At 37.5% G+C, this 72,089-nt stretch overlaps 2 protein-coding genes, 1 long non-coding RNA gene and 2 pseudogenes across 3 annotated transcripts; 2 read left to right on the forward strand and 3 right to left on the reverse strand.

The window, feature by feature from the left end:
• The first annotated feature begins 713 nt into the window (after window positions 1-713).
• On the forward strand, window positions 714-2,794 carry LOC106421253 (annotated as a pseudogene).
• Window positions 2,795-12,913: 10,119 nt separating this feature from the next.
• LOC125592361 lies at window positions 12,914-15,121 on the reverse strand. Its single transcript, XR_007328256.1, has 2 exons — window positions 14,323-15,121; window positions 12,914-13,921 (listed from the first exon to the last, which is right to left on the reverse strand). It is a non-coding gene; the product is annotated as an uncharacterized LOC125592361 (long non-coding RNA).
• An 11,512-nt stretch (window positions 15,122-26,633) lies between these two features.
• On the reverse strand, window positions 26,634-29,124 carry LOC111210251. The gene has a single exon (XM_048767366.1). The coding sequence runs from the start codon at window positions 28,767-28,769 to the stop codon at window positions 28,080-28,082; it is 690 nt and encodes a 229-aa protein (XP_048623323.1). The 5' UTR covers window positions 28,770-29,124; the 3' UTR covers window positions 26,634-28,079.
• Window positions 29,125-34,810: 5,686 nt separating this feature from the next.
• LOC106421254 lies at window positions 34,811-35,425 on the reverse strand. Its single transcript, XM_022710554.1, has one exon. It carries the CDS (start codon window positions 35,423-35,425, stop codon window positions 34,811-34,813), a length of 615 nt encoding a protein of 204 aa, XP_022566275.1.
• A 12,221-nt stretch (window positions 35,426-47,646) lies between these two features.
• Window positions 47,647-64,167, forward strand: LOC106416690 (annotated as a pseudogene).
• The last annotated feature ends 7,922 nt before the right edge of the window (window positions 64,168-72,089 follow it).

Raw genomic sequence — 72,089 nt, forward strand, 5'->3', positions numbered from 1 at the left:
TTAGAACAGAATCTAAATATTATGATTTAAACATTTTTAGAAACTGTATAAATTAAAATACCAATAAGTTCATATATGTATTTTATCAATAGTTACTATTTTTTCAATTTTTTTTGTTTGTAAAACTATTTATTAAATTTATTTTCCAAAATATTAAAGGATATTATAGGCAAAAATGACGCAAAATAGATATTAGTCTAAAAGGACATAGTTATCATTTTTTTGCTTTAAAAAAACAATTTTCCCAAAAAAATATTATGCTAATCGGATTTTAACAATATTTTTCAAACCAATTTTTTTAAAAATCGGTCTATGTTCAAAAATCGGTTTACATGACCGCTAAACAATAATCCATTATAAAGCACTTAACTACCTCCTAGCATATCTTGAACATTGAAACTACTAACGGTTGTTCCCTATTGATGACAATGGGAGAGCATCGCAGTTTATCTTCAGCAGCAAGCAATTCATATCAACAGGAGGTGTCCCTATCGGAACCGCAACCACTAACGTGTACGGTTCAAAGCCGGGATGAGATCAATAATGTCTATTTGTTGTAATCCCGACGAAGTTAGCCCTGTTCTTTTGTCAACTGCGGCGGCAGCAGCAGCGTCGAGAAAAACAACGAGCAAAACGGAAAATACGGAGTTATCAAGTATCGGTTGATTAAGACGTGAAAGACATATTACACACAGAAGATGACGCTGAAAATAATGGCGTCCATTAGAGAAACCTTGGATAGCACCGGCGATCGTTTCTGGCGGCTATTTCTATTTCTTCCATGATTATTTTGTTCTCTGTTAAGGTTATTTTTCTAGACGCTGCCGCTGACGCCGTTGACAAAAGAACAGGGCTGTTATCTTCAGTCCTGATGTTCATCAAGCACTGTACTGCCATCTCTTGTCCGGAATTCTCTTCAAAGACCAGGTCCAGTACGTCTTTGCTCCTTTCCCTCACGGTCTAGTCCACGCGTTTAGAACCTTTGAACATGTTTGGGATCCAAGAGATCGATACCGATATTAAACACGGTGTCTTGACCAGCCGTATCACCGTCCCATCTGTACGTACCGCAATGTCCAAGCTCCTCACGGCACCTAACCCTGAGCTAGCGGAGACTATACGCAACAAGTGTTTGAGTTTGAGCAACTGGTACGGGTTGATTCCTGCGCTGTTCCCGAACGCGAAGCATGTTTATGGGATCATGACTGGCTCCATGGAGCCGTATGTGAAAAAGCTGAGGCATTACGCTGGTGATTTACCTCTTGTCAGTCATGATTATGGTATCTCTGAAGGGTGGATTGCTGCAGCTAAGGTTACACCGAGATTGTCTCCAGAGGAAGCTATGTTTGCTGTGATTCCTAATCTTGGTTACTTTGAGTTTTTACCTGTGTCTGAAAGGGAAGGAGAGCAGGAACCGGTTGGTTTAATTGAGGTTAAGATCGGACAAGAGTAAGAGGTTGTCTTAACAAACTATAAGAGTTACAGCTGTCTGGTGTTTTGGGTTTGTTCGTGCTTGGATTCTTTGTCTGGCCAAATTTCGGCTGTGTGGTCAGAAGCTGCAGGAGCCATTGTTTCAAGGTTTGAGGGCGTCTTTCTCTCCGGTAGCTCTTGGTGCCCGACTCTAGCTCGGGACTGTTCTCAGTTTCTTTGGTCCGAGATTGACTCGTTACTAATCAAGCTTTTCGAGTCTGCTATGCTATTTTACTGGTTTGTTCAATCCGGTTAGAGTTGTTTAGTTTCATTATCGCATTCCGCTACTAGTTTTCTTTGTAAACTCTATCACAAATTCAAACATTGGTATAATAATTTAATATTTTACCAAAAAAAAAAAAAACTATAACAGTTACCTACTGCTTAACTCATTGTGAAGTAATTATTATTTTTTAAATTAAAAAACCTGACACATCATCGGTTTTATAATAGTACTGGTCAGTTTTTTTACGTGATCAATAGTAATTCAGATTGGAGGTTTTTTGTGATACAAATGTTAATTTAGTGGTTAAAAATGTTAGTCGGAAAACTGTAAGGTTTAAAGCGGTAGCAAGTGTTATTTTTTCTCTGATTTTTCCTATAATATATTTAAAGTGAAATATGTTGCACGTTACGCAGGATTGTATCGTTACCGTCTAGGTGATGTGCTAAAGATCACTGGTTTCTACAAGACTCCACAAGTCAAGAGTCATATGCAGGAGAAACCTGTTTATGTCCATCAACATCGACAAGAACACAGAAAGAGACCTTCAGCTTTCAGTAGAATCAGCAGCAAAGAGACTCTCTGAAGAAAAGATCGAAGTCATAGTCTTCTCGAGCCATGTAGATCTCTCTACAGAGCCAGGACATTACGTTATATTCTGGGAGATCTCAGGTGAGACAAACGAGGATGTTCTTCAAGATTTCTGCAACTGTCTAGAGATAGGGTTCATCGATGCTGGGTATATGAGTTCAAGAAAATGCAAGACTATTGGAGCTTTGGAGCTGAGAGTTCTAGAGAAAGGAACTTTTGAGAAGGTTCAAGAACATTTTCTTGGTCTTGGTTCATCGGCTGGACAGTTTAAGATGCCAAGATGTGTGAAGCCAAGTAATGCCAAGGTTATGCAGATTCCGTGTGAGAATGTGGTGAGTAAAATCTTCAGTACAGCTTTTGAGTGAAATGTTGTGAAATCAAGAAAAGTTGTTTGTTATTTTATTGTTGATAGATAAGTTTTACTTTTGTTATTAAATTCAGTGTAAGGAACAAAAAAAAACCTTTTTTATGTAGAAGAAATATACTGTATTAATTACAGTGGTTTTACAATGATATGATTGTTGAATGAATCTGATCTAGACATGTCTTTTTCAAGAACAATAATCATTTACGCAATAGAGTTAGAGCATGAAAAGCAGCGGTTTCGGGAGTTTGTGGATGCGGGTAGTTGCGGTTTCTAGCGGTTTTAAGAGATTTGTACGACTGATACTGTCATTAGAAATTAGTGTGTTTGCGGGATACTTATGACTGGTTAACTACCAAATGCAGCTGCGGTTAAATAATAAATTAACAATATTTATATTTTATATAATTGTAAAAATATCAAAAATCATAATATTATAATAAATATAAAAATTATATTTAGAAAGTTATAGTTTTAAATTTTTTAAAATTATAGAAAATGTTTTATTTTAAAAATTTATAATATTAATGAAAATATAATAGATATATTTAGTATTTTTATAATTTCAATTTTATTTTTTATTGAATATTTTAATTTTTGTATTTGTATTGTTTTATAAAAAAAAGAAAAAAAAATTGCTCTCCCGCAACCGCAAACGCTAGCTGAAACCAATTTCAGCTTTTGAATTTAAGAGGTTTAAAACTTTAAAGCGGTATATAGCGGTTTGAGTGATTGTTGCAAAACGCCAACAACCACTACGAACCGCAAACGCTGCGTTTGCAGGTGGTATCGGGAAAACCAATCATGCCCTAAGTGCAGAGAAAACTATAGTGGTGTGGTTTAGTCTCAGCAGCTATCCGTGATTATGACATCATTGGGAGGACCTAGTAATGTTGATGTCTAAAAGCATATTGTCGTTAATGAGCTGATTAGCACTGATGTAAATCTTAAAGTAACTTTTAATAATTATAACTCTCCTAAGTAACGTTATCGTTTCCTGATACTTTTTAAGATATCCTATAAGAATAAGTTTACGGCGAGAGATTTTCGCAGCTAAATTTGTAGAGAAATGTTTCATCAGCATATATTATACATTGATGTATTATGCGTATATTCTCGTCCGATATATCTAAGTCCATCTCTGAAAGTGAATTATTATAATATTATTCTGGGTTTAAAGTTTACCCAAGGGTTTAGGATTTATCCAAGGGTTTAGGTTTACCCAGGGATTTAGGGTTTAGGATTTAGGGTTTAAGAATTAGGGTTTAGGGATTAGGATTTAGGGTTTATTGTTTTGCTGACGACGTTAAAAAAAATTAATTCTTTTTTCTGTAACTGCTAATTTTTTTTACTTTTTTATTTTAAAAACATAATATAACTTGATAATATTTTGTTTCATTTTTTAAAAAATATCAAATTTGAAATAAAAAAATCCTATTGGAAGGTGAACCTCTAGGTTCACCAGGTTCACCCTATGGAGTGAACCCAAGAATAACTCATTATTCTGGACTAATGTGTATATTTCACGTTATAAACAAATAAGAACAACACTTAGGTTCACCCCTAGGATAAACCTTTAATTTCACCTCTCTTTTTATTACTAATCAAAATACCACCTAGATTAATAATAAAATAGATTAATTTTATTTAAAAAAATCTAAAATAATTGAAAAAAATAATAACACCTATTTTAATCATACTAACGCCACTAAGTAAACCCTAAACTTTAAATCTATACCCTAAACCCAAATCTTAAACCCTAAACCCAAACCGTAAACCCTAAACCCAAACCCTATATCCCAAATCCAAATCCTAAACCCTAAACCCAAACCGTAAATCCTAAACCAAAATCATAGACTCTAAACTCAAACCATATCTCCAAACCTAATCCCTACACCCTAAACTTAAATCGTAAACCATAAACCTAAATCCTATATCATAAAGGTTTGGGTTAATGTTGACATTGTTTCTTTAGGGTTTAAGAGTTGGGTTTAGAGTCTAGGTTTGAGTTTAGGATCTAGGGTTTGAGTTTAAAGTGTAGGGTTTGGATTTAGAGTTTACGGTTTGGGTTTAGGGTTTAGGATTTGGGTTTAAGATATAGGGTTTGAGTTTAGGGTTTAGAGTTTGAGTTTGGAATTTAGGGTTTAGGGTTTAGATTTAAGGTTTAGGGTTTAGAATTTAAGATTTATGGTTTAGTTAGTGGCGTTAGCATCATTAAAATGAGCGTCATTATTCTTTTTGAATTATTTTAGATTTTTTTTTAAAAAATAATATATTTTATTATTAATCTATGTGGCATTTTGATTGATAATAAGAGGGGAGGTGAATTTAAAAATTCACGTTAGGGGTAAACCTAAAGTTTTGTTCAACAAATATCTACTGTATATTTCAAATCAAAACACTCATCAAACAGTTATAATCTTAAATATAATAAATTGCGACAACCAAGCTGCGTTGGTTCAAGCGGTAAATTTGAGGAGTTTCGACTAGAATTTTCGCCATCTGCAATTCCACAGTTATAAAAAAATGCGACTATATTTTAAAATGATAAATTGATAAATAAGTTTTTTTCCTATATATATTAGTATATTACACATATTTTTCTTTTCTGCTTTATACGATAAGATGATGATTATTTTTTTCTAAAATAAGATGATGATTATTTTTTTCTAAAATAAGATGATGAATATCTTATGCGTTCTCTCTTTTTCATTGGACAGCATATATACAACACATGCAGGTTCATGCTTGCCCTCTTTTTTCCCACACCAAACTCTTTACTCTGTGGCACATTAAGTTCTCATGAACAAAATAGATGATAAATAATAATAAAGCGTACCATATCTTTTCATTTAGGAAAAATAAATATAGTTTTTAGAAAAGAATCCACAATAATACAAATTGAAATATCAATTTTGGAATGGGGCATATTTAGATATTTTTCCTCTATTTGTAAAATGATAGCTGGAAATTATTAATTGTACAGGAACATTAACATACCAGCATGCAGCACATACACACATATACACTATGATGCACGGGGACGTCCGATTGATTGACGTATCTGTACCGGAGACGTTTCCGGGACGGGAACACTTTGGGGATGGCACGGGGACACTTAGGAGACGGAACCGCTAATTATGGAATTTTTCAGACCAGATTTGCTTTGTTATTATCCTTTCTTAAGCTTATTCACTTACTTTTCTTCCAAATAAAAGATAAAAATATAAGTTTATACTAGATTTTGAATTTATAACCTTCTTTCTAATCTTTTTAGTTTATAAATTTTTATTAGATAAAATTTACAGTGATATTTTTTACTTTTCAGTATATAAATATACACATATAATATTTTTATTGATATATATATATATATATATATATTTGCCGTATCCGTACCCTTAATTTTTTAGTTTTGCCGTTTCCCGTCCCCGCTTCCGTACCCGTATCTGTCCCCGTATCCGTCTCGGTGCAACATAGCATATACATATCGCTACTTCGAGTACCGAATGGTATTAAGTAAATAATAGAACCGCCTCACAATTTATTACTACGTAAAAAAACACACTCAACCCAAAAAATTCTATCTAGCCAGCTCAGATTTTCAATCCCTATATAAACAACACACTTCGACCAAGAGACCACTCAGACAAAGCTTATAGTTTATTTGTTGCTGTCAGAAAACAAGATAGAGAAGAAACTCTCAAGTCTTTCAGTTATGTCAAACACACAACTCCATGGAAGAAGCTATAACTCACAAAACACAGTATTAACTGATGGTCGCGTGCTCACAAAATATGGGACTGTGAGAGTCCACTCTACGATTCTTACGAGCTCGCCTCTTTTGCTCACATCATCGAACGCAAACTGCTGCCTTTCTCTCCAGCTCACGTTCGGCCGCCCCCTTTGTGAAACACCCGCCCCTTCCCCATTTCCAACCGGGGTTCCTAGGCGCGGGTTTAGGACACACATGTCTACTTTCCCGACATCTCCGTGTGTCCCGTTTCTGGTCCCATGAGTTTCAGGTGCGTTTCCTTTCTTACCATTGATATTTCCACTTATAGTTCTGCAAAAAGGAAGAGGGAAAAAGAGGGGTGAGTATGAATACTCAGTGAAGCGATTCTAGACCAGTCTCCCCCATGAGCTTTTATACTGCTCAATGCGAAACGAGAACCGACTAGTCACTACACCCATTTCTTAACTAGCTATTAAGGTTTCATTTCACGAAAAACAAGCAATGCAATGAACTCAGTCATCACTCAATTCACTCAATTCGGTTTATTATTTAAGACTCCAGTCACCCTAGAACTCTAGGACCTACACAGCTCAAGCGGACCATTCCTCCCCTTTTCTTGCTGCGTTCCTGTGGAGCCGCCTGCCCTGGTACACTCGGCATCCGGTTCCTTGGATGTAGTCTATACCTTTTGCAGTGTATTACGGCCCCTTCCCGCCAAGACTCAGCGTGACTCAATCTTACCGGCGCCTCTATTCTTAACCTGCCGTTTTTGAATGCTACGGCCGCCGCGTTTTCCCATACTCCCCACCAGTCCCTCGGTGGTTCGTATTCCATTTCTATTCATTTCCCATACTCCCCACCAGTTCCTCGGTGGTTCGTATTTCAATCATTTAACTTTTCCTTTTTCTTTTATTTCCTTTTTCCTTAAACCCTTAGACTCTTTCTTACTTTCCTTTTTAGACGCCACCCATTCTCGGTGTCACACTCAATCCATTTAACAATCATTCATAGATATCCTATCATTCATCTAACCAGACCGGTTAACATTTCTCTTATGATCCTACGTTCATTTCTTTCTAACCATCCTAGCTCTCAATCACAAACCACATATCTTCAACCAATCAAACAATCAGTCAATCATCAATCATCATTAAACCCGTTCGTGTAAAGTTCTTAATCAGTATGAGAGTCCTGATGCAATATGATCTATCATCCTAACAACAAACATGATCTAATCAATCCTAGCAACCCATTCAACAATATAAAAGAGCATGAAAGAGATCTGGGTAGACCACCTTACCTTAGCCTAGATCTGGATCTGGATCTGAAAATAGGGGGTAAGAGAAACGGGATCTGAGATCTACGACACCACGCGGCCACCACCACCACTCGTGGCTGCTAACGGCAAGGAGAGAGAGAGAGAGTCGGTCGCGAGAGAGATCATGAGGAGAGAGAGAGGAGAGAGACGCGACGAGGAGGGAGAAAAGAAAGAGAGGCAGCGCAGGGAGAGAGAAAGATCTTCGACGGCTAGGGCTTCCGGTCTCCGGGATTTCTCTGCAGAGCTTCGCTTCAAAGTTTCTGATGGGAGACTAAGGGGTGGAGGCTTTGTATTTATAGGAGAAGGCAAGGAAACCCTAGGGTTTTAATCTTAATGAGCTACAGAGCGGACCTTTCCTTTTAAACCACAAAAACTTTTTGGGTTTGAGTTTTGGGGTGTTACAGTTTGAGTCTACAAGCTTTGATGGCAAAAGATAAAAACAACAACAATGCATATGCTTCTTCTAAGACGACCACACGTTCTAGTCAACGGAGGAAATATTGGTGGAATAGAAAGAAGAATTACGAAATTAAGAAAGAAATCAAGAAGATAATGTTGCCTGGTTGTATTTTTAGAACTTCTTTGACTAATTAAAATGTGAGAAAAAAAATTTCTTCTTCTTTTTAACCTGTTTACGTTATGAAAAAATTTGTTCTAAAGATTTTCTGAAGAAAATTCACATGGTTCTCTTTCTTGACCACTTCATACGTAGTTTAGAATCTGGGATTAATCAAGCCACAAGGTAATGGTCCGAGCTTCACCACGGCCGGTTTAATGAGTGGTAGTATTGAACAGAACTTGGGTTCATAATTGTTATTGTGTAATACAGGTCGTGAAGATTACGAATGAGCTTAACTAGAAGCCCATACAGGCCCATATTTTCAGTGTTGGAAATTTCCTAGTTCAATAACAATTTTTTTTTCAACAACAAATTTGATTGATTGATTCGAAGTGAGTTCGAAACTTTAAAGGATAGTTTGCTTTACCTATTGTTTTTTACTTTAAATCTTATTAGGTGGTTGTTCGCGATTCGCAGATATAAACATTATACACAAAATTATAATTAAGTTAATAGTTTTATAATTTTGAATAAGGATCCTAACTATTAAAATAACATTTTAATTTTAAATAGTTTGAAAATCAGAAGTCTTGATATTGTATAATCTTAGAAAATTATTGAGATATAATGATAATTCTATAAGTTTTAATTTAAATTTTCAGAAGTCTTCTTATGACATAATTTTTGATTAATAAAAAAGCGAAGACTAATGAACAAAATATATTTCTTATACTACTTTTTATTTTTTGGATTATTTTGTCTACCACTTTCTAAAATAGTTACAAAACTTTCATATTTTTTGTCAAATCACAAATCATACTTTCTTACAAATTTTTGATTTAGTGTTTAACATAGTACTCATAATTGGTTAACCAAACAAATTCATTATTAGATTTTCTCCAATCATCACACTATCTTATCAAAAACTGTTGAACTTAAAATCATTATTTTCATTTAGATATCTTTTAAAGTATTATTTTCAATAAAAAAATAGTTTAATACATACCTATTTTAATTAAATATGATTAACTAATTATGTATGAAAAAATAATATTTAAAATTTTAAATAATGTGATGTTATTCTTTTAGACATATGAATTTAATATTAATTAATGTAAGATTCAATAATTTTATTACATCAAAATAATATGATTCTATTTGTATAAAGTTTGTTAGAATTTTGTTATCATACATTGTAAAAGTTTACATACCGCAAAAAATACATATCACTATTTTGTAAATATTTTTTTAAAAATTTAGTTTACGTTATATTTTACATCTCCGACCTTATCAATTTTAGAACTTATCATCTATATTGATCTTTCTTACTAAATTTGTCTTCATGTTATTAAAACTCATGAGAATAATTAATTAACAGTTATAGTAATACATAAACACATGTATTTCCAAAGTAAATAAAAAGTTATTTACTTAAAAGTATAAAATAACCAAGAATACAACAAACAACTTTTGTTATTCTTCACTCATGTTTTATCTATGTATCCTTACTTTTTTCCTATTAAAAAAATAAAGATGTCAATATTATTATAATCAAAACTATATCAATAGTCTTAACTCTAGTCTCGTATTAATATATTGTTTCCAATTTATATTATGATAAAAAAATCGTTTATTAATTTTATTTTCAAAGACTTTTCATATAATTTTCTGTTTAAAATATAAAAATATTTTAATCATTTTGAAGGTGATAACTCAACTATACTATCAACATTTGTCATAGAAAATAACTGATTTTTTTTTTAAAACTATATATTTGACTGTTTGCATTCATTGGACAAAATTTAGAAAATATATATACATAAAGTAAGTATAAGAAATATTATTAGGTTTAGGTTAATTATTTTTCTGTAATCTATGATTTATTGTATCTATTATTAATAGAAATATGTTTAAAATCATTATAATTATTTATATAATATCATATGTATTTATATGTATATTATGTATCTATATAATGTAATATATGATATTTATTTGTTTCTATAAAAAAATATGTTAATTCATCTATCTTTAATATGTTTAATTGTTTGTTTGGTAATATTGATTAGATTGGGTAATTCTAGGATTAGTTTCCATTTTAAAAATTTAATTAAATAAATAAATATTCAAATATCAACAACCAATCAAATTAAGAGAATTAATTTGTTGAATCAATCAAATGTGGCATAAAATCTTTTCAAACAGATATGTTATACTTTTTAAAATATACATTTTTATATTTAAAATGAAAAGATATCAAAATATATTATGATTAGCACTAATGGTCGTCTCCGGCGTGACTCTCGTGGCCACCTTGTTGTGTTCGATGTTGATAACGATGGTGGTGAATGAGAGTGAAAATATACTGTTACTGCTCGCGACGTTGAATGCAACCGTTCCTTTCCTCATAGTTGGTGTAATCTTCCACCTGTATCTTAGGGATTATGTCTTGCAGGCCATCGTGGTTGGTCACAACCGTTTCCCAAACATCATGTGGGTGCTTAGGTGTTTGTGCACATGCTGTGTTGCCGTGGGCGTTGGCTGGCTTTTCTCCTCGGTTCCTGGGTAGAGAAGATCTATTTGGTGCTTGCGACGTGATACTGGACATCAGTCTCGCGCTGTTTCTCGGTTACCCTGAAGAGAAATTAAGTTACTGGCAAAACCCGGTTATCTTTACATGCAGTGACTTTTAATTACGATTCTATTGTTTAAGACCAAACTTCTTGGGCCGGGTATGGTTGCTCCGCCGGGTCAAGGGGATGGTGATGGGGCGGGTGAGCTGGCTGAATAACATGTTAAATTTTTGCCAATGTTTTCCTAAATTTTTACATATTTTTAGCGAAATATTTATTTATATCTCTAAATAGTAATACAAAACATACAATCACTAAACCAAAAATCCATCTTAGAATTCTATTCAATTGTAATTTTATTCTTTTCAATCATAACATTAGCTTATTCACTATATTATTTGACATACATGCAAAACATTTTTTAAATCGAAATTCTCGCATGTTCCATTAAATATAATCCATTCAATCTCTAAAGTCTGATTATTTATAAAGCATATATAGACATTATAAGAGATTAGTTAGTATTATAGATACGTCTATATTTTTATATGCATATGAAATCGATTTCTATAAATTGTTTTCTATTCATTATTTTATGTAGTATATAAATATAAAAAGAATTGATCAAACATTATTACACTTTTTATAACTGTAACATTAGTTACCATTAATTATTATTTATAATAACATTTAAGTTATTTGGCAAGTGATAATAATTAGTTTTAGACTTATCTTTTATTTTAGATTAATTTAAAATATTTAAAATTATAAAAAGTTTATTTCACTATATTATTTTGTTTATAATATAAAAAAGAAGTTATCAAACGTTATTATTCTTTATATAATTTCAACAACTAGTTCCATAAATCATTATTTGTAATATAATTTATATTATTTGGCAAGTGATATTAATTGGTTATATATTTATATTTTAATTTAAATCTAAAATAAAATAAATAAAATTAAAATTTATCGACCAAGCAAATCATAACAATTTTCTCAAGAATTCACAAATGATCGACATGTAAGCAAAAATCACTTAAGTGACTTCTCGTTTAATATATAGGAGAATTTTTATTTTTATAAATGTTTTATAAACTCATATAAATAATTTAAAATTAAGATGAAATTATTTTGTAAGCCATGATAGATAGTTTTATAAATTTTTTTTAATAAATGACTTATAGGACGTATATGGACATTAAAACACATTAATAATTATTATAATTATTTATATACAAATATAATATTTTATATAAGAATATGAAATCATTATATCGATTTCTATAAATTGTGTTCTACTAATTATTTTGAGTAGAATATAAATATAAAAGAATTAATCAAACATTATTACACTTTCTATAATTTTGACAATTAGTTACCAAAAATTATTATTATTTATAATATCATTTAAACTATTTGGTAAATGATATTAATTAGTTTAGACTTACCATTTATTTTAAGTCTACTTAAAATAATTAAAAATTGAATATCTTTCAACCAATCAAATTATAACACTTTTTCTTAAACTCCTATGATTAACACCTAAAAAAAAATCACTAGTTAAATAACTTCTCATTTAATATATAGGAGGATAATTTAAACAGAACTTACGTTTGGAAGGAATATTCGTTATTTAAACTAATATTTTCATATCTTATGTGTTTGTTGTCTTTTTTCGTGCACAAAGTTCTTCATTAATAAGTTAAACGATTACAATACTAATAGCAACATCGTACAAACCACGATGTGCGAGCCAACATGCTAACTTCTAAACATATAAAACCACATAAAACAAGGATAGAGACATAAACTTATAAACGTTATGCAAAATATCGAAGTTGCCACTTGCGATCCAATCTATGAAAGACTCAATTTGCAAACGAACGATTAGTCACAATGTCGCAACACCATCTAAAACCTCGACTCCCTTTGGAATGAAGGTCGTTGCATCTACCGGCCCCAAGCGGACCTTCACATAAGATAGCAAGCGGTTAAGATATTGATAAATATTCCCAGTTTTGAACACTGGGTGAGGGTCACCTCTTACAAAGAGGGACTGTGGTGGAAAGATTCTCTCCTGAAAGGAGGAGGTAGATGATGATCTCTCTCGGCCCTGTCGAGAGGAAATTTGCTTAAACTTATCCATAAAGGATAATTTTAAAGGACTGTTTGTTTGAAGCTTTAAGAGACTCGGATTTGGAGATGATACTGAACATTTTCTTGAGAGTGAAATAGCTAACAGTCGCATTGGAGACATCTGAACTAATGCTATTTGATACGGTGTCTTGCGATGGTGGTGAACAAATAAATATGACGATGAAGACTGAGCCATCTTCACAACGGCGAAACAACAAAACAGCTTGACGAGATTTGGTGAAAAGACAGAACATGTGGCCAAGAAGAGTCTCCCAGCGCCAATATTACCGTATCAGAGCCAAAGAGCGTTGATGAAACCAGATTTAAGCCGTTTATCAACTGAATCTGTCATGGTATGAAAGTGAGAGCAGACACCGGGATTCGTAGTTGTGAACGGTAATGGCGGTAGCAGGAGGTGGATCTTTGAGACTTCCAACAAGAGTAGATTCGCGGCGGAGGTTGAGGAGTAAAGTTCAGAGCAACCAAGGCACATAGATCTGCCGAGAGAATCTTGGGAAACACCAATAATGAAGCTTTGTTCACCACAAGCCAAGTAAGAACAGATATTCCCCGTAGGGAGAAAGGTCAACGCCCAAGGGGACGAAGAGAGGCACAGATCTGACAGCCGTACGTTAGTCGGAGAGCGAGAGATAACATTATACACACAGCCATGAAAAGTCAGATCTGAAATTATTGCAGCTGTGACGAACGGAGATGGACTGCAAGTGAGAAACAAGAGCCAACTGACTTGAGTATGACACCGACGTCAGCTTGCACAGCCATGGACAAAGAGAGAACTAAAGAAACCCAAGTTCAAGAACCAAACTTGGAAGAAATCAACAAAAGAAGCCAAGAGGAAACTAATATAGAGACGACGTTGACACCGGCGAGCTAGAGAGTTGCCGGCGTCAGGATCCATGGAGCAGAAAGCGACGTCGATTTCTGTGCCTGGGAGAGAAGACGATATTGTTTTTCAATTTATGTGTTTGTTGTCTAAAGTATTATTTTTTAATGCAAATCAAATCATGAAACATAAAAATAATTTTAGCCTATCAAATATCATAGTCCTATGAATTTCCTAATCGAGACACTTTAGTTCTTGGTGGACAATGTGATTGAAAATGTGATATTATTGTGTGTGTAGCTTGTGGTCAAACTGTATTACAATCATATCTTTTGTGATAAAGAAAGTGTGAATACGTTTGGCAAAAAAAAAAAAAAAAGCAGAAAAGAATATGTGAATAAACTAGAGCTATTTGGGTGGAAATACACAAACAGAAAGATAATTAGGTTTCCATGCAAAAAAAAATAATAATTAGATATATGACAAATGAACGAAGCGAAGTTACCTTGTTGTCCTCTCCACACTCTTCCTCTCTGCTTCATCCTCCTCCTCATGGCGTCAACACTGTGACGGAGCATGAGCTCCGATATCTACTCGAGTTCCGCAAACGCATCCGCGACGAGGCCTCCAACCAACGCATATCTCATGCTCCGCTACGAGCAGCCTCACCGACCCCTCCACTTGCCCCGAGAACTGGCCCGGTATCTCCTGCGACCCGAAAACGGTTCAATCATCGCCATTAATCTCGACCGGCTCGGTTTATCAGGAGAACTCAAATTCAGCACACTAACCGGTCTCACCTCCCTCCGCAACCTCACTCTCTCCGGAAACAACTTCTCGGGTCGGGTCGTGCCTTCCCTCGGAGCTATCTCGTCTCTCCAGAGACTAGATCTGTCGGATCACTACAAGAAAAAGACCTATAAACCGAGGACCACAATCCTCACATAATCGTCGGAGCTTTGTCGGTACTTTCCGATATCAAAATCCCGATGAAATTAATTTTTTACAAAGTCGTCGGTTGTTTCAGACGAGATTCCGGGAATCTGTTGGCCGGCAACAGTAACACCGGAAAATAGATAGAACAAGTCATTGGAGGAAAATAAATATGATTAGAAAAAAAAAACAAAAATTAACAGAAACAACAAAATCGTTTTGATTTTATAGCGCTTTTACTAATATAGTGAAAGTATTTGAACATAATAGAAACAGAAAGTGAAGATATTGCTTCTGTAAAGATCAATTTTATTGAATGATTTGAAACCATAAAACTCTGTTTTTGATATATAGAAATAGAGTATGGAAAAACGAACTGAACCGCCTTGGTATTCTGGTGGTTTTACTTTCTCAGACTCTTCCAGTGAATCTCCACCGCACGATCTGACACTTCCACCGTTCGAACGACCAATTAATCCACCAGGAAAATAACATGAGAAGGACGTGCGATGATATCATGACAGAATCATCCCATAAATGATCTAAAAAGCCCATGGATGGAGCAAAGCCTAATTTTTCAAGAATCTGAAATTTCTGGGTGCAAGTTATGTTTTTTTCACATATGTGGCTTGGTTTAATATAATAAGATCTATCGAGAAACGTTGTTTATCGGGAATTCAAGATTGAACGAAAATTATTTTAGATAAGATGGTAAAATAATATATGACAAAGACAAAAATAAAAACAACCAGACGTCGCATAATTTTGTTAGACGCCAAAGAGCTACAGTATAGGAGCAATTTTGAGTTAAAACAAAAACTGTACAGTTTGTTTCTTAGCTATGACCATTTACCTAAATAATCTTTCCAACATAGATATAGCTTGCAATATGCTCAATAAACTATTTATAGCACGATTAAGGATTGTGTCTATAATTTAATTCAACGAGTTCATATTCATCTCATACAAAAATCTTAAACCATGTTAGATAATTTACTTGATTCGTGCCTTAAAATTACAAAAACAAGCAAAAAATTGAAGTGTTATTGGTTTGTTTGCTGCGTAAATGCATATACCCAGATTTGGGATGATGAATTAATTATTATTATATGCTAAAACCTTAAACCAAAGAAAATCACCAACTTCCTCCTTGACAACAACCGATGGGTCCTTCCTTCACCAATAATCCATCTGAATTCAATTTGATGGCTTCTCCATCGCCGCCGCCGGGGATGGAAATTCAACCGCCGGCATTGCTTGACGAGGATCCTTCAACTTATTCCTCCGCCATGTGGGATTGGGTGATCGCCTTACGAGTCACTCCGATCAAGCTACCTTCTCACCCGTTCCTCCTCCGATGATTGCGACGCAACCTCCGGCCAATCGTATCCTTCTCCTGATGAATCTGGCTCTGGTTAGGAACGAGGTTGCTTTGTTCCAGTTTCGTGGAAGGTTTGCTTCCGTGTTCGTATCCGGAGCTCGATCAGAAACTGGAGGAAGCTGAGCGGCTGAAGAAGAAGCGGGATCCGAGGTTGTGAAGTTGATATATAATAAGTGAGCTCAAAGGTGCCAACGCTAGCTTTGTTCTTCTTTATCGGTTTTTTTTCTTTCTTTGAGATTTGATCATGAATTTTAGAACTGGATTTGATAGCTGAACCGTCTTAGTTAATTAATCTCTTATGCAGCTCGAGATTGTTGATCTGTTTTAATGATTCGACCAGAGAGAGAGGAACACGAGGCTTCATTGAATTTTGAAGATCGGCATATCCCCACTCAAGGATCCATCTACCCATAGTAGCATCAACGCAGACAACTTTGTCTCTCGTACAGCTTCGGGTGAAGTTTAACCAGATGAAAGAATTAATGACACAAAGTTTGAACTTTCGGTGGTGACAGCAAAAGTGCTTTTGTAGGTTGAAAATGAATCTGGCCTAATCAAATTTCATACCCTCTGATAATTGGAGATAAAGCTATTTGTTCTGAAATTAAAGTAATAGAGCAGAAGTTCAATGCTACACTCGGAACAAGACGTTACCGCCTGCTGTGCTTTGACTTGCTGTTGCAGGGATTTCAAAGAGAAGCAAGCAGAGCACCTTTACAGGCAGTGAAGGTGCCCTCTTCAGAATGCACTGAGCAGAGTAACTCGCCCTCAATCTTAGGAAACCTACTCCACAATCTGGAAACTTTGGTCAAGAAAATGAAGCCAGACAGTCTCGTTCACTGTACATGTGACTGCGACGTGAGGCTTCTACATGAAAATGTGAATACAGCCAGAAAGCAGCAAAGCCATGTAGATTCAAAAGTGAATCTTTTAACATCAGCGTGCTGTTGTGAGAGCAGTCCAACGAAGGGTGGAGGTGATCGGCGGCTCCCTCGCCGCGAAGTTGCGTCAGTTCGATGTTGTTGTCACACTCATCGATCCGTAAGTTCTTAAAACACACAAACTTTGAGATCACATGGGCGAGCTTAAGATCCATGGTGGAGCCTTCATTTGCGGAGAGAACCGTTATCAATGTTGGGTCCCTCCTAGATGGAGAGAACCAAGTGGGCATGAGACAAAATAATAATTCTCATGACCCTTTGCACTGTAGACACACAATAATAGAGTTTAGAGAGTTTTGACAAAAAGAAACAAGAGAGAGAGAAAGGAGAAAAAGAGAGAGAAGGAGAAAACTCGTAAGGTGATTTCAAGACTGGATTTGGAGGGTCAAACGGATCCTGATCGGGCTGATATTTTGTGGGAAGCTTCTTCAGTCAGTGGGTTAGAGGTTCACCGAAGGGATTTGGATTTCAACGGTTGGATTTTCTGTTGTCTGGGTTTTCTTGAAGCTGGTCGCCATAGTTCTTCAGCAGAGCAGTCTTGGGTGTTTGGTAAATCCAACGGTGAGATCTTCTCTTATTGAGCTGAAATTTGGCAGAGGTATTGTCGACTTGTTTATCTTGGATTTGTACGGTTGGATTAGTTTCTGGAAGCCGGAATCTTTGTGAGCTGAGGTCGTTTGGTTGCTGCCGGTTTTGAAGCTTTGTGTTGCTCTCTTGTTGTTGTTGTTTGTGTTGGAGATAGCTCTTTGTAGCTAGACTCTCTGTTCTGTTCAGGCTGTTGAACAGGGAGGACGTGGTTGTACTCATACCATTTATATAGTGGATTTTTGAGTGGACTACGGTCCCGTGGTTTTTCCTTCTCACATCGAGGAGGTTTTCCACGTAAAAATTGTGTGTCTCATTTAGTTATCGCAACTTTGATATCTTGCCATCGTCGAAGTATTTTCCTCACAGGTTCGCACAAGGTCAGGGGAACACGACCATTAGTATTTCCGCTGCGCCGTGTGACTTTCCCCAACAGAGTGGTATCAGAGCTTCTGGTTTTAGAGCTTTGGTTTTGATAACTTTGGGTTGTTATTTGCTTGTGTGAAAGATGGAAAATATGAGCAGGATGATAAGCTTGAATGGTGCTAACTATCATCTATGGAAGGGCAAGATGGAGGATTTGCTCTTTGTTAAAGAATTCCATGTTCCAGTCTTCGAGGAGCAGAAACCTGAGAAGAAGACGGATGAAGAGTGGAAGCTGCAGCATCGCCAAGTGTGTGGGTTGATAAGGCAGTGGGTAGATGATAATGTGTTGCATCATATTGAGACTGAGACGGATGCTCGTTCTTTGTGGAAGAAGCTGGAGCAGTTATATGCTAGGAAGACCGGAAACAACAAGATGTACATGATCAAGAAGTTGATTGAGCTGAGGTATCAGGAGGGGACTCCGATGACAGATCACTTGAATGCGTTTCAGGGATTGCTCAACAAGTTGTCTGATATGGGCATCAAGTTTGATGATGAGATTCACGGTCTGTGGCTTCTCGGTACTTTACCGGACTCTTGGGAGGTTTTCAGGATGTCTCTTTGTAACTCCGCGTCGGAAGGTGTTATTTCGATGGATTCAGTGAAGAACAGTGTTCTTAATGAGGAAGCAAGAAGGCAGTCGAATGCTAGCAGTTCGCGTTCAGATGTCTTTGTTACTGAGTCAAGGGGGAGAAGTACAAGTAGAGATCCCAAGAGAGACAAGAACAGGAGCAGGAGCAAGTCTAATAGATTTGCTAATATGGAGTGCTACTTCTGTCATAAGAAAGGGCACATGAAGAAGGATTGCTGGAAGTTGAAAAACAAGCAGCAAGGAAATCAAGAAGAAAAGGTGGATCGGGTGACTCTCACCGAAGATCAGTTTCTCATTCTTCTTGAGGGTGATGCCATTAATGTCGCATGCCAGGACACCAGTTGGGTGATTGACAGTGGAGCTACTACTCATGCTACATCACAGCGGGATTTGTTTTCTACCTATACTACGGGTAATTATGGTTCTGTGAAGATGGGGAATGATGCGATGGCTCAGGTTGCTGGCATTGGTGATGTTTGCTTGGAGACTAGTCTTGGTACTAGGCTGGTGCTTAAGGATGTTAAGCATGTTCCTGATATTAGGATGAATCTGATATCGACGGGAAGACTTGATGATGAGGGCTATTTCAGTTTGCACGGTGGTGGTAAATGGAAGCTCTCTCGCGGTTCTTTGATTGTGGCTCGAGGTGAGAAGTCTTCATCTTTCTATTGGATGCAGGCTAAGGTCTCCAAAGATGTTGTTAATGCGGTGGAGAATGATAATGCCATGGAGCTATGGCATAAGAGACTCGGTCACATGAGTGAGAAAGGAATGGTTGTGTTGTCTAAGAATGAGGTGATTCCAGGAATCTCTGGTTTGCACCTACAGAAGTGTTCGCATTGCTTTGCGGGAAAACAACACAGGGTATCTTTCAAGTCTTCCGCACCTTCTAGGAAACCCGAGGTACTGGATTTGGTACACTCAGATGTGTGTGGTCCAATGAAGACAAGATCTCTTGGCGGCGCATCATATTTTGTGACTTTTATTGATGATCATTCAAGGAAGTCGTGGGTATTTCCTATGAGGACGAAGGATCAGGTGCTGGGATATTTCAAGCACTTTGTGGCATTGGTTGAGAGACAAACGGGGAAGAAGCTGAAGTGTATCCGCAGTGATAATGGTGGAGAGTATCTTGGACCATTTGATGCTTATTGCAAAGAGCATGGAATAAGGCATCAGTTCACGCCACCTCATACTCCACAGTTGAATGGGTTGGCTGAAAGGATGAATCGGACGATTGTCGAGAGGATGAGATGTTTGATCTCACAGTCAGGCTTATCGATGACTTTCTGGGCAGAAGCTTTGAACACGGTGGTTCATGTGCTGAATTTGTCACCAAGTGCTCCATTGGATGGTGATGTTCCAGAGAGGGTTTGGACTGGTAAGGATGTTTCTTACAGTCACTTGAGGGTCTTTGGGTGTAAGGCATTTGTTCATATTCCCAAGGTTGATAGATCGAAGCTTGAGATGAAGTCGCGGCAGTGTGTGTTCATCGGTTATGGTCATGATGAGTTCGGGTACAGATTTTATGATCCCGTTGAGAGGAAGCTCGTAAGGAGCAGAGATGTTGTGTTTATGGAAGATCAAACGATTAAGGACATTGACAAGTCCAAAAAGCCAACTCAGATTTTTGAGGGTTTGATCGATACAGAGGCTACTCCTTCTACATCGGTTCACGGTGAGGTTGAGGTTGAGGTTCAGGATAATACACCCAGTGCAGATGCTCCCGCACATGAAGATGGTAGTGGTGATCATGGTGACGATCATGGTGAGACACCAGCTGCTGAGAACCAACCTACTATTGTTAGAAGATCCGAGAGAGGTCTTAAACCGTCGACAAGGTATGATCCTAGTGAGTATGTATTACTTACTGATGGGGGAGAGCCTGAAAGCTATGATGAAGCTTTGGAGGATGAACACAAGGATAAGTGGTTTGGAGCCATGGATGAGGAGATGGATTCTTTTGAGGAGAACCATACTTTTGAGTTGGTGGAATTGCCTAAGGGCAAGAAGGCTCTGCTTAATAAGTGGGTGTACAGAATTAAGCATGAGGATGATAATTTGCCACCTCGACACAAGGCTAGATTGGTTGTGAAAGGCTACAGCCAAAAGAAGGGAATTGATTATGATGAAATCTTTTCTCCTGTTGTGAAGATGTCATCCATTCGGGTTGTACTTGGATTGGCAGCGAGCCTTGATCTAGAGGTTGAGCAAATGGACGTGAAGACTGCTTTCCTTCATGGTAATTTGGAGGAAGAGATCTACATGGAACAACCGGAAGGCTATGTGCAAAAGGGCAAAGAAAATTTGGTTTGCCGCTTGAAGAAAAGCCTTTATGGATTGAAGCAAGCACCAAGGCAGTGGTACATGAAGTTCAAGTCTGTTATGGGGGAGCATGGTTATGCAGAGACTGATTCAGACCATTGTGTATTTGTGAAGGTGTTCGGTGAGGATGATTTTATCATCTTGTTGCTGTATGTCGATGATATGTTGATTGTGGGCAGGAACATGGACAGAATTAAGGAGTTGAAAGAGCAGCTCAGTGAGTCCTTTGCCATGAAAGATATGGGTCCAGCGAAACAGATTCTTGGTATGAGAATTATTCGGGATAGAGGTGAGAAGCTGATTCACTTATCTCAGGAGAAGTACATTGAAAAAGTACTTAAGCGGTTTCACATGGACAAGTCTAAAGTGTTGAGTACTCCTCTTGCTCCACACTTAAGACTGAGCAGTCAACAAAGTCCGAAGACATATGCGGAGAAGGAAGATATGGCGAAGGTTCCGTATGCTTCTGCAGTGGGTAGTTTGATGTATGCCATGGTCTGTACAAGACCGGATTTAGCCTACGCCGTTGGAGTTGTCAGCAGGTTTCTCTCCAATCCGGGAAGAGAACATTGGAATGCTGTGAAGTGGATTTTGAGATATCTCAGAGGGACTTCTAATTTGAAGATTACATTTGGAGGTAAGAAGTCATTGCTTGTCAGTTACACTGATTCTGACATGTCGGGAGATGCTGATTCTAGCAAATCTACTTCGGGTTACTTGGTAACATTTGCGGGTGGAGCTGTGGCATGGCAGTCAAGGTTGCAAAAGTGTGTTGCACTATCTACCACTGAGGCAGAGTTCATTGCTGCAGTTGAAGCTTGTAAAGAGCTGTTGTGGATGAAGAACTTCTGTGAAGAGATCGGTTTCAAGCAAGAAAAGTATGTGTTGCTTTGTGATAGTCAAAGCGCTATTTGTCTCGGGAAGAATTCTACATTTCATTCGAAGTCAAAACACATTCAGAGGAGGTATCATTGGATACGTGATGTGGTTGCTTCTAAGGAAGTGGAACTTGAGAAAGTTCATACGGATGATAATGGAGCTGATATGATGACGAAGTCATTACCGAGGGGGAAGCTTGAGGTATGCCGAGAGATAGCCGGAATGGATGTTTCTTCCATCTAGTCGGAGGGGGAGTTTGTTGGGTCCCTCCTAGATGGAGAGAACCAAGTGGGCATGAGACATAATAATAATTCTCATGACCCTTTGCACTGTAGACACACAATAATAGAGTTTAGAGAGTTTTGACAAAAAGAAACAAGAGAGAGAGAAAGGAGAAAAAGAGAGAGAAGGAGAAAACTCGTAAGGTGATTTCAAGACTGGATTTGGAGGGTCAAACGGATCCTGATCGGGCTGATATTTTGTGGGAAGCTTCTTCAGTCAGTGGGTTAGAGGTTCACCGAAGGGATTTGGATTTCAACGGTTGGATCTTCTGTTGTCTGGGTTTTCTTGAAGCTGGTCGCCATAGTTCTTCAGCAGAGCAGTCTTGGGTGTTTGGTAAATCCAACGGTGAGATCTTCTCTTATTGAGCTGAAATTTGGCAGAGGTATTGTCGACTTGTTTATCTTGGATTTGTACGGTTGGATTAGTTTCTGGAAGCCGGAATCTTTGTGAGCTGAGGTCGTTTGGTTGCTGCCGGTTTTGAAGCTTTGTGTTGCTCTCTTGTTGTTGTTGTTTGTGTTGGAGATAGCTCTTTGTAGCTAGACTCTCTGTTCTGTTCAGGCTGTTGAACAGGGAGGACGTGGTTGTACTCATACCATTTATATAGTGGATTTTTGAGTGGACTACGGTCCCGTGGTTTTTCCTTCTCACATCGAGGAGGTTTTCCACGTAAAAATTGTGTGTCTCATTTAGTTATCGCAACTTTGATATCTTGCCATCGTCGAATTATTTTCCTCACAGGTTCGCACAAGGTCAGGGGAACACGACCATTAGTATTTCCGCTGCGCCGTGTGACTTTCCCCAACAATCAACCACAAGAACTACTTGAAGAAAGTCCGTGTTGTTATTTCTCCGGGACCAACATATAACGGAGAGTGATGTAATTACTGTAGATGGAGATGTGATTATAAAGGGATAAACATGAAGTGTTTTTCTATTTCTATGTTGACTTAGATTTATCTCTATAGTATCATTATCTAGTTAACCTATGATCTCATATGTTGTATATATACACATTCGATGGAATGAATAGAATTAAGCTTTCACAACATATTTTATGGTATCAGAGCTATACGATTCTGACCTAATTTTTCCTTAAACACATATCTCTACTACTACAATGGGTGATAATTCATCATCCGATACTACAGCGACATCAGCTCCCACCGCTGGGTCGCCTTATTACCTACATCCTTCGGATAATCCAGGGTCTCTGATAACCTTTGTTTTCCTAAACAGCAACAACTACACAGAGTGGTCAACGGAACTCAGAAACTCTCTACAAGCGAAGCAAAAGACCGGTTTCATCGATGGCACAATACCAAAACCAGAAACGGAACCGGATCTCTCTCGATGGATGGCTGCTAACTCCATGATTGTTGGATGGATTCGAACATCAATTGATGCTAAAATTCGTTCAACTGTCACGTTTGTTCCTGAAGCACACAAACTTTGGGAATCTCTACGCTTCCGCTTCTCTGTCAAGAATGGTACCCATATCCATCAACTTCAAGACGAGATTACCAACTGCAAGCAAGAAGGTCAATCAGTTCTTGAATACTACGGGAAATTTCCTAAATTATGGGAAGAGCTTCAGAATCTTAAGTCTACGCGACCATGCACCTGCGCTGCGGCTGACGATATAGAAAAAGAATGTGAAGATGCTCGCGTTCATAAGTTCCTATTCAGACTTGATGATTCTCGATTCATGTCTCAACATTGTTTACTCTCGAGTAATTCGAGAAGAACAAAATCTTCATACTACCAAATCTAAAGAACAACGCTCCGATGCTCTAGGGTTTTCTGCAAAGACGGAACCAAATAAGGTCGTACCCGTGTCTACATCAGACAACACAAGCTACCGCTCACGTGATCCTAACCGCTCCTACACACATTGCGGACGGAAAGGTCATGAAATCTCTGAGTGTTTTCTTCTCCATGGGTATCCAGAATGGTATCAAGAACAATATCAACGATCAACTACTACAACTCCAGGACAGAATTCTCAAAGCTCTCGTTGAGGAAGAGGAGGACGCTCTGGTGGAATGTGTGGACGTGGTCGTGGACGAGCTTCCCATACTACGGCCGCAATCAACAGTGACCAGATCGCCTCCTTGATCACATTACTTCAGAATCAACAATCAAATCTCACCTCAGAACGTTTGTCGGGTAAAACAATTCTAACTGATGTGATTCTTGATACATGAGCTTCTCACCACATGACTGGTGATATCTCACTACTATCCAACCTCACGGATATGCCATTCTCATCTGTGACCTTTCCAAATGGACAAGCATCTCATGCTACCAAATTCGGGACTTTGAAACTTAGCAAGGATTACTCGCTTCACGATGTTCTATCCGTGCCGGACTTTGACTGCACTCTTATTTCGGTTTCGAAATTATTAAAACAAACTGGATGCATTGCTATATTCACTGATACGTTGTGTGTTTTACAGGACCATTTTTCGAGGACTCTGATTGGGCGGGGGAGCAACGTGAGGGGGTTTACTACTTTACGGGGGTCAAAGTCGCACGGGTTAATGCAGCATCATCGCCGAAACCTTCTCCTGCGGTTTTGTGGCATCGTCGTCTTGGACACCCATCTTATAAAGTGTTATCTACTCTACCGGTTTTGGATAGTGTTAAACTAGATTCTCATGTTTTTAGCCAGTGTGATATTTGCTTTCGTGCTAAACAAACTCGGAAGATGTTTTCTGATAGTCTTAATAAAGCTGAGGCACCTTTTTCTCTTATCCATTGTGATGTTTGGGGACCATATCATACACCTTCTTCCTCTGGTGCAAACTACTTCCTTACAATTGTAGACAATTTTTCACGTGCCGTATGGACCTATTTGATGCTTGAAAACTACTACAAAATTTATGTGCTATGACCGAAAAACAGTTTGGTCACAGTGTTAAGACGGTGCGATCGGACAATGGCACTGAATTCATGGTTTTAAAACCGTTCTTTCAGACGCAGGGGATCTTACGCCAGACTTCCTGCGTTGATACGCCACAGCAAAACGGCCGTGTAGAAAGGAAACATTGCCACATTCTTAATATTGCTCGAGCCTGCCTGTTTCAAGGTCGTTTACCTATTGATTTCTGGGGGGAAAGCGTACTGACAGCTGCTCATATTATCAATCGGACTCCATCACCGGTGTTAGAAGGCAAAACACCGTATGAGTTACTTCACGACAAACCACCCGAGTATAATCTTCTCCGTGTGTGTTGGTTGCATGTGCTATGCTCCTCGACAGGCACGAGACAAGGATAAATTTGGGGAGAGAAGCCGCAAGTGTATATTTGTGGGCTATCCCTTTGGAACTAAAGGCTGGCGACTGTTTGATCTTGAAAGAAATGAGTTCTTTGTGAGCCGGGACGTAACTTTCTTTGAAGCAAGTTTCCTGGTATTGCTGATTCTCCGTATGTATCTCCACCGGTTCTTCAGGTTACTACGCCAGTGGATGATTGGCTTGAGCCGATCCCTGTATCAAGGGGGAGCAATACTTCTGCACAAGAACATGCACCATCAACTATGCCTCCGTCGCTACCATCTCCTTCTAATTCTACTCCATCTGATAATCCCAGTGCTCATGTGTCTTCATCGGACATTAGTGCTACCTCTTCTACTGAACCATTACCGCCTGCTCCTACTACTGTTGCTCCTGAGACATCATCTGATCCACCGTCACCGGGTTTGCCTGAGGTTTTGGGACGCGGCCAACGTAGCAAGAAACCGTCTATTCTTCTCAAGAACTATGTAACACATACAACTCAAGCTACAAACCCCCCCCCCCCTCGCGCCCCTGCTACATCTTATCTTGATCCTTCGGTAACGGTCTCAGGTAAGACACTGTATCCTATTGCTAATTACTTATGCACTTCTATTTTTACTAAGCAGCATCAAGCATTCCTTGCAACTATTACTACGGAATCAGTCCCTAAGACATACAGTGAGGCTGTTCGCGATCCACGCTTCAATGGCGCCATGAAAACTGAAATTACAGCTCTTGAAGACAATCATACATCGGATGTCACTGAGCTCCCACCAGGCAGAAGAGCTATCGGCTGCCAGTGGCTATTTTCTAAAAAATACAACGCTGATGGAACTATTGAACGCCCCAAAGCTCGCCTTGTTGCACGGGGTAATCGGCAGCGAGAAGGATTTGATTATAAAGATACCTTCACGCCGGTGGCCAAGATGAATACGGTTCGGTTTCTTCTTGCCATCTCCGCGGCTCAACGATGGGAAGTTCATCAGATGGACGTCCATAATGCATTCTTACATGGAGACTTAGAAGAAGAAATCTATATGCAGTTACCACCGGGGTTTCAAAGTAGTAAACCTAATCAAGTTTGTCGCCTCCGGAAGTCCTTCTATGGACTTAAGCAAGCAGCTAGATGCTGGTTCTCTAAGCTTAGTAAAGCTCTTTTGGAGTTTGGGTTCGTTCAAAGTCGTAAAGATTACTCGCTCTTCTCCTATGTCAATAATACTAAGAATATATGTCTGCATATCTTGGTCTATGTTGATGACTTCATCATTGCTGGTAATGATATCGTCATTATTCAACGGTTTAAAACCTATCTCAATACATGCTTTAAGATGAAAGATTTGGGCAAGTTGAAGTATTTCCTTGGCTTGGAAGTTGTTCGCGGCCCTGAAGGTATTTTTGTCTCTCAACGCAAGTATACTCTGGATATTGTTGCTGAATGTGGGTTACTAGGCTACAAGCCTTCTCCTACCCCGACGGAACTCAATCATAAGCTCGTTATGGCTGATGATACGAACTCGCATACTCTTCTCTCGGACCCACACAAGTACCGGCGCTTGGTTGGGCGTCTCATCTACTTGACGTTTACGCGCCCTGACCTCAACTACATCATTCATATTCTTTCTCAGTTCATGCAAAAGCCTCTTGAAGAGCACTGGCAAGCGGCTCTTCGTGTTGTGCGCTATCTCAAAGGATCTCCAGATCAAGGTATTATGTTGCGGGCTGATTGCAACATGGAAATCACTGCATACTGCAATGCGGACTGGTCTTCTTGTCCCTCTTCACGATGATCTCTCAGTGCATATGTAGTCTTTCTTGGTGATACTCTTGTCTCCTGGAAAACGAAAAAGCAACCGACTGTCTCTAGATCTTCAGCTGAAGCTGAATACCGTGTCATGGCTGACACTACATGCGAACTTAAATGGCTTAAACGTCTTCTCCTCATGCTTGGCTTCTCCCACCATCAACCTATTGAGCTCCATTGTGACAGTAAATCTGCCATTCATATTGCTACTAATCCGGTGTTTCATGAATGCACAAAACACGTCGAAAATGACTGCCATACTACTCGTGATGCCGTGAAGGATAAGTTTCTCCAGCTTGCTCACATCTCTACGAAGGAACAGCCGGCCGATCTGCTGACTACGGCTCTCCTGATACCGACATTTCAGTATCTGTTGTTCAAGTTGGGAATTCGGGATATCTCATTGCCAACTTGAGGGGGAGTAAAGAGATAAACATGAAGTGTTTTCCTATTTCTAGGTTGACTTAGACTTATCTCTATAGTATCATTATCTAGTTAACCTACGATCTCATATGTTGTATATATACACATTCGATGGAATGAATAGAATTAAGCTTTCACAACATATTTTAGATTATCTAGTGATTGCTACAGGTCACAACGACTTGTTGCCCAAAACCAAACAAGAGAAGCTCTCACAATACCAAACAGGTATAATCATCATCTTTAAACCTAGTATTTTTTTTTGTCGAACTATGGGTCTGCATTTTAATGAAAACATTATAAGCTACGACTAAAACACAAATTAAAAAATATATATAAAAACCATAAAGCCATTAACTTGTAGATAAATATCAAAGATTCATGATCGCGGAGGATAAAGAGTTTAAGATCTAATTAAACATGAATATTCAAGTTATCGCCGACTACATACTCACACCGTTTCATATTTCCTAGCAACGATCCAATCACATTCCCCTTCGGATCAGCCGTCAATTTCACCGGTAAATCTCCGCACAACACAATCAAGAAAACATGTTCACCATCTGCCTTCACTGCGATGGCAATCTCCACCTTATAACCCCTAACCAGGTCTCCTACAACTCCCGGCATTTCAACCCCTTTGAAATCGACGCTTGTGGCCGGTTCATACGTATTGTCTGAGGTAAAAAACTGTCCAAAGCCATCCAGCCACGGAGCTGACCCGGAGACAACCTCGTGATCTCCACGAAGGAGACGAGACTTGCTTGTATGTAAAGATATTTTGCAGCGGGTGACCGGACTCTTAGCAACCAAACCGACTCTCCAATCAGCGGTTGAGGTGTTTGTGTTTGCGTTTGAGACGGTGACGGAACTGGCAAATAGCTCCAAGTAACAACCAGCTTTGCCCATAAATTGTTTTCCTGAAAACATTAGAAAGAGAAGGTAGAAAAGAATAGTCAACCCGGTGTAGCAACTACAACAACAAGCTGGAGTAAGTTCGCCGGCCGTATTATTTGCGCTGCTGGATACGGTGGTGGATGCTTGCCGGTGACACTGGCAATGCTGGAGAATGCGGCCACAAGAAGTGCATTGAGAAGTTGCCATGTTGGAAATTTAACACTACGACAATATTAACTTGGTTAGGGCTTAATATATAATATTACAATGTCTTGATTTTTTCTATATTTATGTTTGTTTTTAATAATGTAGTCTTTATTTTGTTGATAAAGATTACAAATCTACGGGAATTATCTAGTTTAATTATTAATATAAGAAATATTAGTTACCACTTTTTCTTTTGAAAAATTCATACGGGAAGCTAATATTTAAATCGGAACAACCTGAAAAACAAAAAAATCTAATTCCGAAATTAGAACTGTATATCTTATTTTCTGTTGTGAATGAAGAGAAAATAGATGAATTGATGTTGTTCTTTGTTTTCTTTTCTTTTTTGTTGTTGTTCTTATTTCATAGATAAACAAATATATATAGGAATATATAAGGTTTTGGGAATAATAAAAAATGAGATACAAGTATATCTAATATCTTTTAAGTATATCTAGTATATATCTAATATATTTGTATCTATTATTCATAACAGTTTCTTTTATATTTGTTTTTTCATAACGACTCTTTCATTCACAAACTTATCATAATGTGATAGTTGGGTTAATACAATTGGAACACAAAAGTGAAAAGAGGAGAGAGTATTGTCTTGAACAATATGTTTCTATAACAACGAAGATTTACGACGAAAATATTTCCTCGTAAATTTACATGGTGTTTACAACGCATTTACGAGGAGACCAAATTTTGTCGTAAACTCCATGTAAATTTACGAGGAAATATTTTCGTCGTAAAGTTCATGTAAGTTTACGACGAAAGTACGTGGAATGAGAAATACGTCGTAATCGTTACATCGACATTACAACGAAACATGTTACCGTTATATTTAGGTGAAAACGTGTATTCAATGTGCTTTAACTTACCTAATTTCGTCGTAAAGTCGTTGTAAATATTATGTTAAAACCATGTAAAATCCATGTAAAACATTCCTTGTAAAATCGTTGTTATATTTCAACTACCCAACTCGAAAATGTCTCTATATATATGTCATTTCTCACAACTCTCTTTCTCACAACACACAAATGGAAAAAAAAATCAGAAAAAAAAAATTTCAAAAAAAAATCTAAGAAAAAAATGATCGTGGCGGTAGTATTTACGAGTTATGGAGTTGGATGTATTTGCACAAAGATTCCGACGGGAGGGTGACGAACGCATTTCTGAGCGGGCTAGAGACATTCATGCACCAGACGGGCTGTATACCGATCACGCAGGAAAGCGGTAAGATGTTATGTCCCTGTCGGAAATGCAAGAATTCAAAATTTGCACGTAGTGAAACTGTATGGAAGCATTTAGTAAACAAAGGATTTACACCACAGTACTACATTTGGTATTAACATGGAGAGGGTTATGGGGGAAATGAAGCTAGTAGTAATAATAATAATTTTGAGGATGCTCATCATAGTGAAGAACCGAATCATTTGCATAATGAATATAATTATCATCAAGAGGAGTAGATGGTAGATCATGATAGGGTTCAAGATATGATTAGTGATGCATTTTTAGAAACAACTACAACAATAGCTGATGGAACTGGAAATGTAGAAGAACCTAATTTGGATGCAAAAAGGTTTTATGAAATACTAGATGCTGCAAATCAACCAATTTACACTGGTTGTAGAGAAGGTCTCTCTAAATTGTCTCTAGCAGCTAGGATGATGAATATTAAAACGGATCATAATTTACCTGAGAATTGCATGGATGCATGGGCGGAGTTGTTTAAAGAGTATTTGCCAGAAGACAACGTGTCTGCTGAATCTTATTATGAGATTCAAAAATTGGTTTATAGTTTTGGGTTGCCTTCGGAGATGATTGATGTTTGCATCGACAACTGCATGATCTACTGGAAAGAAGATGACAAGTTAGAAGAGTGTCGATTCTGCAAAAAACCACGATTCAAACGGCAAGGCCGTGGGAGGAATAAGGTTTCGTACCAAAGCATGTGGTACCTACCAATTACAGACAGATTGAAAAGATTATATCAATCTGAGAGGACTGCTGCGTCGATGAGGTGGCATGCGGAACATGTCCAGAGAGATGGTGAAGTTGCACATCCATCAGACGCAAGAGCGTGGAAACATTTCAACAAGGTACACGCAGATTTTGCTACAAATATTCGGAATGTCTATCTTGGGTTATGCACCGATGGATTTAGTCCATTTGGAATGTCTGGTAGACAATATTCTTTGTGGCCAGTCATTCTTACGCCGTACCATTTACTGCCGGATATGTGCATAGAACAAGAATTTCTATTTTTGACCATATTAATCCCTGGGCTGAAGCATCCAAAATGGTCTCTTGATGTTTTTCATCAACCGTTGATAGAAGAGCTAAAGCAATTGTGGTCAGAAGGGGTGATGACGTACGATTGTTCCTTGAAAAAACAATTTTACGATGCGAGCAGTTCTGCTGTGGACGATAAGTGATTTCCCTGCTTATGGGATGTTGTCTGGCTGGACAACACATGGAAGATTATCTTGTCCATATTGTCTTGGATCGACGGATGCTTTTCAACTGAAGAATGGTAGGAAGAGTTGAGGTACCTGAACAACCAACTGATGAAATCCTTTTGATCGACCCGCAAAACTTTCAATATGAATATATTCCCGAGGATGCGACAGATGAAGCACGTGAAGACGAGTTCGAGAGAAGCGACGATGATGATTGTAATGATAGTGATGAGAACGAAAACGATTTAGAGTGATGTAATATTGATGAGAACGAAAACGATTTAGAGTGATGTAATATATGTAACAAATGTTGTATTTCTCTATTGTAACGTATGTTTAAAGAAATATTGTTTTTTAACCATCTTAATGTATGTGTAACAAATGTTGTTTTATATAATATGTATTTCTTTAGTTTTTAAAAATTTATTTGGAGTTTTAGGGTTTTAGAGTTTAAGTTGGAGAAAGAGCAAGAAAAAGTAGAGAAGAAGATATGACGTTAGATGATATGTGACTTTGGGGTTTAGGGATTTCATTCTTGGTGTTTAGGGTTAAGCATTGTAAAATCGTTGTAAAAATAACACGGGCATGGTAACTTCGTCGTAAATGGTTAAATCGATTCCACGTAATTTCGTCGTAAATGGAAAAAGACGGGCTTGGTAACTTCGTCGTAAACGGAAAAGCCTGGTAAATCGATTCGACGTAATTTCGTCGTAAATAGAGAAACGCGGGCCTGGTAACTTCGTCATAAATGGAAAAACGCGGGCCTGGTAACTTCGTCGTAATATTACGTCGCATTTACGACGAAACGTTTTCTATATATTGAGATGTCGAGAGCGAGGCTGCCTCGTTCATTCCTCCCAAACTCCTTTGCTCTCCCTCTAAGGTACACTCCCTTTCCTCTTCTATTTTTTTTAAAGTTAGTTTAGGTGATTAATTAATTAGGTAATTAGTTTAGGTGATTAGTTAGGTAATTAGTTTAGGTGATTAGTTAGGTGACGGAATACTATAGTTTAGGTGATTAGTTAGGTAACGGAATAATTTTTTAATTATGTCGTAATTGATTAAATTTATTTTAATTTTTTTTAGATGGCTCATAGGAGGAAACCAGCAGCACCTACTTATGCCCAGTTGTTTGGTGATGGTTCCGGTACATCTTCTTCCGGTCCATCGTCTTCCGATGCAGTTCCAGACTCTCAGACTTCTCAGGGAGTTTCTTCGAGTCCTCCTCTTCCACCGCAGATGCCTCCACCTCCTCCTCCAGTGGCTGCACCTCAGCCTGTCCCAAAAGGTGCAGTTCATCCGGATTTGCGTGTGCCTTCATATGCTCCATTCGCGAGATATACGGTGGAGGATTTCCTTGCCCAGCCTGGACGGGAGGGTTTGGATGTTCTTGACCCCGATAGACACCGAGGAACTTATTGGTAAGTTATTAATTTTTATTACATTAAATTTAAATTATTTTTATTTTCTAACGGTTAAATTATTTTTTTCAGGTTTGGGGCTAACAACCGTGTTAGCCGGAGCGTTTCGGTGATGATTAAGAGTTACTACGACGGGGCATATCCGAACTGGAGCAAGACACCAAATCACGTTAAGATCACTTGGTTTAAATGTTTTGCGGTAAGATTTTTAAATTTAATTAAATTTTCACTTTTAAATATATATATATATATATATTTTTTAATATTTATTATTAATTATAATTTTTTCAAAATTTTTGTATTTCTGAAAAAGTGGCATTGGTCTTTGGGAATCACCGAGAGGGTGAAGGCAGAATTCGTTGCAAAGGCAAAGATCTGCCTCTGCAACACAGTCTCCGATTGGAAGGACAAGTGGGAGATCTACGGGTATGAGGGAAAGCCCACTGAGCTCACGATGGATGTATGGGATGGCCTCATCGCCTATTGGGAGCACCCCTCTTCGATCAAAAAGGTCAATTCGTGCTCGGCTTCTCGAAGGACGAAGGATAAAGATGGTCATTTGCCCATGCTTCACAGAGCCGGACAAAAACCTCATGCAGAAATCCATCTAGAAACTGTAAGTTTTGTTTTAAATATATATTTTAAAATATTTAATTAATATAATTTTTAATATTTAATTTACTTTTTTTGTAGTTCGAGAAGACGGGAGTCTTACCATCTCTGTCTGAGCTATTCAAGATGACTCACGCCACATTCGACGGAGTTTTTGTGGATCCTGCATCTGAGAAACTCTTCCAAGCAGTGGCTGCTCGGATTGAAGAACGGGAGATGCAACTAACCCAGGAGTCTCCCGATGGATTACCCGGCACATTGTCCACCGAAGACGCCGACAGAATCTTCGAAGATGTACAACTTAAAAATTTTGTTTACATTATTTTTAATATTTTAACATAATTAACTATATTAATATATGTTTTAATTTTATAGGTGGCTTCTAAAAAGAAGGGATGGATAGTCGGTATAGGCTCTGTTAACGAAGTTGCAAGGGCAACTTCGTCATACACTTCGAGACGGGATGAAGAGACTTCTCAGATGAAAGCTCGAATGGATAGCCAGCAGGTTCGTTTAGACTCTCTTGAGGATTTGCTAGACGTGATGGCCGTGGGAAACCCGGTTATGCAGAGAATGTTGAGTGAGAGACGAGCCGCTCTTGGGTTGCCAGTACGAGATCCCCAAGAGTCCGATCCAACCCGTCAACAGCCGATCAACTCCACCGACTACTTCGAGGATATGTAGTTTTTTTAATATTTCTGTTTGTATTATGAATTTAAATATTATTGTATGACTTTTAAATGCTTTTTTAAAAATATGTTTTTCATATTTCGTTTTAAAATTTAAATTATTTTAAATTCCGAATATTAAATAAATTCAAATTTATTATATATATTAATAATAAGAATCAATGTAAACTTCACGTAAATGTTTACGAGTGATTAACGTCGAAAAATTTACGAGGGTTTTACATCGAAATGTTTACGTGTTCTTTACAACGAAAGTATTTACGTCTGCTTTACATCGAAACAGTTACGTGGAGTTTACCACGAAAACTTACATCTCGTTTACGACGAAACCTTGCCATGCGCTTTACCAGGAATTTATGTCACGAAATCTCCGTTACGACGGACATTTTACAACGAAACGTATTTCGAGGTTAATTCGTCGTAAAACGACGAATTTACGACGAATATATTGCCTTCATAAAAAATATGTTTTCTTGTAGTGAAATACAAATGCATCGTCAGCCTTATTCCCACCCAGTCCTTCCAGTTACTTCTCTGATCCACTTGTGTATCTTACTATCTTGCCATTAATCAGATCAACAACCTTCTTGCAATCACCTTGAAAAACAATCGTTGGTGCATTTTATTTTTGTTAATATTAAGAATTAAACCCTCATTTTAAACTTAAGTAAATAGAGCATTTGAGAGTGGAATATATATTTTTTTAATAAAACAAGCATTATATAGAGCGGTTATGGAGAAAAGATATCCATACATATACGTATATATCTTAATGCAGGGAAGAGGAGAAAAAAAATTAATAGACTAACTGGAAAAACATGGATAAAAAAAAGCTATAAGCTTAGTTGAACTTAAACAAGCATCCTCATATGTGTAAAACCGGAATGGCAATTAATCTTCTCAATGTTTTCTTTGCTTCGGATGTGACATGTAATATCAAAATGCCCAGCTTCATCATAATCTATGTAACGCTCATGCATCCCTCTAAGTTTGATGTGAAGCTCGACGTCGGTTCCATTTATTACCTCTCCAGCATCGAAGGCCAACGAGAAAGCCGTGTGATCTCTGTAGCTACGCTCACGTATCATTTTAAAAACCGCAACGTTTACATGACCGAACCTCACCGAAGCATCACGGTCGTCGTAATAGATAGAATATCTCGAGCTAGGGTTTCTTACGAGGACGTCAACGTGATACGTGGCGGTCGATGGAGAGATGGCGATGGATTGGATGGATAATTTGGCGTGGGGGTCTGCTTCGTCGGCGAACAAGAAGATCAAGAACATGGCGATGGCGGTGAGTAAGCCGCTCCAAAGGGGCGAAAAGTAAGCCGCAAGTTCCTTGGAAGTGGCTTTACGATCTCCAGGTGCTGGCAGAGTCGCTATAGGCCGTGACCACCACCAACGACGACGAGTGTCGGAGGGCGTATAATATCCGAAGGGATACGCACTGTTTTGGGAAGCCATATCCTTGTTTTGTTGGTTTGGAGAGAAGAGATTGTTAATGTTGTTTAGGTTCCACGTTTAAAGTGAAAAAAGTGATGTTATTTTCATTAATTATAGAGACTATTTAAAAGTCAATCTCGTATATATCTTTTTTTTTTATAAAACATGGGTATAAAAAAAAAAAATATGACGGCTTTGTATCTTTTAACTGTGTTAATCATCATCGGATTAATATATATCATCATCATTTAGATAAATAAAGTTCTAGAATAATCAGTTTTTTTTCTGACAGCACATAAATTAAAAATATTCCCTGCGTCATCATGCTCAATTCCGAATAAAAAAATTGAAATGTGTATGATTGAATAGCTTTGTTATCGGCCCAATAAGAAAAAGTTAAAGGCCCAAAGATTCTCTGACGGGAGGAAAATTGAAAATAGCGTTCTGCCGCCACTGACGTATTCGATGACGTAAGCGCAAAGGAAGCTCCAAATGAGAGATTCTTCAGCTCTCTGAAGTCACTAAACACGTGATGCCTTTTCCTCTCTCACAACCTTTCTACTCTTTTTTGTATATATATAACTAGGGTTAAACCCGCCCTACGGGCGGGTGAGCAATTTAAAAAACAACTAAACATATTTCAAATTTTAATATATATTTGAATATAGCTTTTTATATATAAGTGTTTTCAATCTTTTGTATTAATCTTTAATATTGCAAAAGATTATAATAATAAGATATTATTTTTGCATTTTGGAAAGAGATACAAATTTGATAGTGATATATCATTTAACTAATTATTCACTGTTCAAAACCGAAAATTAATTTTGTTTTGTTACTTTTAATTCCAAAATGGATAATAAACCAACTGATTATTAAAATATATAATTAAACTAAGTGCGGGTTTATAACTTTATTTTTTATTAATAATTAAATTTGATTTCTAAATTATCAATATCTAATGAATTTACATAATTTTTTTGTTTGTGAAAATATAATGTTAACCTACTTTGTTTAAAATTAAAATTACACATTTAAAAAGTGTCACTGTAACTATCATAATTACCATAGTCTAAGAATGAAAGTTTAAACTGAATGAAAGTTTAAACTCAATGAAACATTATATTCATGTTTTATTGATAAATTTTATTAGATAAATTTTCAAATGTGGTAAATTTATTCACTTGACGATGTGTTTCATGAGGAAAAAAACAAATTCTACTTTATTAATAGAAATTTATTTATTAGATTTTATTAATTTTTAAAAAATAAGAATTATGTTTTGATTATGTAATAATCACTGTTGTGTTTTTCTTTCAATTTTCATGTGAATATTTTTAAGATTTATCTTGGTAACCACAAAAACAATATCCATGATATTACTTCTGTTTTCATTTTCATTTGTCGGATTTTGATGAAATGTCAAAAATAATATCGTAAATGGATTTTTTTTCCCGTTCTTATAAATATTTGTTAGCTTTCTGTAGTTTTATATTTTGGATTAGATCATGTAAAATTTTAAATAAATTATTATTTGTTAATTATTTTTCACCAAATTCTAGTTATTCAATGTAATATTTACAAAAATATATATATTGCTTTATTTATTATATCTTATTAATTTTTAAACTAATTTTTATAAGATATTTGTTTTGATTATTTACTAAACCTTCATATTCTTTCGCCTAGTTACTCCTCATGCAGCTAAAAAACTTATATTATTCCTACAATATTTTTGTGCAACAGAACAAACCAATCATTTACAAAAATTGAAGGAGAAAGTGAAGACACCAATGATGTTCCAGGCCTCTTTGATCTTATTAAAGTTAAGGATGGATGATGAAACTTCCATTCTAAGCAGCCTTGGAAAACTTACATTCTTCATTCTTGTTAGCTTAAGTTCCATGGCTTTTGAGTTTGTTATTTCTACTTTATTATCAGACTCTAAGCCATACCTCCTTATCAATCAAACTCCCTCACTTTTATCAAACCCGAATTAAGCTTCTTCAACTCAATGTTTTTTCTTATCCATTACCCTGTTGTTCAAAACTTCGGTTACGTTCTCTGCTGCTAACTCGGTCTTCTCTATATGATTATTTTTATTTAAATGCATTTCTTTGCTCGTAAGCACTTCGCGTCAGCAATGTTTTGTATACTCTAATCTTGGTAGCTTGTGTTTTCTACTCCAACCGCAGATTGCGGCTTATCTCTTGCCTAATAAGTTTCATTTTTCTTCCAGAGTTTCCACTGCCCCTAATGATGTTTCTTTTGTTTGCTCTTTTTTCCTCAATCTATCTAACACGTTTCTCTAAGTATTTAGAGTTCTGTAGCTCGAACAGAGTCTCGTGTGTAGAATCTAACTTCAATCTCTCCCAAGTTCTCAGTCCAGGAGCAAATAAAATTGCTAGGCCATGTCCGTTTATTAAACGCAACGACTTAGATGAGCGAGTGAAAGGTCTTCTTCATTGGTCGTTCCGGTGAAACACGGGAAAACCCGGCGATCAAACAATAAAAGAGATCCAAGAGTATCTGTGATGCTAAATAAAACATCAACTCCATTTGTCTTCTTTTTCTCTCGCCAGCGACATGTTTCTCTCTCATCAGCTACTAAAAACACCATTCTCCTTTCTTTCTCTTACATATTTTTCGTTAAATTTTGTGCCGCTGGTTATTGTCATAGTGTTAACTAAAAGAACATGGTCTGAGCACTGTGGGGGACTAAATAAAGTCTATCACTGGTCACTTGCCCTTCCATGACATGAATATGCTGCAAGGTAACTCATTCTATTTGGTACCAATAGGTTATTGGTGCAGCAGGAGCAGTCATGAACCCTCGTTGCAATTCTGTTGGATATAAAGAGAACATAATATGTTAGCTTTTCTTTTTATTTTTTTGACATTAAAGGTATATTAATCGTAAGTGCAAGACAAAACATATAAGTTTGTGATGGCTTGATACCTTTCATCAAAGAGAACATGAACCAGCATGCAAGACCATGCACTCGGGTACACACGAACACTGTAAATTTCAACGGAACATAAATGTCGAAAAATTATATTTTCCACGAAATAAATTGGCAGGTATATAAGTTTAGACCATGTCATTCACCAAACAGAGAATAGTGCACACTGAGATTTCTTTTATGTGAAATGGCATGGACAAAAGATTATGTGATGTTAACGAAATACCATTGAAACAAATTTCATGTATAAAGAAGCTATACACCTATCTAAGTGAAATTTGACACTCACCTGCCAAAGCACACACACAACACACAAATTCACTCTTAACTCTGCTTAACCAATGAATCAGTTAACCCCAATAACTTATTCTTCCTTGTTTTGTTAAAAAAAGCGAGAAGCTTAGTCAAATCATAATCGCATGGCATAAAAATCGACACCGCAAGCTCCACGTACTCGCGGCCTGACAGAAGTGAATATAATCAAATAAAAATCTGTGATTCTGAGACGCTCCAACGCGAAGAACCTCTACAAAGTTAGTGGAGTCATTGTTTTTTTTTTTGCTGAAGTCTTCTTTGATGAGGGGGCAATGGCGTGAGTTCAATGTTGTTGTGTGAATGGTTTTATAGCCATGTTTTTAGAGGGAAATAAGCAGTCTCTTCATATAAAAATGTAATATTATTAGTGTGGATTTGGAAATAATAAAAATGTAAAATTATACAGTATTTCAGATATTATATTTAATGTAATATTACCATTTCTCTTATTGTATATTTATTTATTCTGTTTTTTTTGTTTTTTTCTCTGATAATTTCTGGTTAATTTTTTGTATATTATGAAACGATAATATTACATTATGGAGATGGAGATAGTTTGTTTTTTGGCTTATTCCGGTCAAATTCAATATTAGTAGGGATTTGGAAATAATAAAAATATAAATGTATACCTTTTTATATATGAAATGGTAATATTACATTATGGAAGATGGTTCGAACCGTAAGAAATAGAAATTGCTTATTTTTGGTTTATTCTGGTCAAAATTATTATTTTTGGTCATATGATTTAATGAGCCACGTGACTTCTTTTGGAAAAAAGATTTGTATACTAACATGGACACTCCTCTTTGTAAAATTAAATATAAAAATGTAATGTTATTATTTTTCTTATATTGTATATTTTCTTATTCTAAGTTTTGAGTTTATTTATTTAACTTAATATTATCATTTCTTATATTGTATATTTTCTTATTTTAATTTTCAAGTTTATTTCTTTAACCTTTTTGTAAACTAAATGTAAAAAAATGTAATATTGTATATTTTCTAATATTGTATATTTTCTAATATTGTATATTTTCATATTCTAATTTTCGAATTTATTTAATTAATTTTGTATATGAAATGGTAATATTACATTAAGGACAGTTACAAAAAAAGTAATAATGCCACGTGTCATCTTTCGGGAGAATTTTTTTTCGCTGATGTGGACGCTCTATGGAGCCTCAAAAGGTCTCTTTTATTACTATAGATTTAACTGCATTTCTTTGCTCGTAAGCACTTCGTGTCAGCAATGTTCTGTATACTCTAATCTTGGTAGCTTGTGTTTTCTACTCCAACCGCAGATTGCGGCTTATCTCTTGCCTAATAAGTTTCATTTTTCTTCCAGAGTTTCCACTGCCCCTAATGATGTTTCTTTTGTTTGCTCTTTTTTCCTCAATCTATCTAACACGTTTCTCTAAGTATTTAGAGTTCTGTAGCTCGAACAGAGTCTCGTGTGTAGAATCTAACTTCAATCTCTCCCAAGTTCTCAGTCCATGAGCAAATAAAATTGCTAGGCCATGTCCGTTTATTAAACGCAATGACTTAGATGAGCGAGTGAAAGGTCTTCTTCATTGGTCGTTCCGGTGAAACACGGGAAAACGCGGCGATCAAACAATAAAAGAGATCCAAGAGTATCTGTGATGCTAAATAAAACATCAACTCCATTTGTCTTCTTTTTCTCTCGCCAGCGACATGTTTCTCTCTCATCAGCTAATAAAAACACCATTCTCCTTTCTTTCTCTTACATATTTTTTGTTAAATTTTGTGCCGCTGGTTATTGTCATAGTGTTAACTAAAAGAACATGGTCTGAGCACTGTGGGGGACTAAATAAAGTCTATCACTGGTCACTTGCCCTTCCATGACATGAATATGCTGCAAGGTAACTCATTTTATTTGGTACCAATAGGTTATTGGTGCAGCAGGAGCAGTCATGAACCCTCGTTGCAATTCTGTTGGATATAAAGAGAACATAATATGTTAGCTTTTCTATTTATTTTTTTGACATTAAAGGTATATTAATCGTAAGTGCAAGACAAAACATATAAATTTGTGATGGCTTGATACCTTTCATCAAAGAGAACCTGAACCAGCATGCAAGACCATGCACTCGGGTACACACGAACACTGTAAATTTCAACGGAACATAAATGTCCAAAATTTGTATTTTCCACGAAAATAAATTGGCAGGTATATAAGTTTAGACCATGTCATTCACCAAACAGAGAATAGTGCACACTGAGATTTCTTTTATGTGAAACGGCATGGACAAAAGATTCTGTGATGTTAACGAAATACCATTGAAACAAATTTCATGTATAAAGAAGCTATACACCTATCTAAGTGAAATTTGACACTCACCTGCCAAAGCACACACACAACACACAAATTCACTCTTAACCAATGTTTTTAAAACCGGAACGGATACCGACTCGGTAAAGCTACTGGTTAAGTGGTCGGACCGGTTCAACCGGTCGAACCGGGTTTTCTATTTAAAAATAAATAAATCTAAATAATAATATATTTACACTATATAGACCTACAGTTCTATGTTCTCTTTTATTAATTAGATAATAAAAAATAACCATAAGTTTAATTATATATACAAGTGAATACTATATCAACTAAAATTAATAAAAAAAAATTAATGACCGTTTAAATTACATATTTATTTATATTTACAACTAAAAGTATTAAATTTTATGAATATAGAAAAACGAGAATAAAATATGAGAGTCGAAAAGAGATATTAAAAAAGAAAATTCTTAAAAAAAAGAATCAATTAGAAAACTAATTAAATAGTAAAAATTAAACATTAATTATGAAATATTATATTTTAATAACAATTGAAAATACATTAATTATATGTTGATTTCTATTGAACCGGGTTTCGAAGTTGAACCGGGTCACTGGTTTTACCGGTTTTTAGCCGGTTTCACCGGTTTTTCTTAAATCCGAGTTTTAAACCGAACCGGACTCGGCTTCTTTAACGAGTCACGGTCGGACCGGTTCGACCGGTCGGACCGGTTCGACCGGCCGGTCCGGTCCGGTTTTCAAAACCTTGCTCTTAACTCTGCTTAACCAATGAATCAGTTAACCCCAATAACTTATTCTTCCTTGTTTTGTTAAAAAAAGCGAGAAGCCTAGTCAAATCATAATCGCATGACATAAAAATCGACACCGCAAGCTCCACGTACTCGCGGCCTGACAGAAGTGAATGTAATCAAATAAAAATCTGTGATTCTGAGATGCTCCAACGCGAAGAACCCCTACAAAGTTAGTGGAGTCATTGTTTTTTTTTTTTTTTTGCTGAAGTCTTCTTTGATGAGGGGGCAATGGTGTGAGTTCAATAATGTTGCTGTGTGAATGGTTTTGTAGCCATGTTTTTTAGGGGGAAATAAACAGTCTCTTCATATAAAAATGTAATATTATTAGTGTGGATTTGGAAATAATAAAAATGTAAAATTATACATTATTTCAGATATTATATTTAATGTAATATTACCATTTCTCTTATTGTATATTTATTTATTCTGTTTTTTTTTGTTTTTTTCTCTGATAATTTATATTTACTTATTTTAATTTCTTGTTAATTTTTTGTATATTATGAAACGATAATTTTACATTATGGAGATGGAGATAGTTTGTTTTTTGGCTTATTCCGGTCAAATTCAATATTAGTAGAGATTTGGAAATAATAAAAATATAAATGTATACCTTTTTATATATGAAATGGTAATATTACATTATGGAAGATGGTTTGAACCGTAAGAAATATAAATTGCCTATTTTTGGTTTATTCTGGTCAAAATTATTATTTTTGGTCATATGATTTAATGAGCCACGTGACTTCTTTTGGAAAAAAGATTTGTATACTAACATGGACACTCCTCTTTGTAAAATTAAATATAAAAATGTAATGTTATTATTTTTCTTATATTGTATATTTTCTTATTCTAAGTTTTGATTTATTTATTTAACTTAATATTATCATTTCTTATATTGTATATTTTCTTATTTTAATTTTCAAGTTTATTTCTTTAACCTTTTTGTAAACTAAATGTAAAAAAAAGTAATATTGTATATTTTCTAATATTGTATATTTTCATATTCTAATTTTCGAATTTATTTAATTAATTTTGTATATGAAATGGTAATATTACATTAAGGACAGTTACAAAAAAAGTAATAATGCCACGTGTCATCTTTCGGGAGAATTTTTTTTCGCTGATGTGGACGCTCTATGGAGCCTCAAAAGGTCCCTTATATTACTATAGATTTAACTGCATTTCTTTGCTCGTAAGCACTTCGCGTCAGCAATGTTCTGTATACTCTAATCTTGGTAGCTTGTGTTTTCTACTCCAACTGCAGATTGCGGCTTATCTCTTTCCTAATAAGTTTCATTTTTCTTCCAGAGTTTCCACTGCCCCTAATGATGTTTCTTTTGTTTGCTCTTTTTTCCTCAATCTATCTAACACGTTTCTCTAAGTATTTAGAGTTCTGTAGCTCGAACAGAGTCTCGTGTGTAGAATCTAACTTCAATCTCTCCCAAGTTCTCAGTCCAGGAGCAAATAAAATTGCTAGGCCATGTCCGTTTATTAAACGCAACGACTTAGATGAGCGAGTGAAAGGTCTTCTTCATTGGTCGTTCCGGTGAAACACGGGAAAACGCGGCGATCAAACAATAAAAGAGATCCAAGAGTATCTGTGATGCTAAATAAAACATCAACTCCATTTGCCTTCTTTTTCTCTCGCCAGCGACATGTTTCTCTCTCATCAGCTACTAAAAACACCATTCTCCTTTCTTTCTCTTACATATTTTTCGTTAAATTTTGTGCCGCTGGTTATTGTCATAGTGTTAACTAAAAGAACATGGTCTGAGCACTGTGGGGGACTAAATAAAGTCTATCACTGGTCACTTGCCCTTCCATGACATGAATATGCTGCAAGGTAACTTATTCTATTTGGTACCAATAGGTTATTGGTGCAGCAGGAGCAGTCATGAACTCTCGTTGCAATTCTGTTGGATATAAAGAGAACATAATATGTTAGCTTTTCTATTTATTTTTTTGACATTAAAGGTATATTAATCGTAAGTGCAAGACAAAACATATAAGTTTGTGATGGCTTGATACCTTTCATCAAAAAGAACATGAACCAGCATGCAATACCATGCACTCGGGTACACACGAACACTGTAAATTTCAACGGAACATAAATGTCGAAAAATTGTATTTTCCACGAAAATAAATTGGCAGGTATATAAGTTTAGACCATGTCATTCACCAAACAGAGAATAGTGCACACTGAGATTTATTTTATGTGAAACGGCATGGACAAAAGATTCTGTGATGTTAACGGAATACCATTGAAACAAATTTCATGTATAAAGAAGCTATACACCTATCTAAGTGAAATTTGACACTCACCTGCCAAAGCACACACACAACACACAAATTCACTCTTAACTCTGCTTAACCAATGAATCAGTTAACCCCAATAACTTATTCTTCCTTGTTTTGTTAAAAAAAGCGAGAAGCTTAGTCAAATCATAATCGCATGGCATAAAAATCGACACCGCAAGCTCCACGTACTCGCGGCCTGACAGAAGTGAATATAATCAAATAAAAATTTGTGATTCTGAGATGCTCCAACGCGAAGAACCCCTACAAAGTTAGTGGAGTCATTGTTTTTTTTTTTTTGCTGAAGTCTTCTTTGATGAGGGGGCAATGGTGTGAGTTCAATGTTGCTGTGTGAATGGTTTTATAGCCATGATTTTTAGAGGGAAATAAACAGTCTCTTCATATAAAAATGTAATATTATTAGTGTGGATTTGGAAATAATAAAAATGTAAAATTATACATTATTTCAGATATTATATTTAATGTAATATTACCATTTCTCTTATTGTATATTTATTTATTCTGTTTTTTTTTGTTTTTTTCTCTGATAATTTATATTTACTTATTTTAATTTCTTGTTAATTTTTTGTATATTATGAAACGATAATATTACATTATGGAGATGGAGATAGTTTGTTTTTTGGCTTATTCCGGTCAAATTCAATATTAGTAGGGATTTGGAAATAATAAAAATATAAATGTATACCTTTTTATATATGAAATGGTAATATTACATTATGGAAGATGGTTTAAACCGTAAGAAATAGAAATTGCTTATTTTTGGTTTATTCTGGTCAAAATTATTATTTTTGGTCATATGATTTAATGAGCCACGTGACTTCTTTTGGAAAAAAGATTTGTATACTAACATGGACACTTCTCCTTGTAAAATTAAATATAAAAATGTAATGTTATTATTTTTCTTATATTGTATATTTTCTTATTCTAAGTTTTGAGTTTATTTATTTAACTTAATATTATCATTTCTTATATTGTATATTTTCTTATTTTAATTTTCATGTTTATTTCTTTAACCTTTTTGTAAACTAAATGTAAAAAAATGTAATATTGTATATTTTCTAATATTGTATATTTTCATATTCTAATTTTCGAATTTATTTAATTAATTTTGTATATGAAATGGTAATATTACATTAAGGACAGTTACAAAAAAAAAAAATAATGCCACATGTCATCTTTCGGGAGAATTTTTTTTCGCTGATGTGGACGCTCTATGGAGCCTCAAAAGGTCCCTTTTATTAGTATAGATTTAACTGCATTTCTTTGCTCGTAAGCACTTCGCGTCAGCAATGTTCTGTATACTCTAATCTTGGTAGCTTGTGTTTTCTACTCCAACCGCAGATTGCGGCTTATCTCTTGCCTACTAAGTTTCATTTTTCTTCCAGAGTTTCCACTGCCCCTAATGATGTTTCTTTTGTTTGCTCTTTTTTTCTCAATCTATCTAACACGTTTCTCTAAGTATTTAGTGTTCTGTAGCTCGAACAGAGTCTCGTGTGTAGAATCTAACTTCAATCTCTCCCAAGTTCTCAGTCCATGAGCAAATAAAATTGCTAGGCCATGTCCGTTTATTAAACGCAATGACTTAGATGAGCGAGTGAAAGGTCTTCTTCATTGGTCGTTCCGGTGAAACACGAGAAAACGCGGCGATCAAACAATAAAAGAGATCCAAGAGTATCTGTGATGCTAAATAAAACATCAACTCCATTTGTCTTCTTTTTCTCTCGCCAGCGACATGTTACTCTCTCATCAGCTACTAAAAACACCATTCTCCTTTCTTTCTCTTACATATTTTTTGTTAAATTTTGTGCCGCTGGTTATTGTCATAGTGTTAACTAAAAGAACATGGTCTGAGCACTGTAGGGGACTAAATAAAGTCTATCACTGGTCATTTGCCCTTCCATGACATGAATATGCTGCAAGGTAACTCATTTTATTTGGTACCAATAGGTTATTGGTGCAGCAGGAGCAGTCATGAACCCTCGTTGCAATTATGTTGGATATAAAGAGAACATAATATGTTAGCTTTTCTATTTATTTTTTTGACATTAAAGGTATATTAATCGTAAGTGCAAGACAAAACATATAAATTTGTGATGGCTTGATACCTTTCATCAAAGAGAACATGAACCAGCATGCAAGACCATGCACTCGGGTACACACGAACACTGTAAATTTCAACGGAACATAAATATCGAAAATTGTATTTTCCACGAAAATAAATTGGCAGGTATATAAGTTTAGACCATGTCATTCACCAAACAGAGAATAGTGCACACTGAGATTTCTTTTATGTGAAACGGCATGGACAAAAGATTATGTGATGTTAACGAAATACCATTGAAACAAATTTCATGTATAAAGAAGCTATACACCTATCTAAGTGAAATTTGACACTCACTTGCCAAAGCACACACACAACACACAAATTCACTCTTAACTCTGCTTAACCAATGAATCAGTTAACCCCAATAACTTATTCTTCCTTGTTTTGTTAAAAAAAGCGAGAAGCTTAGTCAAATCATAATCGCTTGGCATAAAAATCGACACCGCAAGCTCCACGTACTCGCGGCCTGACAGAAGTGAATATAATTAAATAAAAATCTGTGATTATGAGATGCTCCAACGCGAAGAACCCCTACAAAGTTAGTGGAGTCATTGTTTTTTTTTTTTTTTGCTGAAGTCTTCTTTGATGAGGGGGCAATGGTGTGAGTTCAATGTTGCTGTGTGAATGGTTTTATAGCCATGTTTTTTAGAGGGAAATAAACAGTCTATTCATATAAAAATGTAATATTATTAGTGTGGATTTGGAAATAATAAAAAATGTAAAATTATACATTATTTTAGATATTATATTTAATGTAATATTACCATTTCTCTTATTGTATATTTATTTATTCTGTTTTTTTGTTTTTTTCTCTGATAATTTATATTTACTTATTTTAATTTCTTGTTAATTTTTTGTATATTATGAAACGATAATATTACATTATGGAGATGGAGATAGTTTGTTTTTTGGCTTATTCCGGTCAAATTCAATATTAGTAGGGATTTGGAAATAATAAAAATATAAATGTATACCTTTTTATGTATGAAATGGTAATATTACATTATGGAAGATGGTTTGAACCGTAAGAAATAGAAATTGCTTATTTTTGGTTTATTCTGGTCAAAATTATTATTTTTGGTCATATGATTTAATGAGCCACGTGACTTCTTTTGGAAAAAAAGATTTGTATACTAACATGGACACTTCTCTTTGTAAAATTAAATATAAAAATGTAATGTTATTATTTTTCTTATATTGTATTTTTTCTTATTCTAAGTTTTGAGTTTATTTATTTAACTTAATATTATCATTTCTTATATTGTATATTTTCTTATTTTAATTTTCAAGTTTATTTCTTTAACCTTTTTGTAAACTAAATGTAAAAAAATGTAATATTGTATATTTTCTAATATTGTATATTTTCATATTCTAATTTTCGAATTTATTTAATTAATTTTGTATATGAAATGGTAATATTACATTAAGGACAGTTACAAAAAAAGTAATAATGCCACGTGTCATCTTTCGGGCGAATTTTTTTTCGCTGACGTGGACGCTCTACGGAGACTCAAAATTTTATTAGTTTAGATGACTCTTGGATTCGATTTCAAGAACAAGAAGAAGAAGAACAAGAATAACATTCGAGACTGAATAGCTAAAATGGCAGGGATAGAATCTGCGTCTAAACAACGAAAGAGGGTGGTGGTGATCTGCGGCGGAATCGCCGGCTCCCTCGCCGCGAAGTTGCTTCAGTTCGATGCTGATGTCACCCTCATCGATCCGTAAGTTGTTGAAAACACAAAATTTAATCTCAGATTATCATTCATCACAAGCTCAAACTATGTTGAAATCAAATCAGGAAGGAGTACTTTGAGATCACATGGGCGAGCTTGAGATCCATGGTGGAGCCTTCCTTTGCCGAAAGAACAGTTATCAACCACAAGAACTACTTCAAGAAAGGCCATGTTGTTACTTCTCCGTCGGTCAACATCACGGAGACTGATGTAATGACTGCAGATGGAGATGTGATTGGATATTAGGAGATATACGATATTCTCTAGTTTGGTATATATCCTTTTCTATAGATACTTTCCTATTGTACGGGAGATTGTATATGATTAGGTTTATGAGTCGGCTAAGGGTCTGTATAAAGTCTTTGTCTTCACGATCTTAATAATATAACACAATATTCAGCAACTCAAACATTGTCATTGGATATGATTATCTAGTGATTGCTACTGGTCACAGCGACTTGTTCCCCAAAACCAGACAAGAGAAGCTCTCACAATACCAATCAGGTATTATGATCATGATCAGAGTCGGATCTGGGGACAGCCTAACGAAACATTGGCAATGGCCCCCAAATTTAACTCCTAAATTATGAATTAAAGTTTTTTTAAAAATTTATCTATAGCCTCCAAAATCTCAAATACAGTGTAATAAAATTAAAGATTCAGACCAATGAAGATTGTGTCTTTGATTGCAGAGTATGAGAATATCAGATCTTCTAAATCAGTTCTGATTGTTGGTGGAGGACCGTCTGGTGTGGAGCTAGCTGCAGAAATAGCAGTTGATTTTCCGGAGAAGAAAGTCACATTGGTGGGACCAAGACTGCTCGAGTTTATTGGAGAGAAAGCTGCTGACAAAGCGTTTGATTGGTTAAAGTCCAAGAAAGTGGAAGTGATACTGAACCAATCCGTGGATTTAAACTCAGCTTCAGATGGAAACAAAACATATAAGACTTCAGGAGGTGAAACAATACAAGCGGATTGCCATTTTCTCTGCGTTGGGAAGCCTCTGTCTTCTCAATGGCTCAATGGAACCGTTCTGAAAGATAGCTTGGATGGTAAAGGGAGAGATGGTTGATGAGCACTTGAGGATTAAGGATAGAAAGAATGTATTCACCATTGGAGATATCACTAGTATCCTTGTAAGTTCACAAGACCATAACATTTTCAGTTTTTTTTACGTAGTTTCTTGTTTTGATTATATGATTTTTGTAATGACAGGAGATTAAGCAAGGATATGTAGCAGAGATGCATGCTAATGTGGCAGTGAAGAATATAAAGGTAATGATGTCTGGTGGGGAAAAGAAGAAGAAGATGTCGACATACAAGCCCGGATCAGAGATGGCAATTGTATCATTAGGAAGAAAAGATTCAGTTGCTCAGTTTCCGTTTGTGACAGTCATTGGTTGTCTTCCTGGTTTGATCAAGTCGAAGGATCTATTTGTGGGGAAGACCAGAAAGACAAGAGGGCTAAACCCTAAATGTGTACAAGGTTGAATGTTTGTTTCAGGTTTTATATTGAGGAAGAGATGCTTTTGTGCAAAGATGTGATCATGTTTGGGTTTGTTTATGTATTGATCTCATTGTTTCAGTGTGGAGTGATTGTTGGTTGTTACTTATGTTGTTTGATGTATCTGATGATGTATTATTAACAGTGGGTATTATTTGAGTTCCATTCCAAAAAATTTCATGGGCCTTTAGAAACACTAAACCGGGAAAATCGATATGGAAACTGAAATCAGTCTGAACCGAAACAACCTCTGCCGAGTGCGCCTGTTTTAGAGGAGTCGTTTCTCCTCCTGCTTCTCGCTTCTCCTAAAGGAGGTATGTGGTTGATCTCTTCTTGTCCTCCTGTTGTTGTCGCCTTATCATTTGAGGCTTATCTATGATGCGTGGCCGGATTTGGGGAGTTATCTTCCGCCTGCTTAGTCTAGAGAGGCTCATGTGTCTATCAATGACGGTTATAGCTTAGTTGGTGCTTGCAACTTCTCTCTCCGTGGGTCTCTGGTTGTGGATTAACCGGAGATGGCTCATTATACGACGACCGGGGCAGGTTTTGCCACCCTCCTCCGCTTATTGTATCTTGGAGCCACCGTTGGGCCTTGTCTCTGTAAGTCCCTCTTCCGATGGTTAAGCTTCTAGGTGCAGGAGTATTAGCATCTAGAGTTGCAATGGCTAGTTACTTTAGAACTAGATCAATCTTTTAATTTAGCTTCCTAGTGTTCATGACCTAACTTTTGTGTCATTGAGTCTTTTTTTTTTTTTTTTAAACTTGCGGGCTCTTTGATACTATTTTGCTTGTTAGCAGACCATGATTCGAATTCCTTGTATCACTTTTACGTTACTTCAAAATGGAATTCACATCTTTAGCAAAAAAAAAAAAAAATGCTGCATCACATATTTAACTGCTCTCGATTGTTGGACCTGTACTTAAATTCAAATCATATTGGAGATATTCTTTGAGTGACGAAACTTGTCAATTTGAATTTTGGTGGAAAAAACTTGAATGTGAATGTAATGCTCTCGACTGCTACCTTTAATGGGTTTTCCACGCTTCACTCGGTTAGTACACCTATCTCTTGCATCAAAATATTTTTTTTTCATCTTATTCACACGATATTGCCACTCGCCAGACAGGTCAACTATGATTCTTCTATTCCAGCTTAACCACGTTTAATTCTAGAGGTTATTTTGGATTAGCGACAAGAAATATATACTTTGATGATATAGTAAGCAAATCAATTCTATTAAACTTTTTACTAATTGCCAGAAAGAAGTCTGGGATGCTATCAAAGCTCCCTGCATGTCTAGGAAACATGATATCACTCATGCAAGTTAGCTTTTCCGATAACATCATAGAAGGAGAATTTCCATTCTTCAATCAATTGGTTCGAACAAAACCTCTTTAAACAGTTGGATCTTATATCTCATAAACTAGAACAATTGATTGACACAGACATGAATGAACCATTTGGGAAAAATAAAACAAGAAACTTATTTGGGAAAAAGGCCAAAAAAATAAATAAGACAAGAGACTAGTGGGATACTTAACTCAGAGGACAAGAGGTTGACGACAAGTCCAAATGACTTTTGAAAAGTCTTGCAGTTTTGTATATGTGGTTATGAGCCAATAATCTTCTACGTTGCATAACTACAACAATAAGATAGAGAAATTTTTCATTTGCTTCGTCCCGTGTATTCACTTCCTGCACGAAAAGCTTTTAAACCAAATCAAATGAGAAGCATGAGATTGTTTCTTTTATTTTCTTTCAGTACTCTCATGTTACTTGATGCATATGGTTTTACTTTTACCGATGAAACTGATAGGAAAGCATTGCTCGACTTCAAATCTCAAGTTTCTGAAGACAAACAAGATGTCTTGTCCTCATGGAATAACTCATTCCCTCTCTGTAACTGGAGAGGGGTTACGTGCGGCCTCAAACACAAGAGAGTTACCGGTTTGGACCTTGGAGGATGGCAGTTAGGGGGAGTGATATCACCATCGATCTATTGGTAATCTCTCCTTCCTCATATCACTTGATCTCTATGATAACCTTTTGGGGGGAACCATCCCTCACGAGGTGGGTAACTTGTTTAGACTTGAGTACTTAGATATGAGTGGTAATATTCTCAGAGGAGATATTCCAGTCGGTCTATTTAACTGCTCTAGATTGATGAAGCTTTATTTATTAGAAAATCATATTGGAGGAGGTGTTCCTTCAGAACTAGGATCGTTGGCGAAGCTTAAAATTCTAAATCTTGGTGATAACAATTTGAGAGGGAAACTCCCTGCATCTCTAGCTAGGAAACTTGACATCACTAAAGCAGAGTTATCTTTTCATTTAACAAAATAGAAGGAGGAATTCCTGACGCTCTAGCTAGATTGACTCAATTAGTGTCTCTGGGATTAGCATTGAACAAATTCTCAGGCGCTTTTCCTCCCTCCATCTATAATATTTCCTCACTCAAGTTTTTGAGCATGTTTGGTAATGGTTTTTCGGGTAGCCTAAAGCCTGATTTTGGTAATCTACTACCAAATCTTAGATATTTAAATATGGGACGTAATAATTTCACAGGACCCATCCCAACCACATTTTCAACTATCGCGAATCTTCAACACTTAGCAATCGTGTGGAACAAAATGACAGGAAGTATACCTATCACTTCACAGTAATTATTTGGGAAGTTACTCATCTGGAGATCTTGGATTTATTAAGGCTTTGGCTAATTGTACCCAACTTCATACATTACTTGTTAATAGAAATAGGCTTGGAGGTGACTTGCCTACCTCTATAACGAACCTGTCCACCAACCTCTGGAAATTAGACCTTGGAAGAAATTTCATCTCTGGAACCATTCCTTATGACATTGGGAATCTCATCAGCCTACAAAAACTTAGGTTAGACGAAAACTTGTTGACCGGACCACTACCAAGTTCCATTGGAAAGCTTTCTAGTTTGGTGTTATTAAACCTCACGTCTATAGATTGTCAGGAGAGTTACCTTCTTCACTAGGTAACATCACTCGGTTAGAACAACTCTATTTGTCCAGCAATAGTTTTGAAGGAGCCGTTCCTCCTAGTCTTGGTCATTGCAAATATATCTTATATTTGTGGATTGGGTCTAATAAGTTGAATGGGACTATACCTCAGGAGATTATGCAAATTCAGTCTCTTGTTTACCTCAACTTGTCAGATAATTCCTTGACAGGATCTCTGCCAAAGTATATTAAACCACTAGAACGTCTTTGCACACTGTCTGTTGAGCATAATAAATTATCCGGGAAACTCCCTCAAGTCCTGGGAGATTGTCTCTCAGTGGAGAATCTTTATCTACAAGGAAATTTTTTTGACGGTGATATTCCAAATATAAAAGGGTTGATGGGTGCTAAAAGACTTGATTTCTCGAACAATAATCTCTTTGGAAGTATACCTGGATATTTTGCAAACTTTTCTCACTTGGAGTATCTCAATCTATCCATTAACAGTTTCGAGGGAGAGGTGCCAACAGAAGGAAAATTTCAGAATGCTACTGTAGTTACAGTATTTGGAAACAAGGGTGTGGAGGCATCAAGGAATTGAAACTAAAGCCATGCACTGTGCAAGCACAACCAATGGAGACTAGCTATTTCTCTCTTTCGAAGAAAGTTTCCATTGGGGTAAGTGTAGGCGTAGCTTTGCTTCTGATGGTGTTCATAGCTTATATTTCTCTACATTGGTTCATAAAAATAAAGAACCAGCAGACAAGTAATCCAACTTCTTCCGCACTAGAGGTTTTTCATGGAAAGATAAGTTATGCATATCTGCGAAATGCAACCGATGGCTTCTCTTCCAGCAATTTGATTGGATCAGGCGGTTTTGGGACAGTGTTCAAGGCATTCCTTCCGATAGAGAACAAGGTTGTTGCAGTGAAAGTTCTAAACCTGCATAGACGCGGAGCTATGAAGAGTTTTTTGACGGAATGCGAATCCCTCAAGGACGTAAGGCATCGTAATCTTGTGAAACTAATGACGGCTTGTTCGAGTATTGATTTTCAAGGAAATGAATTCAGAGCTCTTATCTACGAGTTAATGCCCAATCGAAGCCTAGATATGTGGCTGCACCCGGAGGAAGTGGAAGAGACTCGTAGACCCTCGAGAACCTTGACTGATAAGACTCTAAGATGTAAAAGACGATCTTATTGCTTATCGTATAAACCGTAACAATACCAAGACAAGAAGGCTATGAACCCTAACGCCAAGGTCCTTCAAATCCAGAGAAAAACCTCTCTGAACTTGCCTCAAATGCAGAGACACTCCTCTGATTTGCCTAACAACTCTCTATGATCATTCCATAATCAACAACAACACTCATGGATCTTTATTTATACTCTCCAATTTCAGTAACAGCAAAGCCTCTGGCTCAATCAGCAACTTCACTAACTTGCCAACACAGTAACCATCAGCCACGTCAGCTATAGTATTCGGTATCTATCATTACCCCCCGCTTCAAATAGAGCTTGTCCTCAAGCTTTGCAAATCCTGGCTTCACCTAAAGCACTGCAAGTGCTAGCTTCACCCCAAGCTGTGAATAGAGCTGCTGCAACACGATACTGTCTCCGGCTAGTCTGGAAACGCATCTTCTGATTCTCCATCTGTGCTTGACTTGAAACTTCTCATCGTCAAGGTTTTGTTTTCTTATTACCGCAACACTGTCCTGCATAATTATGTCGAACTCAACGTTCTCCGGTGAGCTAGCTGCAGTTGCATCAATATCTATATGCTTCCTTGTTTGCCAATTCAGAGTCCCACACATCTTTGATAACGCTTCATAGACATTAGGCCTTTGTAGAACTGACTCAAACACAGCTAGTCGTGCAAGTTCTGCATCAGTCTCTGGTAGCCAGTGCAACATGCAAAACAAGCAGAATAGCTTAACCATTTCAAGGTTTGATTCAGCCAGAGTCAGTTGCGGAATGTGACGACCATCACTCCAATCATTATATGCTTGTGCAAGTTTCATACAATGTCCCTTGTGCCTGCCGGTATATATGAGCCTCACCAGCACAAGCAAAAAGACTAGGACGTAGTGGGCTGATCCCAAATTTTTACGCCACTCAGCTACGATGCTTCTTATCATCATGTCATTGTTCAGCTTCTCCACTAGTAGCGTCCACCGAAGGTTCACAATTTGCATACATGGAAGGCAGTGATTCAGCACAAGGTTGCCAATATGAAGAATAACATTATACTCTTGATCTGCAGTACATGTAATATGAACATCAATGTTTTTTATCATATGCTTTTGTTTGCTCCAAGTATGTACCACGTTGCTCAAACTCCTTTGCTTCATCAGAAACTGCTCGCTGTAACATGTTTCCCTGTAATATTGTAATCGAAAAGCTTCTCTAACCCTTGCACTCTGTTTGAAATTAAACCACCAGTCTTTGCACCATTTTCGTGTCCATGAATCTACAGCCTCATCAACTTCTGACAACCCATACTCTTTATGTGACTGAAGACTGACCAGAACAAACCGCAAACGGCTTGAAACGCTATTCAACTTTCTCGTCGGCTTAGCTTGATTCATTGTCAACGTAAGGCTGGCCTGCAAAGTTGCGTCTAACTCAGCCTTCTTCGGCAAACAAAGTGCAGGTTCCTGAATATCTTGTAGAACTGTCTCAAACACCACATGTATCCCAGATTCAGTAGCTGCATGAGTGGCCAACGAGAAATCTTTTTGGTATCCAGACTTAAGCTTGAGTGACTGTTGCTTGGTACCCGCTCTTTCTCTCATTAAATCAACACTTGGAACTGTACCAAGAGCTTCACCGCTAGTTCCAGACAACATTCTCCCCAACTCTCCACTGAGTTTAGATTCAGAGCTCGACAATTCCCTCCACTGAAACTCTAAAATTGTTTGTACAACGTCCAATCTTCGTTTCTTCACTAGATGTCCTTTGAATTTAAACCTCCAAGACTTAGGAGCCAAACACATCTTCTTCCTGTGATGTACCATTGGCCTTCTCATGATCAGTAATCTTGGTACACCAATCACGAGTGAAGCAGACGTCTCTGAATGCAGATGTGGAGTCAAGGTAGTAACGATTGATTCATGATCATCATTGTTGTCCTGACTCGATTCTGTCACAGGATCTAACTCTCTGTCTTGAATCAAATTCTCATCCATTTTACGTTCTTCCGCTTGTATCGTGACTGTTGCTAATGCTTCGACCTCTTGGAATTGATTAGCCGAGTTGATAGACGGAATCAATCTTGTTGTAGACATTTGTAAGTGTCTACCTTGTTCTGCCTTGTTTCGTTCACCATACTTCCACAACAATGATTCTCTCAGATCCTTCCAGCTTTGGAAAGGGATGAACGAATTCATGCGGTGAACATATACTTCCGCTTCTCCATCGATGAAACCGCGAGCCAACGCAAGCTTTTGTAGCTCCGTGAACTCTTCAGATGCAAACCGATTCTCCATCCACTCGATCCATGGTCTCAAATCAACACAGGTAAACACAGGAATCTCTATGAATCTTTCCTCTTCGTGATTATCAAAATTCTCAACTACTTGCCGATAACCTAACGGATTGTTCCCGTACTGTTCCGATGAAGAAACAGATACCTGAGTAGAAGATTTCAGCTGATTTGGAGTCGGAAAGATTCCAATCGAATCCGCCTGAGGTGATCGTTGTTGTAGCGTCGCAATGCATGATTGAAGCATTGCTTCTATCCTATTGAACTTCGCATCGATCTTTGCATCGAATGATTGATAGAACGATTGGGTTTGTTGTTCGCCAGTTCTGGATCTCGTCGCCGTCGTCGCGAAATTCTGATACGCCATTGTCGTCACCAAAAGCTCGAACCGCTCACCGTCGCGATGATCGAGACGCTCACCGCACCAATTGATAAGACTCTAAGATGTAAAAGACGATCTTATTGCTTATCGTATAAACCGTAACAATACCAAGACGAGAAGGCTATGAACCCTAACGCCAAGGTCCTTCAAATCCAGAGAAAAACCTCTCTGAACTTGCCTCAAATGCAGAGACACTCCTCTGATTTGCCTAACAACTCTCTATGATCATTCCATAATCAACAACAACACTCATGGATCTTTATTTATACTCTCCAATTTCAGTAACAGCAAAGCCTCTGGCTCAATCAGCAACTTCACTAACTTGCCAACACAGTAACCATCAGCCACGTCAGCTATAGTATTCGGTATCTATCATTGACCCTGTTTGAAAGGCTCAACATTGCCGTTGATGTGATTTCTGTTTTGGAATATCTTCATGCTTATTGTCATGAGCCTATAGCTCATTCCGATCTCAAGCCGAGCAACGTCCTCCTAGACAAAGATCTGACTGGCCATGTTAGTGACTTTGGTATTTCTCAACTGCTCGTGAAACTTGATCAGGAGTCTTTGTTCAACCAACTAAGCTCGGCGGGCGTCAGAGGAACCATTGGCTATGCCGCACCAGGTAAAAACTATATCACACATCCGTACGTACTGTTTTAGTGACGAAAATGATTGTACTCTTTTTTTATTTATTTAAATTTTACAATCTTGTTTCTGTGAATTATGGCGCAGAATATGGAATGGGAGGACAGCCATCAATATATGGTTATGTGTATCTTTTTTTTTTTTTTGGTAAAATGTTAATATAATGTGTATAGCTTTGGTGTTCTTGTTTTGGAAATGTTCACTGGAAAAAGACCAACGAATGAGTTATTTGGGGGAAGCGTTACCTTGCACAGCTACACCAAGTTGGCGTTGCTAGGGAGAGTATTGGACATTGCAGACACTTCGATTCTTAATAGCAGTCTCAGCGTTGGTTTCCCTCTTGGTGAATGCTTGACAGTGGTTTTGGAGGTGGGACTTAAGTGTTGTGAAGAATCTCCCAAGAACCGTTTGGCAACGAGTGAAGCCAGAAAGGATTTAATCTTAATCAGAGAGAGGTACTTTGCAGCAAAACATTGATGATGTGTTTATTGTTTCCTATACAGACTTTAAATATGATTATGCTTGCAGAATGTGATGCTATCTATATGCAGAAAATAGACCAAATGTTGTGTGATGATTACGTATTTATGATTTTATTTCCCTCGTCAAGCAACGAGCTTTAGATCTCGACCTCGCCTCTCCAAGGTACTACTGCTTTCTTGGTTGATCGAAATCAAGAAAAAATGTATGCTTTATCGAATATTAGGGTTCATGTGTGATCGCAGAGGTTCAGGGGATGCAGAGACTCAACTCGTTCCTCATGATTCTTCAGATGATGGTAGCGTGAAGTGTCAGATTGTTTGTTCATTATCATGACATGCGTGTGTTTGCATGAGCTTGGTTTTGTTGTAGACTGGGAAGCTCTTGCGGATCGTGAACCGAGTACATTACTCTCTGTAGAAGAGTTGCCTCAAATGTCTAAGCTTTCGGTTGAAGAACGTAAGGAGGAAGGACCTAAGAGGCGTGGAAGGGGGACTTTTACTTATAAGAAGGATGTCATGTACAGTTGAAGTCTTATTACTTTTCTGAAATGTAAGCTGTTACTATTAGCATAGTTAGAGTAGTCTGATTAGTCTTAGCATAGTTAGAGTTATTATCACAAGTGGGTCAAGCCCAACTCCTGCGAAGCCCAACGCTGGTTTGAACAAAACGCAGAACTTTGCTCTTCAGCTCCAACGGTTTTCTTCCTGCACAAGACAAAACGTTAGTAAGGACAAGACCAAAGTGAGCAACAGAAAGGAAAAGCAAATTGGAGAGGGCAAGCCAGCTGGTCAAGTACAGGCTGTCAAGATCCAAAACAGATACGCTTTGCTACAGGATGAAGGAGCACAAAGCTAAAACCCTAGTTTACAACTCTATATAATGTAACTCATGTTGTAAACAAAACCTTAAGAGAGAGATCATAATAAGAAAGTCAAGTAACTTATCTTTGTTGTTCACGCGTTCATGGTATCAGAGCACACGGTGCCACCATGGATCTTGAGCCTTGTGACCCTCCTCGTCTAAATATCATTCACTGTGTTACCGTAAAGCTCAATGAGCAAAACTTTTTCTTCTGGAAACGTCAGTTTCAGTCTTTTCTCAGTGGGCAGCGTTTGTTTGGCTTCGTTACTGGTACCATCCCTCAGCCAGTTACTACCATCTTGGCTCCCACCATTCATGGTACCTCTACGCCTGTTCCAAACCCTGACCATGAGCTTTGGTTTCAAACAGATCAAGTCGTCCAGTCATGGCTCCTTGGATCTATCACTGATTCTCTCCAATCCATGGTGGTGAACTAATCTACAGCTCAAGAGATCTGGTCCACGCTTGAGACACACTTCAACAGACCATCTAACTCCCGTTTGTTTGAGCTTCAGCACAAGATGCAGACTTTAGCCAAAGGAGACAAAAAGATGTTCGATTTCGTTCAGGAGGTTAAAGCCCTCAGTGACCAGCTTGCCTCTATTGGTGCTCCCACGACGAAGGCAATGAAGATCTTCTCGGCTCTTCGTGGTCTGGGGCGTGACTATGAGCCTATCAAGACAGCTATTGAAGGCTCCATCGATACTGTTCCACCTCCGACGTTCGAATCCATCTTTCCCCGTCTAGTTGCTTTCGATGACAGACTTCAAGGTTACAATACTGGTCAAGAAGTGACTCCGCATCTAGCGTTTGCGTCAGTTCGCACGCAGCAACAAGGGAACTACTACTCCTCTCGAGGTCGTGGTGGCAGAAGAGGCCGCTGTCATGGTTCTTACAGCACACGAGGACGAGGCTTTCACCAGCAGATCTCGTCTTCATATGATGGAGATACGCGTCCTACATGCCAAATCTGTGGCAAGCCAGGTCACCATGCTCTCAAATGCTATCACCGTTTTGATAGTAGCTACCAACTTGATGAACTTCCTCAGGCTTTGGCAGCAATGCGCATCACAGATGTCTCTGATGACTCTGGTTCTGAGTGGTATCCTGACTCTGCTGCATCTGCTCACGTCACAAGTTCCACGAGGAATTTACATCAGTCACAACCTTATCATGGAACGGACACTGTTATGGTAGGATATGGGAGTTACCTACCTATCACTCATACCGGTTCCACATCCATAGCCTCTTCCTCGGGTATTCTTCCTCTCAACGATGTCATTGTGTGTCCTCAGATTGCCAAATCTCTTTTATTTGTATCAAAAGTCACAGATGATTATCCTTACACTGTTGAGTTTGACAATGTTGGAGTTTCTATAAAGGACAAAGTTACAAAGAAGGTTCTTACCAAGGGAAGAAGGGATAATGGTCTTTACAGAGTTGAGAACAAGCCGCAAATAAAAGCTCTATACTCCTCTAGGCAGCAATCTGCTACAGACGCTGTTTGGCATAGGAGACTTGGGCATCCTCATCAGCAAGTTCTTCAACATCTCTCTGCAAACAACCTCATCAAAATAAGCTCAAGTACCAAGAAGATGTGTCAGTCCTGTCAACTTGGCAAGAGCAGTAGCTTTCCTTTTCAGTCTTCTAGTTATGTTGCTTTTCGGCCTTTGGAGAAGATTCACTGTGATCTTTGGGGGCCTGCACCAACAACATCTGTTCAAGGTTTCAGATTTTATGTAATCTTTATTGACCATTGGTCACAGTTTTGTTGGATATATCCTATGAAATACAAGTCAGATTTCTTTACAATCTTTTGCAAGTTCCAAGCTTTAGTAGAGAATCAATTGAGATGCAGAATTGGTACCTTTCAATGTGACGGAGGCGGTGAATTTATCAGCTCGGCATTTCTCTCTCACTTGCAAAAAGATGGGATCAGACAACAAATCTCGTGTCCTCATACGCCGCAGCAGAATGGACTGGCTGAGAGGAAGCATCGGCACATCACTGAGCTCGGGTTGTCAATGATGTTTGATAGTAAGATGCCTCTGAAGTATTGGGTGGAAGCGTTCTTCACAGCAACCTTCCTGAGCAATCTTCTCCCTACAAGCAGCCTGCCAAACAATCAGATTCCATATCAAAAACTGTTTGGGAAAGCAGTCAACTACAGTTTTCTAAGAACGTTTGGTTGTGCTTGCTACCCGTCTCTCAGAGCCTATGCTACCAACAAGTTTGATCCTAGATCTCTCAAGTGCGTATTCCTAGGCTACAATGACAGATACAAGGGATATAGATGCATTTACCCTCCAACTGGTAGTGTCTACATCACACGCCACGTTCTGTTTGATGAAACTGATTTCCCTTTTGAACATGCTTACAAGCATAGTCATCTGTCAGTCTTAACTCCTCTTCTCAAGGCGTGGCAAATGAGCTTTGTTCCGCAATCACCCGCAGAGCCAGAGAAGGAAACAGAAGCTCCAGTATCAGAATCAGTGGTTCATCAAGGATCTGTTCCTATGTTCTCTGAAGCTGACTTCCCGCCTCTACAGTCTGTTCCCCAGTCTTCATCGGCTTCAAGTAACAGGGTGTCTTCGGCATCTTCATCTGCTACCAAGTCGTTCTTCTGTACCACAGCCATCTCCACCTGCACCACAAAGACACCAAATGGTCACAAGGTCGCAAGTGGGAACTGTCAAGCCTAATCCTCGCTATGCTCTACTCACACAAAAGGTGTCAATACCAGAGCCAAGAACTATAGCAGATGCGTTAAAACATGAAGGCTGGAGAAATGCTATGGGAGATGAGTTTGAATCATGTAAAGAAACTAATACCTTTACACTGGTTCCACGGTCTGAATATATGCACGTCCTAGGAAACAGATGGGTGCATAGAGTGAAGTTGAATGCCGATGGAAGTTTCAAGAAGCTTCGATCTCGTCTGGTTGCAAAAGGAAATGAGCAAGAAGAAGGGGTTGACTATCTTGAAACCTACAGCCTTGTGGTTAGAATGGCATCAGTAAGGACAATTCTACACATGGCTACGGTATTGAATTGGGAAATAAGACAAATGGATGTCAAAAATGCATTCTTACACGGTGATTTACAAGAAAAGGTATTCATGAAGCAACCTGCTGGATTTGTTGATCAAGAGCATCCTCATCATGTCTGGAGACTGAACAAAGTGATCTACGGCTTGAAGCAAGCTCTGAGGGCGTGGTTCGACAAGTTCAGCACCTTCCTGATTGACTTTGGTTTTTGCTGCTCCAAGTCTGATCCATCCCTGTTTGTTTACAAAATGGAAACAGACATTATTATTCTTCTACTATATGTAGATGACATGGTAATCACAGGAAACAGCTCAGAGAGTCTTGATCATCTGCTTAAACAACTCAACAGCGAGTTCAGAATGACTGATATGGGAAAGCTACACTATTTTTTGGGAATTCAAGTTCATACACATGATAAAGGGCTGTTCTTATGTCAGCAAAAGTATGCAGAAGACTTACTTGCAGTAGCAGGGATGAAAGACTGTGAACCAATGCCTACGCCCTTGCCACAGCAACTGAATCGAGTTGAAGAGAAGTCTGAACTGTTCTCTCATCCTACCTACTTCAGAAGTCTTGCTGGCAAGCTCCAGTATCTGACTCTGACGCGTCCAAACATACAATTTGCTGTGAATTATGTCTGTCAGAAGATGCACTCGCCAACGGTCACTGATTTTCACCTGTTGAAACGGATCATCAGATACGTTAAAGGCACAATCACAATGGGGATCTCTCTACACAAAGAAACATACTTCACCCTCACTGCCTACAGCGATAGTGACTGGGCAGGATGTAGCTCTACAAGAAGATCTACTGGGGGTTATAGCATGTTTCTGGGGAAGAATCTAATTTCTTGGTCATCAAAGAAACAGCCTACAGTGTCTAAGAGTTCTACCGAAGCTGAATATAGAACTCTATCTGAGACGGCATCTGAGATTACCTGGCTCTGTTCTATCTTCCGGGAGCTCGGACTGCCTCTTCTGACTACACCATTGCTGCTTTGCGACAATCTCTCAGCGGTTCTTCTTTCAGCAAATCCCTCATTTCACTCGAGGACCAAACACTTTGCGCTGGATTATCACTACGTCAGGGAAAGGGTTGCGTTAGGAGCTCTCGAGGTGAAGCACATCCCAAATCAGCATCAGATCGCTGACATCTTCACCAAATCTCTTCCTCAAGCTGCATTTTCTTCTCTTCGAGGCAAACTCGGTGTCGATACAATCGATGCACCAAGTTTGAGGGGGCCTATTATCACAAGTGGGTCAAGCCCAACTCTTGCGAAGCCCAACGCTGGTTTGAACAAAACGCAGAGTTTTGCTCTTCAGCTCCAACGGTCTTCTTCCTACACTAGACAAAACGTTAGTAAGGACAAGACCAAAGTGAGCAACAGAAAGGAAAAGCAAATGGGAGAGGGCAAGCCAGCTGGTCAAATACAGGCTGTCAAGATCCAAAACAGATACGCTTTGCTACAGGATGAAGGAGTACAAAGCTAAAACCCTAGTTTACAACTCTATATAATGTAACTCATGTTGTAAACAAAACCTTAAGAGAGAGATCATAATAAGAAAGTCTAGTAACTTATCTTTGTTGTTCACGCGTTCAAGAGTAGTCTGATTAGGATATATATGCTGATAGTTCTAAGCGTAACTGATGCACTTATTTCTGAGAAAAATGCAGCTAAGTATGGCACACGCCATGTTCTCGTACTTGCTGGCTTTTCTCCAAGTTTGAGGACTTCTGATTTGGTGAAGCTTTTTGTGGTCTCTTCAAAGACGGTGGATTTCTCATTCGTTGGGTCAATGATACAACAGCCCTTGCAGTCTTCAAACATTATATTTGATTTTATTTTCTCCATACATTAGGAAGATTAAAAAATATATATGGCTTTAGTTCAGTAGGGTTTAGTATCTTGACAGTTAAAGCTCAAATAGTGAAATGTAAGTTCTGTTTTTTTGTTAATAACTGAGTTTACAAATAGCTTTATCCTAAAGTGCTTAACTTGCTCTTGTTTTGATGATTGATACAGCTCTAGAGGCTTGCAATAGTGTTCAATGTTCGTTCATTCACCATACGTGTTCTCGATGATCACGATTCTCTTTTGGGCTCAATATCTGGAAAAGGTAACCTACTCTTCTTTTCATGGTTTTGCAGAATTGTTCTTTATTTTAATCAGAATAAAAAACATTTCCACCAAAACACATTCTTATTCCATGACTTCTTTATGTCATCAAGACGAGCTTTAAGTCTTTTAACACGTCATTCTTCGTTAATCCACTTGGTCAAGCTATCTTTTGAATGAAGCACCAAAACTCATAGATGGGGTCAGATGTTGTTACTTGTGATGCATCACCCATATGTTATGTTTAATCTACTTTAGATCTGGAACCGCCTACTCAAAGACCCAAGACATCAGCGAGAACAGCTCAACGTTTGATTGCTCACAGCATGGGATTGAAGCTGCCGGCTTCTGGATTCGGGTCTAAAGAGCTACGAGACCAAGAAGCTGCCAGGAAAAATCGGATTGTCTCCAGGCAGAAACAACGGGACGATGCTTGGGGAGCTGACTGACATTGACCTTACCGTACGGTTTGGATTGCCCAATTTTTTCGGCTTACCGCCATTATCATGCTTATTGGTGTATACAGATTACAGCTTCAATCAACTTGAGTGATCCTTATGTAAGGATTGTTAGTGTTTGTTTTGTAGTGTCTTGTGTGTGAAATTGACTTAAAAGTGATCCTTACATAACCATATAGTGTATGTTACAAAAAAAAAAAACATAACCATGTAGTGTTTCTGCTACCAGTGTTATTCTGTATCTAGGTGTTGTGCAATCAAATGTCTTTCAAAATGTTGAGCTCTTATCAATCAAGTATATACCCTCTGTTTTTCATTTCCCCATGAAAGTTGAAGTCTTATTACTTTTCTTGCAAACAAAAAAAAAACGAAAAAGTATAAATAATTATTAATCGACCTAAATGTCTAAATAGTTATGATTTGAACGGAATCAAAGTTGGGACATCCCATTGTAAGAAAAAGTTCTTACGAGCATACAATTGGTTAGAAAACAAAAAAACAAGAAAACATCGTTGTGACCAATCACCAAACACCAAATATCTCCTTAATTGCAACTAAACCCTCGATAAATTGTACGGACGATAAGATATAACGCAAGGTTGTGTCCGTACGTTGAACTCTGCGTCACTTTTCTTTTGCATTCGCAAAATTAGAGAAAATAGTTACACTCTTGCACTCAGCTAACAACTGAAAATGTAATTAATCCGGTTAACAATAGCATAAGACTATGTGAAAATTATTATTAAATTTTCTTTCTCTGAATAAACATTCTAAAACGGCTGATGTGGAACTTCTTGCTTTGTTTTGTTGCTACTTGCGTGAGGTGTTGTTTGATCATTGCTCCTTTATTCTCAAAATTAAAATTTCGATAATTTTAAGTTCAAAAAAAAATTAAAATTAAAATTTCGAACTACAAATAAGTTGTAACCACATACTAAAGTATATTTATAACAATGAAAGCTGCTTTTTTTTAATCTTTTGTTGTATGCCTAATGCCTAGTCTCATATGAATCGGTGCCTTCTGAATCCTTTTTGTTGTCGGCCACCTTTATATTTTCTTTTGGTTTCACTACGCAACATCTTAATTACCGTGATTCGGTAGTCATTTTTGGTACAAGCTTGGTTACTATCATTCGATGAAAATGTCCATATAAAATGTATTTTTTTGTAAGATTTAGCATGGGAAATTCGAGTTTTGACCGTGAGCATGTCCCTTGACAACATAGGTTCCAAGGATAAACATCCGAGTCAAAGTCTAAATGATCGATTGATCCAATATATTCGTACATAATCGAATCAAATGTGTAACTGTAACTTGTTTATGCTAGCTCCTGGTTTTAGTGGTGAGACCACTATATATTCTACCATGAACTCCTACATGATATGTTAGTATGTATAAATAATAATAAAATGCAAAGAAAAAGATACCAGATTGTAAATCTTTTTCTGGCTAAGAATGTATCCAAATTTAAATCTTGCAACGCTCGAGCTAAATCGTGCAAGATGGTGAAGGTAACTCTCAAGAACATAGTCACAATCCAATCTATAACACGTGACACCCAAAAATGGCAAATGACTTGGGATCCACAAGACTCATGTGGGAATATCTCGTAATAGTTACCGTACGAATTTGCATGAGATAATACTGTCCTTGTTTTAATTGGATGGTTGAGAGTAACAGTAAAGTGATAATATCATCTTTTTAATTTTAGTTTCTTCTCAAAGAGATAATAAAGAATATTGTGAAAAAGATGAAATTCGTTCGGGTTGTACACCATTTAGCATATCTGTGTGGCTACGTACGTTGCGTTGGGTCCTTTCACTTCACTTCCAATGATTCCTGCACTCAATCAAAACGATCTCACCGCCATTGGAACGGTAAGGCTTATTAGTCGATGGACGTTCACATAACTTTTGACACTACGCGTTGACGTTAGGTTACTAATTAGCCGTTTTTTTTCTTTATTTCAGAATGCATTATATAGGTATTTTTGGTACAGAAAACGCATTATGGGTTGCTAAAATATATGGAATGATTTTCTATGTTTACAACCATGTACTACAAATTTAATAGGGTGATCAATCATTAATTTTTACTATACACTAACCTAGACGTATTAAGTCGTTTCATTTGGCACACTTGGCATCCTATGATTTGTCAAATTTGCTACGCTGAAATAGACAACACAAGATGGAAAATTCCATCCAAAAGAAGAAAAATTCTTCCCAATCTTATTTGCTTTTTGATTATTCTATTCTACTACAAATAAAGAATAGCTAAGATAAGGAAAAAATGTGTTCTTAAATGTTAATTTTGCTTCATCCATCTCTTTGTTTCACTGCCACCGGATATAGCATACACTCCACTTTTATCATGAACGAAGTTAGAAGTTATTATATGAAATAACTATATTACATCATTGTAGGAGATATATATGACAGATTTGTGTATATCTTTGATTCATGTATATCTCCTATATTGTCGGAGACTTAGACTTGTATAAATAGGATTGCCTATTGGCTGATGAATGATAATATAAACGTTTACGAGATCTTAATATGGTATCAGAGCTAAACCAATAAAGATCCAAGTTTATTTCTCGTTTAATTTTACGATCCAATGACTGGAACGGAATCGAGCTTGACCTTGTCTGTAGCAGACATGTCGCTTGCTCATCAAGATACGCTGAGGTCTCCATATTATCTACATCCTTCAGATAGTACAGGTCACGTGCATACTCCTATTCTATTGAATGGAGTTAATTACGAAAGATGGTCGAAGTTGATGCTTAATTTTCTTCGTACCAAACGAAAACACGGTTTTGTTGACGGAACGTTGACGCGTCCGGTGGGAAAACCAGATGAAGAAGAAAAGTGGGACATGGTTAACTCTATGATTATTGGCTGGATTTACAGCAGTGTTGAACCGAAGTTGCGTCCATCCATATCATTGGTCGATAGTGCGAAGGCGATGTGGGGAAGTCTACAAAGAAGATTCTCAGTCAGTGATGATACAAGAATTCATCAGCTACATGCAGACATTGCTGCGTGTAAGCAGAATGGTGAAAATGTCGAGGTGTATTTCGGCAAATTAAAAGTTATGTGGGATGATCTCGCTGACTTTGAAAAGGGATTTTCTTGTTTTTGTGGAAGCGCCGATTGTGCTTCAATGATAACATACGAGAAGATGCAGGAGAAGATTTGTTTGCATCAATTTCTCATGGGTCTAGATAACTCTATATTTGGTACTTCAAGGTCAAACTTGCTCAGCCGGCAAACAGAGTTGAACCTTGATTTTGTGTACTCTCAGATCATTCAAGAGGAGAGGCATCTTAATGTAATGCGTGGAATAGATGATCGAACGCCGGTTGTAGGGTTTTCAGCAACACCTCCAGTACCTTCTCAATAGGCTACACCACAGGCTAGCGTGCAAGCAGCTGCCTCTCGATTTGGGAAATCACCAACTGTGTGCTCGCATTGTGGAAAACAGGGTCATGAAGTGAGTACTTGTTTCCAGGTGATAGGTTTTCTTGATTAGTGGGAAAATAATAAGTCAGCTGGAGGACGTGGTGGAGATAGAGGTTCAAGAGGCAGAGGTGGTGATAGACAAGGAAGAGGTCGTGGTGGTCGTGGATCAGGGTTCCGAGCTTACAACACTCAACTTGGAGAATCCTCATTGTCAACAACTGCTGCCTCAGCTGGTATACCAAATTTCACTCAGAAGCAGTGGGAAAGTATAGCTCAGTTCGTCAACACTCAACAACCTAATCAGTCAGAGAAACAATCGGGTAAGAAAGAGCAATTATTTCTCTATGTCAGAGACCGATGATACGACATTATTATTGACTCTGGAGCGTCCCGTCACATGACCGGTGATGAGCGCTTACTTACGGATATACAGACAATTGCACCTTGTCCAATTGAGATGCCAAACGGGCAGATTGTGTGGGCAACAAAGGTTGGCAGTTTGAATCTTGGAGGACGTCTCACACTGAGACATGTCTTCTTTGCTTCTTGTTTATCCATCATACTCATTTCTGTATCACAATTGCTTCATGATGTTGCAAGTTTTGTCTTATTTACAAAGAAGTTTTGTGTGATACAGGACCTCGTTTCGAACATTTTGATTGGAGCGGGTAAAGAGCGTGATGGGGTTTATCACTACGAAGGTGAAATCGCGGTTAAAGCTGGACGTGTGAGCAGGCTTCCGAGTAGATATTTGTGGCATCATCGTATGGGACATCCCTCATCTAAAGTGCTTTCGGTGTTAGCTTCAGTAGATGGTTTTTCTAGTAGTTTGGGTGTTTTAGAGCAATCTTGTGATATTTGTCTACGAGGTGTGTTTTATCTCAGTATTAATAAAGCAGCTTCTTCTTTTGAACTCTTTCATGTTGATTTGTGGGGACCCTATCGGGAACACTCTACTTGTGGCGCACGCTACTTCCTCACTGTAGTTGATGATTTTTCAAGGGTTGTGTGGACGATTTTGCTATTAGAAAAGAGCGAGGCACCGCAGCTCTGAAAACGTTCTGTACTTTTGTCCAGAGACAATTTGGGACACATGTTAAGAGTGTTAGAAGTGATAATGGGTCAGAATTCATGAGTTTGCGAACGTTCTTTACTGAAGAAGGCATCTACCATCAGACATCTTGCGTCGAAACTCCTGAGCAAAATGGGAGAGTAGAGAGAAAACATAGACACATACTGAATGTCGCAAGAGCTCTGTTATTTCAAGGTAACTTGCCTAAGAATTTTTGGGGAGAGAGTGTGTTGACTGCTTCATACTTAATCAATAGAACACCAACAAGCTTGCTGCAGAATAAGACTCCATACGAGATGTTGTATGGCACTTCACCTAGCTATGACAACCTTCGTGTATTTGGAACATTGTGCTTTGCCAGACGGATCTCCAGAGGTAAAGACAAATTTGATCCTCGAAGCATCAGGTGTGTGTTTCTAGGAAACCCAATGGGAAAGAAAGGATGGACAGTCTATGACTTGGAGACTGAAACGATGTTTGTCTCTCATGATGTTGTGTTCAATGAAGACAGGTTTCCTTATAAAGAGCATGTCACCAGAAAGGATGTGCCCCAAGCGACACCAACCATTCCACAACCGTTGATGTTTGAACCTGAAACTCCTGAGACACCGGTTGCGCCTGCTCCGGTCGTATTAGAACCAGAGAGCTTGACTACTGTTGAAGGAGGAGATGTTTTTGAGACAGGGGGAGTGTCCTCTTCACCGCCTTCAGAAGGTTATGATCAGTCTACATCTAATGAGAATATGGGTAGAGGTAGACGCGTGAAGAAACCGTCTGTTTTGCTGAATCAGTATGATGTTTATTCAGCTCAAGCAAGTGATCTAGACTCTGCTCCGCCTTCAAAGTCTTCTGGTATGTCGTTCTATCCTTTAAGCAAGTATATGCCGTGTCATCGCTTGTCTCTCTCGATGCAGAGCTTCGTGGCCACAGTGATTGATCATGTCGAACCCACATCGTATAAGGAAGTGGTTAAACATGAAGTCTGGAGAAATGCGATGAAACATGAGATCGTGGGATTGGAAGACAAAGATACGTGTGATGTCGTCGACTTGCCGCCTGATAAAGAAGCAATAGGTTGCAAGTGGGTTTACAAGATCAAATTCAATTCGGATGGAACCATTAAGCGGCACAAGGGGAGAGTGGTTGCGTATGGAAATAATCAAGAAGAAGGGATTGCCTACAGTGAAACATTTGCACATGTTGGAAAGATGACAACCATGAGAATTATTCTCGAGGTTACTGCAGCTAAAGGTTGGGAGTTGTACCAAATGGATGTTCATAATGCATTCCTCCATGGTGATTTATAGGAGGAAGTTTATATGAAACTACCTCCTGGTTATTACACTCCAGACGATAAGAGGGTATGTAGGCTGAAGAAGTCCATCTATGGCCTGCGACAGTGACCACGGTGTTGGTTTTCAAAACTGTCTAAAGCTCTTTTTGATTTTGGGTTTAAGCAGAACTTCAAAGATTACTCTCTGTTTACTCTAACGCGCGGTGGTAGTTCTATGTTCGTGCTGGTTTATGTGGATGACTTGATAGTTGGTGGCAACAACTCAAACCTTATTACTTCTTTCAAGTCATATTTGAGCAGGTGCTTCCACATGGAAGATCTAGGAGTGTTACGATATTTCTAAGGGATTGAGGTATCGTGTGGCAAAGAATGAATCTATCTGTCTCAGAGAAAGTACGCGCTGGATATTATCAATGAGTGTGGGCTCCTAGGTGCCAAACCTGGACCAACCCCAATGGAGAAAAATCATAACTTGGCGCGAAGTGATGGAGTGTTTTATACGGAACCAGCCAAGTATAGGAGACTGGTTGGACGTTTGGTCTACTTGGCTATTACCAAACCGGAGATAAGTTACGTAATTCACATCCTGGCTCAGTTCCTTCAGAAGCCTCGTCAACATCGTTGGGATGCTGCGATTCGACTTGTTCGATACTTGAAAGGAGTACCTGGTCGAGGAATTCTTCTGAGTGAAAATAATGATCTCCATATCTATGCGTTTTGTGACTCAAACTGGGCGGCATGTCCTTTGACAAGGCGGTCCTTAATGGGTTTTATCGTTATGTTGGGTGATTCTATGGTGTCCTGGAAGACAAAGAAGCAACATACTGTCTCACGGTCCTCCGCAGAAGCGGAATACAGAGCAATGGCAATGACTCTCAGTGAGTTGAAATGGACTAAGAAGTTGTTACAAGCGTTTGATGTTTATCAGAGAGCTCCAATGTCTTTGTATTGTGATAGTAAAGCAGCTCTTCACATAGCTGCGAACCCGGTATTTCACGAGCGCACAAAGCATATTGAAGCAGACTGTCATTTTGTTCGTGATGCAGTTCAAGATAAGTCGATTGTTACTCAACATGTCAAGACCACAGATCAGTTAGCTGACATATTAACGAAGGCACTCTCTATAAGCCAGTTCGGTTACTTACTTGGCAAGATGGGCATTCGAGACTTACATGCGCCATCTTGAGGGGAAGTATTAGGATAAGTACAAGAATTATATGATAGATTTGTGTATATCTTTGATTCATGTATATCTCCTATATTATCGGATACTTAGACTTGTGTCAATAGGATTGCCTATTGTATGATGAATGATAACAGAAACGTTTACGAGATCTTAATATATATATACATTTGTGTATTATAAAGTGCATGCAACCATTAATCTTGCCCAATGATTTACGGACACTACACAAAATCAACATTTTAAGGAGAATTAAAGAAAAAAGGGTTCCAATCAATTTATTCCTAAATTTTAAAATAAACGAAAAACTTAATGATATGAAACTTTCAAAAAATTATATAAATGGCAGTATCCACATGTAATACATATGGTTTAGGGTCTAGTTTTTATTTTTAAAATAAAAGATTTTAAACTAAGATTCATATATTTATTTAAATAGGATAAAATGGTCTGTTGACACCTTAATTTTTTGTTTGTTTAAAGTTGACACTGATTAAAGTGCTAAAATCTGAAGTTCATGAATCCATAAGAAATATATACCTACATTTTCTCACGTTTTGGAGACATACATTGATGTATTTGTAATTTTCCTACAAAATATATGTTATATGAGTATGACTAATGACTGACTATGAACTAAGAAAATAAAAGTATTGAAAATTTTCGGTGTAAAATTTCTTATTAGTGTTGTTAACTTTGCTGCTTTATTCGCGAAAAGGGTCGTATGACCGTCGGACTCACAAAAAACAAAAAATTTGTACTTAAAAAACGTTTAAATTATAGTTAAGACAACAATGCACCTTTATTATATCAGAGTTTTGGTGTTATTTTAAAATGAAATGAAAGAGAAAGCTAGAAACTAATACTCAGGGTCCGAATGGTAACCGTGGTTTTGATAATATAAGCGGTGCGGAACTAAGGTACGGTTCAACTGCGGTTCATGCGGTTTGCGGGACAAGTGCGGATTTGATAATAAAAAAAAATGTGGTTTTGATAAAAAGTAGTACGGTTTTGATAGAAAACAATATAAAATAAATATATATTTGAATAATACGTTTTTGAATCCAAACTTTTTTAATTGTCTTTTCAAAAAAAAATATTTTCAGATTCTTTTGTTTTTCAAAAATCTATTTTAAAATCCCAAAATTCTTATTGAAACTATTTTTAAAACTAGTGTTC

Source organism: Brassica napus, chromosome C9 (assembly GCF_020379485.1).
Source record: "Brassica napus cultivar Da-Ae chromosome C9, Da-Ae, whole genome shotgun sequence".
In the NCBI taxonomy this organism is placed as follows: Eukaryota; Viridiplantae; Streptophyta; class Magnoliopsida; order Brassicales; family Brassicaceae; genus Brassica; species Brassica napus.

Coding starts and splice junctions, on each gene's coding strand:
- LOC111210251 (XM_048767366.1), bottom strand. CDS start 28,769: ATGGCAACTTCTCAATGCACTTCTTGTGGCCGCATTCTCCAGCATTGC.
- LOC106421254 (XM_022710554.1), bottom strand. CDS start 35,425: ATGGCTTCCCAAAACAGTGCGTATCCCTTCGGATATTATACGCCCTCC.